The following is a 60,948-nucleotide window of genomic DNA, read 5'->3' on the forward strand; positions in this document are numbered from 1 at the left end:
AAAATCTTTGCATTGCACTGTGCTTTTTCTATGTAAACTTACATAACATACTAGATGGACGTCTTTGACCATTGCGCTTGTGTCTAGTCCATAACAGTTGCATTTTTAGAATGCCTGTCATGTTAAAAGAAGTTCAGCTTTCTAAAACATGCATTCTGAGACCCTGATTTTTTTTTCATTTATTTATTTTTCCTGCCCTGTGTCTCACATTTTTACCTGCAAAAATACATTCCATGTGAACAGCTTGTGTGAATTGTTCAATGGATCTCGCTCACAAGCGTAATGTTGTTCCGAATATCAGAATAGTCAAAGGGACTGCGGGTAATCTGAAAATCAGCTAAATATTGATTTGTTTATATTGAGTTACACAAAATATTGCCAGTTGCATTTTCTATTTTTGCTTAATGAAAAAGTTCCCAAAGATGCATAGTCAGCCTTCAGGTTTCCGAACAAGTGCTGTTTTTCATCCATATGAAAGTGTTAAAAGTGTTAAAAATACCCACCAGGAATGCATTCCGGAACCATCAAATGAAGTGATATTTTCTGTATATGTTTTTATGCAGCTCATTTTTATAACAATAAAGGATGTTTATGACAAATGACAAGCAGGTAGCGTTCAGTCCATCATAACATACAAAGAGTGCATGTCTGCCTGTTTTAGAATCAAAATCCATTTTAGATCACAATCAGAAGTTATTTTGTTATAAGAGTTTGAGCAAAAACATTCATTATAAACATTTTGAAATTTAGCTTGATGCTAATTGTACCTCTAATTATATTTTCTTGTAAGTAGTATGGATAGTTTGTGTTTCTGATGAAGAACTACAAGTTATTTCTCTTAATTAAATGCTGTATATTTAGCAGTGGACAATGTAAAAGCCATTTACGAGACATATAGGCTACACGAGCGAAAATGCATTGCAGGTCGGTGCCACCTTGAGAGCAGACTTGAATTAACAGAATGCGATTAATCGTTTTGTGCTCGGTGTGAAAGCAACGTTCGTCGGTGATTCACCTCACTTTTTCACATTGCACTCAGTGTGAAACAGCTGTAAAGGGCTCTCCTTGCCATTAATGAATGATTGGATGAATAACCCCTTATTTACACTGCACATGTCTGCGGCGCATTACGGCTCCGGCACAGCCACTCTAGTCAATTCTTGTGTTTATACCAGCTGCGCCACGACTCGTAAGCATCCCAGAAGTGGCTCTCCATGCTACTTCAAGTTTCATCCATACGTCTCCTTCGATTAAAAACTATGGAAAGTGTTCTGGCTGCGATATACGTGAACCTATCTATCACAGGCGCAGTGACTTCCCGCGAGGGAGAATTTTTATTTTTTTTTGCCTCATAACACTGGTTAAGGGAAACGTTTTAACACAATACACTGGAAACGTAACAGGGAAACGTTGTTACACAATTTTTTTATCAACATTTATAAAATATTGCAAAAGTTTCGTGCAGATATGTAATGGAAATTCTTATTCTAACCCTCCACCTCCCCAACACCACCTGCATAGAACTGCTACGGGGTCTCCCTCTTTCTTGTTCTGTTAAATTTATGTTATGAGCATTTAGCAGAAGCAAGTCATACTTGCTCTACAGCAGCAGCGTAGCAGATCTAGTCTACCCACACCAAACTAATGTACACTCCATTTACATTAATAAAATATTTTAAAAAACTATCCTAAGAGTTGTCATGGCTGAATTATTAATATTCCCTAATTTCTAAATTTAACAGGACTTGAAAATATTACATGCATTATATATGGGATTGGTATAATGTAGACAGGTCATAGTATTTTATTTCTTAAATCTAGAAATGACATTGGCAGAGTCTAGTCACACCCCTGCTCTGCAGTTACCAGGACATGACTCAAAGCAGCCAGTCTTGTTTCGAACACTTTAGTTACTTTCTGGATCTTTGCCATTTACATTTAGACTGTCTAATTACATTATTTGTACCTTGACTGTTTTTACTAAGAGGTTGCATGTAATTACACCCAACAATAAACCAAGTCTAGTTTATGTAGTTTGTTTGTATGACATGTTTGTAACTATATGTGCGCCTACTTTTAAGAATTTTCCTAAATAAATACACTGTAGCCTGAACTTTTGATTTGCGATCATGTTAATGGATGTTAAAGTTGGGTTTCATCTGATTCAGCAGGTTCTCTAGAAGGTTAGGGAGCCAGGATAGACTCAAACCTGGGTCCCTGTGAGCCAACATCTGCTGGGCATGTGCACTTTTAAAAGTCCAAAGCTGCGTTTGAAATGGCATACTTCCTATATAGTAGGCAAAATAAAAAAAATTAAAATATAAGTACATACATGACAAAATGTGAACAGAGTAGTATGCCTAAATTCACAGTATTCATATAGGAAAAAAAGTTATGAAGTGTGCATCTGATATCCAATGAGGCCATTGGGGAGGATTTGTGAATGGCAGTGAGGTGAAACAACTGACATTGATGGTCACATGACAACATGATGAATACAGTATGTCAAGATTACATTTATGCTACTCATGGGCACCAAATAAGTACTTATTCAGAAGAAATACCTACTCAGAGAGTATGCCGTTTTGGACACAGCCCAAGTGTCTGTGTTATCGCTTTCACTCCTTCTCTGTGTGGAAAGTTATACACGAAAAAATCCTAGAATCGAGTGAGTACTGAATGCTGTGAAAGGGAATACTCTGTTGTAGTCTGTGTGTTGCTTGCAACTCAAAGCCTGATTCTTCTGCAGTTTTCAGACTATTATCGTTTGCTGTAGTTGATCAAATAAGAACTAGTATTTTTTATTTACTTTTTTAATATATCTTTTTTAATCTAAAACACATTGTACTTGCATACAATTTCTTTGTACAGCCTAAGAAATATACTGTGAGAACAGTACTGTGCTGCTACTGTTGTATAATAGCAACATCATACTCACAATATCAGTTATTACATTTGATGACCACATTAAATGAATGCACAAAAATGTAAATGTCTATATGTTTTGTATTAGGCTATTATTAAAGTACATCCATGGTAACAGCACACCATTAGGCTAATTAACACAGTTTATGGATAAGTAGTGGATTGGTTAACTAGGCTACTTCAAGTTGTAGTAGATAGGTATGGTAATTATATCGAGATGTAGAGAGACACACACACACACACACACTAAATTACAGACTAAAAATGTTTAAACAGAATGTGTTTGCTAATCCAGATACATTATAATCTTACCGTTAATCATAAAGCTTGGTTTAACAGACATAAGCCCGTGTTGACTATGACAGTGTGGGGAGTTGGAGACTGCAGCGTTGATCATTGTGCCTCACACTTTCAAACTCGTCATTTCACAACACTGAGGCGAGGAAACGAGCCAGCGCTATCAACACTGCTGCCCCGAGGGCTCTTCCTACTCAACTCCTGAGAGCCACGGAGGAATCCTGGGAATACCACGGCAAAATGAAGAACACTATCGATTCGAAAACATTTCCGAGGTTTTCTTTTTCATCGCGTGTGTCTCGATAAACTGGTTGACGGATCGTACCTTCATTTCAAGATCACGACACCGATGATGAAAATAACATCAGACACCGCAAGCAGATTAGCAGCGTTTAGATAAAAAAAACTATCTTTCCTTTAAAATAATAAACAGCTAATAAACAAGGGAAATCATGCAGGGACGACAGGAGTGCTTAACCTTTAGTTTTACAACGATGTATGGACTTAAATAAGTATTTCGGATTACTGGTAGGCTACAAAGCACGCCTGTTCGCGCTTCAGTCCGGATTCGACAGGCAAGCTTCATCCCGGTTCTGCAAAGAAACTCAACCCAAAAGTGTCGAAGAGCTCCATGCATTCAAAAAGGTGGGTTCTGGTTGATTTCTTGACAGATAACGTTGATTCATTTCAAACAGTATGCAGTGGTTAGCTACTTAAACAGTGAACACTCTCTTAAATGGCACAGGGAACATTATATTGCATAGTCTCTTGTAGTTTTTGACTTAAAAGTCTGCATTACACTGTAGCTAGTACAGTTCTTCGTCTTCAGTGCTGATCTAGATATAAGTATTATGTTTAATATCAGGAATAATTTACATTTTTGCATTAATTAGGACAGAAGAAAGGGAGAACGGGATTTTTAGATGTCATGCACAGCTGCTGTCACTAATGAGTGTTATCTCAAAAAAAAATTTTTTTAGCCTCTGTCGCACTAGAAATCATAGACAGGCTGTTAATTATCAATTAAACTCACAAATGGTTAGATAACATTTGTGTTGGGTTCACAACACCATCATTAAGGATAAGGTATTATAATGTTACGTTTTGGTTTAATGCACCTCCATTTAATTTTCTCTAATCTCAAAAGAAAATGAAGACATCACAGTTGAACTGTAAATAATATGGTTCTTAAAAAAAAAAACCTTATACATGAGGACGCATCTCTGGAGATATCATTCATTCTCAACCACTGTGCAAGCGCCATCTGTTGGACTGCAGCAGCTGACCACTAAAAACAACACCATATAGCCTGCCCTATACCAAATCAACATTCCTTTTTTTTCTTTAGGACCTTTTGGTTACCTCGGCCTGTGAAAATCCCAACAAGACATTTATGATCAGATTGTTTGCTACTTTAATAGTACTTTAATGATACTTTAATAGCTTTTTTATTTTATAGATTGGCAAGTTTTATTCATCCTTCATTGTATATGTTCACAGAAACAAAAAAGAAGTCCTAGTATGATTATGTATTATATAAATAGTTCACATTTTATAGCAGTACATCTTGTTAAGGTAATCTGTCAGGGTGATTTAATAAAGCAAATGCATTGACATAAGCTTGTTAGATCTCTTAACTGGTGTCACATCACATATTGGCTAGATGTTTTAAAAGTCCTAGGCATTGATTATGTATGCTGATGCTTAGGCGGATGCATTTACATTGACAGAGACAGAACACTATGTAACAGGTGATCATACATTATACCATTCCAACTAATTGTGGGTGGTATGGGATTCTCTTCCATTTTTTATTTGAAGGTTTGGACAGCATCTGTCCTTTCTGATTTCTTCCTAAGTTCAGTATACTCGATAAAGCATAAATTCCAAATTCAGTTTTATCAGAATCTGATTCTCTCTTTGGCATTTAAATGAGTAGGCTATGTAACACAGGGGTGTCCATCCAGTCTGCTCCCGATGGGGGGGCTACTGTCCTGCAGAGTTTAGCTCCATCCCCAATTAAAGGGTTAGTTCACCCTAGAGTAAACTATGAATAAAGGCCCCCTGTAGCAAATCCATGCGTTTTTGTAAGATAAATATACAGATTTCAAACGTAATAAACAATTTTATTTTCTCACTTGTGCTGACTGTGAGGAACCGGAAGACTTGCAGGTGTAAGATCGACGATGTATGCGTCACGCTCACGTGCCTCTGGGAAATGTAGGAGCAAAGGAAACAAGTTTCCTTATTTTTGCAAAGGACACCCAATCTCCTCTTGGCTTATTTCGAAATCCTCCAAGGTTTTTTTTTTTTTTTTTTTTTTTACAAATCCTCGTTTTGTAATTCTAATTCGTGATTGGCGTTTTGTTTTGTTCTCTCTCTGCAATCGTCACAAAACATGCAGCGCTGACAAACTATGACATCTGCCTGCACATCTTCCAGTTCCCAACAGTCAGCAGAAGTGTGAAATAAAGTGTTCATTACATTTGAAATCTGTATATTTATCTTACAAAAATGCATGGTTTCAAAACAGGGGGCCTTTATTCACCTCTCAGAGCCATGTGAGCGACATTTTATTACAGATGCGCGCACTTCATTTCACGTCTTCTGAAATGTTGACAACAAACAACCGCTGAAAGGCTTGGAAAAGCAACTCTGATTTGATTATTCTGAAGGAAGAATCTCACATACATCTAGGATGCTTCGAGGGTGAGTAGAATATGGATGCATTTTCATTCTTGGGTGAACTAACCCTTTAAAGACCTGAACCAAAGAAATCAAGGTCTTCAGAATTACTAGAATCTTCTAGGCATGTATATTGGGACGAATTAGAGCTAAACTCTGCAGGACTTTGGCCCTTCAGGACTAGGATTTGATCTGCTATAACCCATCAGCTATACAAGCATGTATATTTAACTACTTGGACAGCCTAATGAAACAAACTTTTCATTATGTATAAAAAAATATTTTTTTTTTATTGAAAGTATGTTTTATTTCAGATTGCAAGTAGTAACAACAGTATAGTAACATTGTATTGTTAATATAGGCCTAAAAGAATTAATTATTATGTATTTGCAAATGTTCAGTTAACCTGTATGACCCTTTTTTCAACCGTACTGTGTTCACTAACACTTATTGTGATTATGATTTATATCAGACAAAGCAATCTGTCTTGGATACATTTAGAATGGACGCTTAATTATTATGTATACTAAATCTGGACATGTGACTGTCTGTAGCCTACTTTCATTTATAGTGAACAACTTTTCAATACATCAATTATTGGGATGACAAATGAGATTAAATGGTCAGGCTAATTGGTGAATTTATCTATAAGACAAGTAAACGCTAATTACCATAGTAATTTTAGAACTTGATTTAAATACATTTTCAGCCTCCTTTTGACTCTGTCCGAACTTAGGATACATACAGCTGCAGAGGAAAGTATTCACTTTAGTAATTTATTAAAAAGTAACAATGTGTTCACTCTCATGAGTTCGCAGCCTACATTGCAAACGCGTGAAGTACTTTTCAAAGCTCAGGCGTAACTTGAAACTAGTGAGGGGTTGGTGGCGAAACAGTGACTTCTTATTGGTGCACTTCGCAGTGTAGGCTGCACCCTCTTGACACTAGCGAACTGGAAGATCGATGGCACGTTTCTAGTGAGGGTTGGGAATGTGTGAACACTGAGAATACCTGACAAAAAGCAGCGATATTTGTCCGACGGAAGGGCGGACGGCATGATTTCGCTGTGTTGCGGTTCTCCAGCAACTTAATCAAACGGAAAGTCGCAGCACTGCTCTAATCCGCCTTTCCTCACATTGCTGGTGTAAACAGGGAGAGGAGAGGAGCGCTGTCCCGTGCTGGATGGATGGTTATGGGGAAAGGAGCAGCACCATCGGCGCTACAAGTCTGCCAGTTCGTTGTTGGGTTTCTCTGTCTGTTTCCAGCAGGTAAGAACAACATTTATCATGGGTAATATAATTCGAGTTTTAGGACTGGAAATAAAGATGTTTATTCGGGATTGGTTTATCGAACCAATGATGCAACATAATCTCTATCAAACAACAAACACCCAAATCAGTTAAATATGTTAAAATAACGCAGACAAACGCATGCTTTGTTACTTAGCAGCAAATTAAACGCAGTTGGGTGTATTTTGTTTAGTCATGACCCAGTTATGTCTAGTAAAAGTTAGACTATTTATCTTCTAATTCATGTTAGTGTGCATTCCTTCATTATGCACGCTTGAATAATGTTGTTTATAACTTTTTAGGCTACACATAATACATTTAAGATAAAGGTGTTACATTTCCATCTAAACTTTTTCGCAAGATAAGAGAAAAAAAAGGATGTTTGCATATCGCGAGTGATGAATTTGATTTGTTTTGATCCATTGGTAAAACCGTGCGATGAGAGCGTGGTCATCCGAAGGTTCGGTTCGGTTGTGCTGCACTACCGCAGTGTTTCCCACAGCTCTGCCGGAGACGTGCTCTCGTGTTTGGGGGAGGGGAAGCGAACCCTCCACATCTAGCCTATTACATGCCTTCGCTGGGCTTGTGAGGGCAACATTTCCAAAAACCATTTCACACACACAGTAAAGCCTTTTAAAACGCGTGAAGACCGTCTTCAAAAGTAAAAAAAAAACTTCAAAGTTCTTAAATGGAACGTTAATCTTATTTAAAATCTTTGTTGACAAAGTAGTATTTATTGTAAAAAGAAGTGTCTAATGTGTCTAATAAAAGTAAAAGTGCAATCTCATTTTCTGCCAAGGCTCCGGTCAGCTGTAAGTAGTGTGCAGTTTGATTTTATACCCTGTGTCGCATCTTCAAAGTAATTTAACACCAGAGAAAAGGCAATCATGCAAGCACTAGTTGTTGACATCTTAAATGAGCCTATTGTCTCTTATCAGATGGATGATAAATGCCCTTTGTAGCTGGTAGGTGGATAGACAACAAAGATTGTTGCGTGATCATTTGGAAGCAAAGTTGTGTGGAGTTTTGGCATGTCCTTGCATTTTATCAAACGAAAAGAGTGAAAAACCACATGACTGAAAAGCCTTCAGATTTTAATTCAGATCTTGTAATCCGAGAAAGGGGAATGTGCTTGAAATTGCTTTTGCCTTTGATTACGGCCTTTTGCTCTGGACAGGTGGCTATCTCATATCCAGTTTGACCTGTGGAATGGTGAGACCTACTCTGTGTTCCGCCCATTGGTCCTGGAGCCAGTCTCTCTACAGAGATCCTGTTTCTTTAAGGCAGTCCTTAGCCCCCTTCCCTCCTGCCCTGCATGGCTGATGAAACTCTACCTAATCCCTTTACACAGGGCTAATTTATGACTCCGCTGGTTTCTTCTCAATGACAAATTGCATTGTCTTCATTCAGAGTCCTAAGACTACACCCTCCCACAGACACACACATACGCACACACACACACACAAACAGCTACCCCCTTCTGTTAAAGCCCTAAGTGATTTTTTTCAGATGTGCATTTGCCCTCGGTCACTGACACCCACGGTGCTTTACTCAAAAGCACCCCCGCGATCTGCTTAGCAATGCAAAGAGACAGCACAAGGTGTGAATGAGTGTGAATTTGATTTGAGATGATTAGCACTTCTAAATAATAGACTTTTGCTGGTGTGATTGTCAGTTCGAGGGCTTCCTTCCCATTTGTCTTTAATTGCTATTAATATATGTTGCACCTTAAACAGTGTGAAATGCTAGATATCCAACTGGGATCTTGGAATCAGTCATTTTTCGATAAAGCATACAGCCCGTTGACTAATATAAAGTGATGTCATTCAGGTTGAGGTAATGAAGTTAGATAAGCCTGTCGAGAGTTCATTACTTTATAACGATGCCTATTTAGATGCTTATTGCTTTACGTTTTGTATTACAATAGAACTTAAGTGTTGAACTTTTCTCCCCTGTGACACAGACGTAATCAGAATATCCCATTAACATTTAGAATTTCACATAAACTCAACAAACGTTGATTGGCCTGCTTGAATGTTTTTTTGTTGAATTTATTTTCGAAAAGGCAACAAGATGACAAAAGCCTTGCTTTATAAAGCATTTAGAGCACTTAGACTTGATGGAAGTTGGCAAAACACAGAAACTTGGAACTTGGTTGGAATGTTGTTGTTTTTTGTTTTTTTTTGTTGTGTTTTTATTACTGATGGAATTAAAGCCTCACTTTGTCCAGATGATGAGAGAATTCATGTGTTGATTTGAGAGAATTGAGCAACTGGCATTCATGAACATAACTGACATAATCAGAATAAAAAATGAAACGTGCATTAAAAGTGCAAAGAGGGTGTAAAATTAACTGTAAGAAATTAAAATGGGCTATTCTTGAATAAAAATGTAAAGGATGTTGATATTTTACGACACCTTTTCTCAAAAGCCTTTGTTTTTATTTTAACTGTTACTTTTCAATTTAAAAGCTTAATCAGTTTTGTCAGCTACTCTGGTTGATGCTTATTTCATTTCAGCTTTCTGTAAACTTGGTTTGACCATGACAGTGTGTTTATGCTATCTCTCTTTTGACTTCACAGCAACTCTGCAGTGTAAGATCCTGAAGTGTAACTCTGAGTTCTGGGCCTCCACCTCTAGCTCTGGCCCAGAAGAGGAGTTCTGCACTGCGCTGCGAGCGTATAACAACTGTGTCCGTCGCACTGCCCGTACATGCCGGGGTGACCTGGCCTACCATTCAGCCCAACATGGTATAGAGGATCTTATGAGCCAACACAACTGCTCCAAAGAAGGTCCCACTACCCAGCCTCGTGCCCGCACACCCCCACCCCCAGTCCAGGCACCACCGGACGTCAACATTCCCTCCGACAGGCCAGAAGTGTGCCATTACGAGCGGAGTCTACCACGTAATGCCGCGCCACCAAATTACACTCACTGCGGCTTTTTTGGGGACCCACATCTCCGAACATTCACCGATGACTTTCAGACCTGTAAAGTTGAGGGAGCCTGGCCACTGATTCACAATAAGTACCTGTCTGTGCAGGTCACGAACACTCCTGTTGTGCCTGGATCGTCTGCTACGGCTACTAGCAAGGTAACGATATTTAGTACCTCACATAAAAAACAAGTAAAAGTAATTTCAGCATCCGTCTCGGTTTCATTACACCAACCTTTTAAGGAACGGTTTCAGCATGGAAGTAGTTAATGGTAAAAGTGTGGTTTTACCAGTGGGAAGAGAAAGCAGACTTTGTAATTGCAGAATGTAGTTAGCATTTGGATCTGCTCCAAGTAAGATGAAGACGAGATAAGACAATTAGTGAAAGTCTGATTATGTTTTTTTTTTTTTTTTTAAAGAAATGCCGACAAAAAAGAGAAGTAATAAATTAGAATGTTAGCAGACTCCCGTGCCTTCATTTTTTTTCAGACAGTCAGAACTAATGCTGCTATATCTGTGGCAGCCCTTGCCATTGTTTGTGTGAGTTAGGAGTCTTGTTGTTTTAACTAAGTGCTCGGTCCATACAGGAAACTGCTGATATTTTCTCTGCATTAGTTGGCCCTCATACCTCATAAATTATCATTGTTTTGCTTTACGGCCCATTGGTCAAACTGGGGAGCTGCCTTAGAATTGGCCAGCTGTGGAGCCTAAGGTGAAAACACAGGACTTCAAGTTTATTTGTCCGATTGCCGAATGCTAATTTCACTAAGTCTGATGTGCTTTTGGCTGCTGGAGTTGTGTGACCAGGGTTGAATGTGTTTCAGAGTTTTTCCTTGTGGCAGTAAAAACACAAGAACTTTGTACTCAGTCACATTAGGAAACAGAGCAATTTTCCGCCATCGAAAAAACCTCTAATGATTCCCCATTAAGTAGATGGGCCCACAGTTCTTTCTTGTTGGAGGGAAAGGGATCGTGATATTTTTGTTAAACTGAGGCCTCTCAGAGGCCATTCAGCTTGGACAAATGCGCAAACAGGTCTGCAGGCAGATGGCACCTGTGCAAACAAGACATCTCTTTTTTATTGATAGGCCCTTTGCTTTAAACGAGCTCTCGCTGTCCTGCGAAAATCTAGGGTGGTGCTAACAGGAGGTAGATCACTGCCCCATTAGTGATTATAGGGTGGTTTGGTTTAACTGAGTCTCCAGACATAGACACGTATGTACACACTCATATGCATCATTTGCGAGATCAGAGCAGCCTGGACATCTCGAGGTCACACATGTGTCAGCAGTCCACTGGCCTTCTAATGGCAGCTTGCTGGAGGAGTCAGAGGTAGGAGCAGCCTTCTCTAATGAGCCCCTGTGCAGGCTGTGCTCTCTAGCTGGCACGAGTCCACTCCCTGGAGCTGAATCCGGGGTTCACAGGCAGGCTCTGAGCAGCATGAATGGATTGTCTTTGTGTCTGCATACTGAGGCCTGCTGTAACATAGACTGGACCTGTGTTTCTCCCGAGTGCGTTTACATTGGCCCCCTGTATCTTGAGCTGCTGCTGCTGCTGAAATGTGACATTACGAAAGCTTCTGGGCTTGGAGGGTCTGCACTACACAGTCCTCTGATTTTATAAAGACAAGGCTCGGTTATGCAGAATTGAGTACTTAGTCACCATCTTTTGCCATATGCAGTGGTGCATAAAACACTTTATGTCTGTGGTTGCGGTTTCTTGGCTGGTTTTGACTGAACAAAAATAGCATTTTCAACATCAAAACTTTGTGCACTTGAAATGTTAATTTCTAGCCATCTCCCCTGTAGAATTGTTTTGTTTTTAAGTATTGATGTCCAAGACCATCATTGATCTTGAATACTGTTCTCACTTGTTCTCACTTTTACCACAGCTAACGATCATCTTCAAGAACTTTCAAGAATGTGTAGACCAGAAGATGTACCATGCGGAGACCGACGAGCTTCCTGCTGCATTCGCTGATGGTTCAAAGAACGGAGGCGACCGCCATGGGGCCAACACCTTGCGCATAGTAGAGAAGGTGCCTGGACAACACGTGGAGATCCAGGCACGCTACATCGGCACCACCATTGTAGTCCGGCAGGTTGGCCGCTACCTCACCTTTGCGGTGCGGATGCCAGAGGAGGTGGTGAATTCGGTGGAGGACCAGGACAACCAGGATCTTTACCTCTGCCTGCACGGTTGCCCTGCAAACCAGCGAATAGACTTCAGGAGCTTCAGAGCGCGGGCGGCGGAGAGCCAAGTCTTAAGCAGGGGGCGGCCAGGCGCTCCTATTAATGGCTTCACATACCAGTCAGCCATGGCCAAGTGCAAAGAACGTCTACCAGTTGAGGATCTGTACTTCCAATCCTGTGTTTTTGACCTGCTATCTTCTGGGGACATCAACTTCACTCTGGCGGCCTACTACGCCTTTGAGGATGTTAAAATGCTCCACTCCAACAAAGACAAGTATCACCTCTTTGAAAAGGATACAGTATTCAACTCTGCCTCAGAGAAATGGGCTTTTAGTGTCCTAATCCTCATCAGCCTTGTTGTCATACAGTTGTGGACTGGCTCGTTTTCCTTTCGCCTGTAGTCCCCATTGGACATCCTTGTTAGATGGTTGTAAGATGCTGTATGCATGTGAAATGCTGCTCTCACTGTGTTGTGTTACATCTACCAGAAGCTGGGCTTCTCAGCTAGAGCCTGAGCTTCTGCTGAGGGCTTTCACTCTCGTGTGTCTTGTGTCACACCATGGACTCATCTCTCATCATCATCACGTACGTTCATTCATCAGGCCAGAGCAGAAGCGTTCCTGGAGATCCACCCATCTCTGGGGTCATCCTGCTGATCTCACAACTGCTTCATGACAGAGAACGCAGCGCTGAGAGGTCCCGAGACCTGAGTCAGATTAAACCACCCTTGTTCCCACCAGGGTGACGTGCCACTGACAGGAGTGAGAGGGGGGTGATCCTTTGCAGAAAGAAGAGCTTGGAGATGTTCTTCAGTTCACTCGATGCCAAGTGAGAGGTGAAGTATGTCTCCCGGAGTCGGGCTAGAGGACATGACAGGAGATTTTATTAATGTTTCAAAACGCTGGAGGGACGGCAGGAGTTTTCTCTTTGAAGAAGCTCCAGCTTCAGGAAAATGTTAGCTTTCTAGAGAAAACCCCTTGGCCAAGGCCATAACAGACTAGTAAGTCATGTTGTCTACAGAGATTAACAGGCCATAACATCTGGCCTTTTGTATAGTTTGTCTATATGTGTGTGTGCAAAAGAAAGATGTTATTTTGTGTGTGTGTGAAGTGTTTCATAGTATCTGTATATTGCACCCAGGGTCCTAATATAGCTCTGGTGTGGTGGTTCATGGGTCAGTAATAAGTTTTACTGCCTGCCAAGAGCTCTTTGCTACATTTCATATAAAAAAGGGTGTCAGCCATGTCAAACAGACTTTAAACTACACCCATACTGCTTAGGTGTTATAATTTCGGAAAATATTCATCGAATTCCCTCCATTGTCAAATAGGGTGTTCAAAATCAGCCTGAACTACTACAGAGAACAAGTAAAAGAAGTAAAAGATATCCACGTCATACAATGGTATAGCCCAAGAAAGAGTTGTCTCTGAACACACTTGCTTCAAATATACACGTTCGTGGAAAAATATTCATGTCAGTTTGCAGTAGGTAGCATTACCATCAATGTATATATCCAGGAGAGAGCCAGGTTCCTCCATACAATGTTTGCAGTTTGAGATGGGACCCACAAGGTAGATCCATCCGTCATCCTTACTGCTTCTTAAAGAGCACCGCCTTGCTCTCCATTTCAAAAGGGTGTCGACGTGGCTGTGCTGTAGGCCCCGTTTAACTCACGACTCTGTAGATCTGTGAATTTATGGCGAGGCGTTTTGCCAAAGAACAAGCCATGGTGCCAACAATTTCCCCAACAGCTGAATTTTCCCTCTCTCTCTCGCTTTCTCATGGGACCTTTTGTGGTTTACTTAAGTATTTGGGCTCGAACCAGATGTCCCGATTGTGTATAATATTGGAAGGTGCTGCTAACTACAGTGTGGTGGATGGACCAGTGCAGGAGCTTATGAGAACATCTGCCACGCATTTCTTATAACATTTGAAATGGGGGCTTTTGCTCTTCAGCCATTAGCAGGCTCAGGATTACTGGCACGCAGTATTGTAAATAACAGTAGTAATATTGGCGAGCTGAAGTCACACGATACATAGCACCACTATTTTGAAGAGTGAAACTGCACCCTTGGTAGCCTAATAGTTTTATAGGCCATGTCTAGAGACTGTTGGAAAGGTCTTTATGGAAGATGAAGCCCATGTAACTTCATCATCATCATCATCATGTCCCATTTCTTCGAAGAACATCATTCACAGCTGTCACTTATCAGTGTTTGTTTTCTCTTAGTAAAAAGTTTGGACTATGAAAATATGGTTTAGATATGAATTATGCACAAAGAATCCTCTGAGAGACTTCACAGTAATTTATTCTTACACTGTCAAGTTTTGCGAGCCTTACTACTGCTTAGAAAGTTGTGTTGTAGGTGCAGTTCATGGCTTTAAAGAGACTTTTGAAAGCATGCAAAATGATTGTAATGATTTTTGTGTTTAAGTGTGCTTGTGTTGTCAGTGCTTTTCGGATTTATATGTGTAATGTGACATGTATATAAGTTTGTGTGATTTAGTAAATAATATTTTGTGCTGATTTTTTGGTACATCATAGGGTGTGGTCAAATTTACCTTTAAATGTAAAGGGATATGTACACAAGCACCAGAAAACAATACGATAAGGGACTTACAATCTAGTTTGCAACCATAGTAAAACACATCTTGTCCTTTAAGTAAATACAAAGTAGGAAACGTGTGACTTGCGGTGTTCATGTGTTGTTTATTACAAAAGCACTTTATGTTTTTATTCTCTTTAACCTAGCTCTTACTTGGTTTTAACTTGATGGTGAAAGAGGTTATCAAACTTGTAATGCTATAAAAGATAAAAGTGTATGATAACATTTTCAAATGTATTAACGTTGAATGGGAGATACCAGACAGCTTAGTCTGTTTTTGTATGTAGGACTAAAGCGGTGCCACACACCACCTGTAAATACTGTAAATTATTTATTAAAGAAAAAATAAAGTGTCATGTTGATATATTTTTGATGTTTGGGTTTTTGTATTCAGCTGTTTTCCATTTGGTTTGACTTCACCACAGACGTAATGCGAGTACGCTGAGCTAAGACTGCCACCTAATGGTAGAATAAGTAATCACAATATTCTGAACCATCTGTAGACCACAGCCATGATCCTGTCTTTACATTTCCATGTACGAGCCCTATTATAACCCTTGCTCTATGATCCACTAATATCCTAGTCAAATGTGCTTTCCCCACTTATTATAAAAATCAACAATTATAAACAAAATGAGGAATGAAATTTTTTTAACGTTTCTTAACCAATTCGTCATTATGATTCAAAAAAATATGTTTTATGTAGGTTATATCTGACAAAGCCTGGGGTTTGCAGAACTTTGGACAAAATTTTATAATTTAGAGGATTCTTCTTAAATATCACATTAACTGAAAGGAAATGAATTAAATAAATCCAAGCTGGTCAACTTGCAGTTGAAATAGTTTGCATAAAACTAGTTCTAAAAGCGGCAATTAGTTTTAATTATCACTGAAGAAAACAACAGATAGTCCATGATGTAGGAAAGTTTAATACATATAGGTCTATAAACATATGTACAGTACAGTTAATCTAAACAGTGGCTTTTCACAAATATAAATTACTTTAAATTGGCTTGTTTCGAACCTCAACACGTCTGCCGAGTGTGAGCAGGAGCTCGGGTGGGAAAGAAGTAACACATCTTCAGTATTCCGTCGCAGACGTGTCCACAGCTCACCTGCTCTCTGAGTCCAGACACCAGGATCTTTCGGGGATTGAGTGCACCACATTGTCCCCCCCAACTCAACAGAGCTGGCTTTTACATGCACCCAAGGTAAAATTCCATCCTGGCGAATGTTTTGAAATTGTACACAACCGCATAATACTGCGTCATTTTCGACCGATCAACATACTTATACCAATCCGGTGTTTGAATCTACACAAGAATAAGGCACAGATGGAAAAAACACATCAAATTAACAATCAATGAACAGTGTCTACCAGCATGCCAGTCTGTCAATGCTTTGGCACAAAATCTGGTTCACCAAAAAATAGCTTGTGACACCTGCCCGCTCCTGAAACACGCATCTGTCCAGTCATACAGGACTCACATTTCCACTTAAAGGTCAACATTATCAGCGTTTCAGCACACTTACACTGAGAAAACAACATGAAAATCAGATTCGGATAACGTCTACCCATAACTACATACTCAAAATCGAGCAAGTACTGTCCTTTTAGTGCAATAAAAAGATGCAACAGTACAAGCACTGACCATAAAGTGGACTTAAGTGGTGCCAAGTGTTACAGATATAAGAAAATAAAAACGAAGATAGCTTAAGTGTTATGATTATCTAGTGTTCGGACAAGGTCTACATGGACCCTGAATACTGTTTAGCCTTTTTTTTTTTCCTTCTTTGTTTTTTAAACAAGGCTACTGTCCTCCAACATGGCAATATTAACAAATGGCGGGTCTGCAATAGCGAAGACTCATTAAGCCAAAAAAAAAACAACAACAAAAAATTCCAGTATTTGTTGCGGTCGTTGCTCATCACACAAGACAGACACAAATGTACATGTAATTACTTGATTTTCTTTCCTCAAAATGACATACGATCACAGGGGTCTGGGCATTTCGGAAAGCAAAAGTGACAGTTTCAAATAGCTCAACAAAAATATGAATCAACATCTGAAGGTGCAATTAAAACAATTCCTTTTTCTCCTCCCACAAAGGCTACTTTCATGAAATAATCCTTTTTTGCACAAAACCAAAATAACACGAAACAAAAAGACATAGTATAGTCCCTTTCTGCTAATGACTCTCGACAAAAACCAAATACATGAGGCACTTTCTAACTCAGGCGCACTTGAACACTTTCTCAAGTTCAATCGTAGTCCATAGGACTAACCACGCTTTGTTCTGTCTCCTCAGTCCAAAATGGCAGACTTAACCTGGCTGTGAATCCTAGAAGAGAGCGGAGGACACAGTGGCAATAAAGAGGAGTTTGCTGGAGGCTCCATTTATTGCCTAGGTTGCTTTTCAGTCACGTCCTTTTGGCAGTACAGAGCGTCTCTGCACTCAGCAAGTATTCACCTCACGTCTTCCTGTTGTTCCAATTAAAGTCCGTCACAGGTTTCTGCTCCACAGTTCTTTCCATAGCAGGTGAGATGGGCTCAAGGGGGGATTTCTGAGACTGAGGGGAACGGGGGTCAATCAGGGGCGGGGGTTTGTCAGGGTGGAAGGGGCGGTAGTGATCGGGCCCCATGGGGCCATGGTTTCCAGGGGGTCCCCTGTGGTCCGGCATCCTTCTGAAGTCCTGTGGATGCCCTCCTCCTCCTGGGTGATAGTTCGGGGAGCGGTATTCATCGGAACGCCTTCTCTTGGGGTCTGGATGTCTGTAAACAAGAAGCTAAATATTAGTCCTACAGCTCTACACACAACAACACAGTTTTGGGTATGAGGATGGCTCGTAAACGTTAACAGATTCAATAAAAAGCCACTCTGTCTCACCTGTCATAATAGTCTCGATGGCCACGGTGGTCTCTATCATTCCCATACTCATAGGGGCGTTTGCGAGGGGAGCCGCTGTTACGGTAACCTCCCGAGCTGCGGTAGTCACCGTGAGGACGGCGGTCACCGTAATGATGGTCCTTGTACCGGTGAGTGTCATACGGGTGATGCCGGTCCCCTTGCCAGGGCTGATTGCTGTTACCTGGGTAGCTGTACTTCCGGTCCCTTTGCCAGTCTCCCCTGTCTGTTAAAAGATACCAAACCAGACCAAAAGGAATTTTTAAATGGCATTTTTTTTTTGATTGTACAAAAATGATCCGACATCAAAACCAGAATTATAGTAGCTGTGTGATGTAGCTATACGGTTTGTGGGTCCAAGCCTCTACTCCATTTTAATTGAGAACACTTTCTCAGAAGACATTTATGAGCACTATTCGGTTAGTACGGCTTTAGAAATCTGTATTTCTTTTTTTTTTATTATTATTAAATAAATTAAATAAATGTAAATGTTATTATTCAAAAAGCATGTCTAATTAATTGCATTCATGAAACCTACACAATATATTATTAGTTTAACAAAAACGACATATTTTAGGTCCCAAGATATTTGTAATTTTTTTCTCAAATTCAGTCCTATTTTAACTAAACTGTTAAATTTTAACTGTTGTCCATTATTTTTCTGGATTCTATTTTATGTTACCATTAAAATGTAATCATCAAAAGCATCTCTAATTAATTGATCTCATATATAAATTATTTTTTTTTTTTTTCAGAAATACTGTGTTGTGCATTTCAATTTGTTTGCTAAATAAATTCTGGTGAAAATTTTTTTTTTTCTGGTAAATATTACTTTTTTAAATTACTATTAGTATTAGTAATACTATCATTACATTAAGTAATATATTTGTCACAGTTTCTTCAAGTTAATCAAACTTTTATTTTGACAGGTTGCTATGAAGACCAAGTTTCTGATTGTATGTGATATAACTATAGTTTTTCCTCAAAAGAAATGGTCAAATCCTCATGAATTGGCTCTCAGAGCATGTGTTCATGTACTCACATATTGAGGCAGCAGAGGCTGAACATGCAGGATTCATATTCATATTCTTTTTGCGGCTTAATATTCACAGACACTAGTCCATATCATCTTTTGATTTAACTGTACTGACCTACTTTAGATTTTTATCCATACAAAATTTGACAAATTCATTTTTATGACTTGGTTCCGCATCACAGTCATCATAGGGTCCTGGTTTAACAGTACTACAGCACAATGTGAGTGCAATTATCTGTGTTTGTTTTTCTGATCTGATAAGAGTGTTTGGACCCCAAAACTGTGACACTTGATGGATTGTTGCATCTCTCACCGTCATTAGGAAAGTGTCTTTTATTGGGCTGGTTGTACTCTCTATGGTGGGCGTGAGGGGGAGGTCCAGGCGGATGGCTGACCGGAGGATGGGGTTTGGGTGCATGCTGGGTTCCTGCAGAGTCCCGACTAGATCCAGACGGTTCTGGTCTGAAGGGTTTTTTCTTGGCAGGATCATCTTTCTTCTTTTGTTCTTTCTGTAACAGGAGGAAGTGAGTAAGCGGTCCATGAGGAGAACAATGATAATCAGAACTGTGAATTTAAGATCTGCTTACCTCTTCTTCCTGGGAGCGCTTCTTTTGAGCCATCTTATACAGCTTGTGCAGTTTCCGGGCCCCAAACTCAGTAAATTTAGAAACAAAAATCCAGAGGTTTCTGACAAAAAAAAAAAAAAAAGCGGTGTTGAATATACTGTTGGAATCTAACGGGAGCTCTTGAAATCAGATGTGTAATGTGTAGTTGAGATACCTGCGCCAGGTCTTGACGTGCTCTGGGTCGCTGTATGATTTAAGGCACTCTGTGATGCGGTCTCCGATCTTCAGCAGACAGGTACGAGTGTGCTGCAGCTGCTCCTGCACGGACAGCCCCTCGTCCGGCTTATCTAACTGCTTCAGAGCCTTCTTCACCGGCCTCATCCTCTCCTTACACTGCAGACACAATCACACATTATCAACATACTTCGGTGTACATCACGCCAAGTAAAGGGAAGATTGAAATGAGAATTTTAACACTCACAATACTGAATGTCTCCTGGTCCAGCTCATCATCTTCCTCTCCAATTGGTACAGGCTCACTTCCTGCAGTGATGTGCACAGGGCCTTGCGCTTTCTTCCCTTTTCCTCCTGGTTTGGCCTGAAAATGTGAGAAGTCGAGAAGCACACGGACACATGGTATAACTCGATCATGTACAGATTAAGTCTAATCCATCTTGGATTTAAAAAAATTATCCAATTCTCAAAAACAGACAAACTAATGCTTTTATAGTTATAATAACACAGATAATTTAACTGCATTTAAGCCTAAATCATGAGTTTGAGTCAACCTGTTGATCTAAGAAACTAACAACCATATTGTGCACAGGATGACAGTGAAACATAACACTTTTAAGTCCAAGCTTCTAAAGGAAATGTTCTCATGCTGAAACATAATACTGCCATATAAAATACCTTCTCTTTTTTGGATCTGGAACGCTTTTTGTCTTTGTCCCCCTCCTTCTCTTTTTTAGGAGTTCCTGTTTTTTCTTTGTTCTCTTTGTTATCCTTTTTCTGTTTCTTCTTTGTGGGTGATTTTTCAGCTCCGTCGTCCTGGAAAGCGAGAGAATTGTAAATATGCAGCCTAACTGGTTAGTGCGGTGGATTCGATGTCTTTACATCTCTACATTAACAAATCGGTTTCTTTAAATCGGTGACACGATTTAACAAAAGGAACAAACCTTCACCTCTCCCTCTTCTGACAGGTTGTCGGAGAGACGAGGAGAGGTGATCTCATTGGCCAGATCATTGTTGGGGGCTTTGTTCTTCGTTCGAGGTTTCCTCTTTCTGGGTTTGGTCTGGGAAGTGAGAAGATAAAGAATGAAAAAGAAATGCAATTAAATCTATTGGCTGAAACTGATCTTCAGTACACGTTAAGACCACCTATTTTTCAAAATGTCTTTGCAAACACAATTTTTTTGCTTAAAGCTGCCAGCCCAAAATGGTGTATGGCCACCAAATTGTTATTTAATCCTTACACCACCACTTTAAGATCTTCTATTGCTCCAAGCCACTAGGTGGCGCAAGTCTAAAAACCTGCAAACCTGAAACACCCACAATCCTCACCTCATCTCCTGTTTTAGCAGCATCTTGGCTTTCCTGCTCCTTCTTCAGCATCTTAAGCAAGTAGTCTGCTCGCATCTGTAACTGCTTTGCCTGAGGTTTCTTATCAGGGTCATCTAGGAGAATCTATAAATAAAGACAACAGGACATTTGAGGTCAAACCTGCACATTGTTGATGCTGCTTATTTAACTGCGAGCGAGCAATAACTTGACTTAATAATGTACCTTCTCAGAAAGTTTGAGATCGGGATCGGTCTTGATCAGGTCCCAGTTGGCGTAGCCGTGTTCGTAGATACCCAGTAACAGCTGCGTGTCATCATGAATATCCCAGTCCACGTCAAAGTGTGGAGTCTTCACCCGACAGGTCAGCTGAAATCTAGCCGAATGCAAAAGACTCTTTTCAGTCCCATTTTATTCCTTATTTATAAATGGATCAGTCTTGGAAAAAACGTCATTATCAAATCCTTCAAAAATGCATTCAAATGCAACCAGAATTTAAATCATAAAGAAAAATTTGACAGAAAATGTAAAGTGATGCAGCAGAGAAAGTCAGATTAGATTGTGATTTTATTTGGATTCTGCCCATTTTCCTCAACTGTTTACATGTTTTCAATATAGTCCAAATTTACCACACAATATTCAGACAACTTTATACATTTTGGCAACTTAATAAACATTTATTGATTATACAATACTGAGTAAAGTGAAGAATTATTTGATAACATTTAAAATGTACTAAGTCAAATAATAATAATTCTGAATTCTAAATGATTCAAAACTACATGCAGTGCAGCTATCAGATTTTTTTCTAATCCTACCTCCTTAAATTCTAGATTCTGTTTTCTCCTCAATTCAATAGCCTCAATTGAACTTGGGTTTAAAAGACATTATGGTGCACCACCCTGGAATGTATATTTATTTGGACTCAAAGTGAACTGACTGAAACTGAAGTTCCCCAATAAACCCATCAAATCATATTCAAGTGGCTTGATTAAATCTCCACCCAGCAGCTGTAGCAACTCAACTGTGTACTATTTTATGAAAAAGAATCTTAAATCTAGCTTTCATTAGGACTCACTTGTTTCTTTCAGCAGGATTTGAAGGCACAGCTTTATGTAGCGGTTCAAACTCCTCTTCGTGCTGGATAATAGACTTCGCATTGACCTGAACTCCAGAGATCTTTATGTTAATTCCTCGTCTTTTCCCCGGGCCTTTAGCTGCAACAAAAATATAATACAAGTTAAAGATGATTTTAAGAAAAGGGAAACTCAGCACTGCTGTTAACCCTTCCCACACCTTCCACAGGGTTTTCTTTGACATGCTCCTCATGCTCCTGCACTGCAGTCACACAGGTGTTGTGCACCAGTTCTCCCAGTCTCTTCAGGTCTGCAACGGACTTATCCACCAGCTCAGAGTCACGGGCAATTGCCTCCAGCCTGTACAAAACACCAGAACCAGTTCAGTACTACTGTTAAATTGACTGCATATTGTTGCTGTTTATGAAAAAAATATAAAAAAATAGTTTCTGTTAATTGAAATAAAGCTGAATTAAAATCTGAATATTAAGAACCTTTGTTTTTATTTAAGGGAAATATTAAAGGCATTGTACCTAAAAGGGACCCATATTTATTTAGGTTTTTCTTGTGGCTTGCAAAAAGACTATAACTAGGAATTGGCTTAAACATATTACTTTGAATTGTAAACAATGGTTTGGCATAATTGAAGAAATTCTGTTAATGGAAGAACTTAACATATACTTTAAAGATGAAAAAACAGCTTTTATAACGGGCTGAGAAAAGTGGTTGATATATAGAGAACAAAACATTCCCAGCTAAGTAAACAGACAAAAAAGCTATAGCTATAGTTAACCTCACCTAACTGGCCTTCTTCTTGGTGTTTTTTTGTTTTAAACTGGGGGGATGGTACATACGCATGTGGATGAATGTACAAATATATCCGTGTATATGCGCATATGTATATACGGGTGTATTTATTTATATTGGTGTATGTGTGTTAATATAGATGTGCAAGTATACAACTGTACACGCTGTAGCATATGTTTGATATGTATATGTTAAATGTATGATTTGTTCTATCCCTTCCTGTTAAAATTGTTCTATATTTGTACGTGTGTTCGTTCTGGACCGTTTCGGTACAGGGCTTTCAGTTCGGTGCACGTGTGTACCGAATGACGGAATGCAATATTTTGTGTGCGGAAAATAAGTACATTTTCGTGTTTCCAAACGAACATATTAAGTGGCGGAAGTCTCGACGTTCGCCGCAAATCCCGCCCTGCAGCTGATTCTAATGCCGGTGACACACTGGATAGGTGGCACAAGCGTCTCAGCTGCCTGTGGCTCCCATGTTAACAGGTTAGAGCTTGTAGGCTGCCTGTGTTTTTTTTACAGTCTATGGTTAAGACGGTCATTGAATAGAACCAACGCCTATTTTTCACGCGACACACAAGCGTGTTGGAAGCGTTTCCAGGCAAAATAGAATAGGAAAATATGTTTATATGTCATTTTGTACACAAATACATATTAATTCATGACACTCTGATGTTTGAAAGTCAACAGGTTGACATAAATTCAGAAATGAATGTCATTTAAAAAATAAATTAATAATTATCGATTTTCAAATATTGCACCTGTCAAACATACGTAGTCTATTTTGCCGTCAATACTGTTGACGGTGTCCTTTATCAGTAGGCTTTATATTTATGCTCAACATGAAGTATAGATATTGTTGTCATGAAGACAAGAGCCTGGTCTGTCGGCGGTCTCCCTCCCTTTCACCTACAGCAGCAGGCACGGCACGGTTCTGGTGAAGCAGGCCTACAAGCTGGGATTGGTAATGCTGCACTGTAATCATAGTTATTTATTTATATTTTTCATTATATTTTATTATATGATATTGGTTTGAGACAGAGTATTTTATTTAGTGGAGAACTTTGCAGCAGTATTTTATTTCTTATTCTTTTCTTATTTTATATATATTTTATTAAAAAGTATTAAAAAAAAAAAGTGTATAGTAATAAACAACCTGCAGTTTAATGTTTGCATTTCTTTCCCTTACTGTACCGAAAATGAACCGAACCGCAAAAACTCAAAACAATTACAAAATCAAAAGGTATAGCAATGGAATATAAATCAAAATGTTAATAAATATTATAATAATATATAAATAATACTAACATAACCTTGTTCAGTACTGCTTCTCACTGGACTACATCATTAAAAAGAGAAGTAAAAACATAATTATTAAAGACATGGTTCACCCAAAAATTGTAATTAGCATTATTTGCTAATATTTGCATGATTTACTCGTTATTTCTTCATTACTGTTATTTTTTTATTACTTTGAGAAGAGATGATGCCAACCCCCAAGAAGACCTCAGATGACGCCAACCCTCAGACAACATACAAAACGACCAAATTCTCATAGAAGTCGGCTCACAACATATAATTGTGGGGTTAATAGTGCTCACCTTCTGTTTAATTACATAACAAAGAGCTTGAAGTGCTAACTGCTTGATTTTTTTTACTGTACATATCTGCCATATTGTCATCAACTTTAGATAGTCACTCCTAATAAGCCATTACTAAATCTAATGTAGAAACTTTAATTTTCTGTAAAGCTGCTTTGCAACGATTTGCATCGTGAAAAGCGCTATAAATTAATATAGCTGTACTTTTTATTTTATTTCAGACCTATTCCTATATATAGAATAGAATACAAAATTTGGATTTGCAACAAAAAATATCACTTCTGATCACTGTGTTTCTTACCTCTCAAGCGGAGCTCCAAATTTCTTGTATGCTTTTATAAACCTGCAATAAATAGACCATTAAGTAAATGAAATGTTTACAGCCAAGCCCTTTTTAAAAAAGTAAGTGGAATTTAAGTGAAATTACCTGCGGATCTCTGCGTCAGTAAATCCCTCCACATTGTTTTTGCGAGCCCTCGGCCTGCCTCTTCGCTTGGGCCGTTTGTCATCCTCACTATCATCTGTTTCACTGTCTGAACCGGAGGATCTGTGCTTCAGTTTGGATCCCACGTCACTGTCGCTGTCATTGGCCTGCGCCTAAAATCACCACAACACAGCTTTTACAAAAATGTGCTATGGACGAATCCTTGCAGAATGTAATTTCTTGAATGTTCATGCATAGATAAACAAAACCATTTTTAGGAATATTAAAACAGTGTTTTCACTGAATCTTTTGTGGACGTCTCTGTTCTGTTTTGGATTAAATCATCACAGGCGTAAAGAAAGAGTAATGAGCATGTGACACACATGGCCTTATCACCAGGGAGTCCACTGCTCTGTAAAACTTAATGACTCATTTCCAAAAGCTATGATGCCGCATACTTCAACATGTGCTGCCAATCACATGGGAATGCAGCGTGTGGCTATAAAATCTAATGAGTCATTACAGCCTGCGCAAGATATTATGGATCCAGCTCAAGGAGAGGATAAAAGTGCTGAAAAGGCACAGGGAGCACTTCACAGTATGCTATGTACATTTATATTACTGATACACACATATAGTAGAAATGCATGCTGATAAATGAATCATATCTGTTTATAGAGCTGAAAATCATTTTAAGCCTTTCTATAAAAAAAAAAAAAAATAAAATAAATAAATAAAAAAACAACATGTACAGGTCATACCCCCCCCCCCTTTATAATTTTTTTTAATAAGTCTCTTAAGCTCAACAAGACCATATTTATTAGATCCAAAATATAATAAAATAAGAATATTGTGTAATAGCATTCAAATGTAAAATAAGTGTTTTTCATTTCAATGTTTTTTTTAAGCAGCAAACTGCTTAATATTTCCTGGAAACAGTGATTTTTACCTCTTTTTCTGCAGGACACTGTTATAAACATAAAATAATAATAATAAAAAAAAAACATTTATTTGAAATAGAAATATTTTGTACAATTATTTTTGAAAACAATAATTGTTTGGATGTGCTGAATTGTCAAAGTATGTCAGCCCAAAGATTTCAGTAATATTTCAGATTTTTATTTTGAGCAAAATATTGCCCAGCTAACACTACCGTATTTTCCGGACTATAAGTCATACTTTTTTTCATAGTTTGGCTCATCCTGCGACTTATAGTCAGGTGTGACTTATTTATGAAAATTAATTTAACATGAACCGAGAGAAATGAACCAAGAGAAAACATTACCGTCTACAGCCACGAGAGGGCGCTCTATGCTGCTCAGTGCTCCTGTAGTCTACACTGAAAACATAGAGTGCCCTCTTGCGGCTGGAGACGGTAATGTTTTCTCATGATTCTTGGTTCTAAATAAATGCGACTTACAGTCCAGTGCGACTTATATATGTTTTTTTCCTCGATTTTTACTCAATTTGAACTGGCACAAGCCTGAACAGTAAATGAGAATTAGTGGTCGGTCGATATATCGCCAAGACAAATATATCGGCCAATATTTGATATTTTGTAAGTATCGGCATCGGTCAACTTTTTTTCTGTTTGGCTGATGTTTTTGAGGCACGACTTATTTTGACGGCGTGTAGAACAGCAGGGTCTGCACATGCAGTGCTCACATTCTCCCTCGTTCGCTTTCATCATTTAATATGTATAGTAGTCTGTATAATAATCAGCTACAACAGTTAAACAAAGAAAATAAAATGTATACAAAAAAGTATTATAACGATTGCTTTTATATCATTAAGAATAGAAAGGCAAATGTCATAATACTTCCTCGTTTGCCATCAGCATTCATAGCAAATTTAAACAAATCTTTGAATGACTAACGAATATAATTTCACAAACCTTGCAAACTTAGTCGAATCCAGCTGTCAGATCTTGTGAAGTGTGCATTTGTAAATTTGCCTGATCACATGTTCTCTGCACGAGGTGGGGGCCATGCTCCCTACCCCGCACCGGGCCCCGCGACAGCTAAGGACGGCCCCGTGAGTGTCCTTTTGGTTACAGTATTTACTTACTTGTTAATTATATTTTAATTCAATATTTATTTGTGAAAAATACTTTGTCATCTAAACAATGACTATGTTGATTTTACACATTTATTTTTTAAATCCATTTTCAAATTACTTCAATTTCTTAAACATTAATTCATATAAATAAAATTACATCAGCTTTATATCGGCCATCCTGTTTTCCAAGATATCGGCATCGGCTTTCAAAACACCAAAATCAGTCGACTGCTAATGAAATTACTGGCAGTAACCACTTCACGTAACCTAGAAGCACTTCCTTACCCTCTTTTTAGATCTGCTTCTGGGCAGCATGTAGATGTCTTCCATCTCCTTCTGCTTCTGCTCTTCCTCCACCTTCCGCCGCTGCTCCTCTGGGATGATGTCATCCCAGTCGCGTATAGGCTTCTCCTCCAGATCTGGTGTGCTTTCATCCATGGTGAAGTTAGCAAACTATCAGAAGGGAAACACACCGTTCATGCTTGGCCAAGGCTCAGGAGAAAATATGCTACTTAACATTAAACGTTTGAACAGACTCTTGAGTACCTTAAACTGTGACAGAAGCTCGTCTGTAGCACTAGATCCTTGATCGCTCTCTCTGGTTTCAGCAAGCCGCAAGATCTCATCAATGTCCATTTCCTGTGGTTCGGATTCCTCTCCCTCAGGTTCCTTAAACAGATCCTCGGCTCCGAACTTCAAGATTGCCGTCAATTCTTCTTTACCGAAAGGGTTTGAACTGGAGATGGCCAACACACAGGCGTTTAATACATGCTTAAAACAACATTCTGACAAGAGAAATGTCATTTTTTTCCTATACAATATTCAAGGTTCTCACTTTGAATTTCCGGAGCTGTTATCCAGAACGGTTCGCCCAGTGGTGTCCATTCTCTGAATCACAAGATGGTCTAGTACCATCTTCTTTTTGGCTCTTTCAATAATGTCTTCCTCCACTGTGCCTTTTGTGACCAGACGATATATATTCACCTATGCAAACATATATTTTAATTTAATCTACATATGCTACTTATGACACTATCTCATACTCCTCCAGAAGTATGTGTGGCTATACATTAGGTCAAACATTCGTGCTCTACTTACTTGCTTTTTCTGGCCAATCCTGTGGGCTCTGGCCTGGGCTTGAAGATCATTTTGTGGGTTCCAGTCCGAGTCAAAGATAACCACTGTGTCTGCAGAAGCTAGGTTAATGCCAAGGCCTCCAGCTCGGGTGGACAGCAGGAAACAGAAGTCCTGTGAAAGACCGTGGACATTGAGGACAACAGCCAACTGCACGGTGATGAATGCTTAATTCTATTTATTCTATTCCAGGTTAATATGCATAAAAACTTTATAATAGCCTATGCAATGGTATAAATCTGTTTGTCTGAGCAACAGGAGTAATTGTTAGAAAACCATCATTTTGGCTTTGTGGTCTTGCATTATTTTTGGTGACATTAGTGGCACAGAAGTTATATTACCTAAAATCAATATTATATGAATGATCAATTAGCCTTATGGAACCTAAAGGCTTAGCTTGAAATAAATGTTCTGTGCTGCATCACTACTTAAATACAAATCAACCTTGTATAAAATATAAAATCTACCTTAAGCAACACCAAACATCAATATTTTGCATATACTGTATATTTTAGGAGTTAAATACACATCAGCCTTGTAGAACCCTTATTTCACAAACTAATAAAACATTAACTTATTATATATACATTATATTTAATGAGTTTACTGTAGAGTTTTTGAACAAAAATCTTGTTTCATTCTGACAGAACTCTTCTAATCCTTTATGCATTACATTTATATTATTCTAATAATTACATAAGGCCTGTATTTCCCATGGATCAAGCATTCCCATAATCAGTAAAGTGCCTTGTCAACTGAGCTCTGACGCAGAGAGCTGACTGGAACATAACAACCATAACAAATGCCTCCAGACAGTGCAGCTCTGCCCAAACAAAACAAACACGCATGCCACAGTTCGGGATCTTACCTCAGAGCCTTCTGCATTAAAGTGGTCCAGTGCTTGTTTTCGGAGCTCGCCCCTGATGGAGCCGTCCAAACGCTGAACATGAGAGAAGACACAGATGTGGTTAAGGAATGTCAAAGCGTGGCGCTCTGACCAAACTAGGGCACCTCAGCTATACACCCAGAAAATCCTAATAACCACCCAAAAAGTTCCTGCAAAATTATGACGACACTGAGGATGTTTTGCAAGACCAAAACAACATTAAGACGCAAGCTGTGCGAATGCTTAAAGCTGCACCGATCAAAAAAACAAAACAACCGAGGGATAAAAATAGGCTCAGGAACTTGCTATCTGAGCAGACGTACTGCAATCCTGACACATGATTCCCTAAATCACCCGAGCAAAGTCAAGCTACACCTCTGAATGAATGTCTCCCTCAGACATTACAAAAATACAAATTGTCAACTGTACAAGGACACTGCCATTCCGGAAAATACACGGGTAATGTGTCGCGGCAATTGTTCCCAGGTCGCTAGATTTTGGCCCTTTCACACTGCAAGTGATTACCCGGAATATGTGCATACGTTCACACACAACCTGTAAAGGTCCCGTAATGAATGACACGTGACATCAGGATGTTACGTGTAATGTACGAGTCGAAAAGGCTAGGGACGTTAACTTGAACTGAAGCTGGCGAACGATCTCAGTGTCAGCGCAAATAGTGAGGAACTAACGGATCTCTACTTCATTACAGTTTGCACTTATTTTTTTCCTCGCGAATGTTGATCCGCCTTCAAAACCCCTGGTTAAAGAGTCGCGCGATAACGTGCGATAACACCCTTTACAGCATCAGTTCGGGCTTTTGTTCACACATCGCTCGTTCCAGGACTGAACCCGGCAATGTTACCAGGTCCCAGACCCGGGATCGATCCGGTAATTTTCTGGGTCCAACATGCAGTGTGAAAGGGGCTTAAGCAAGTGCATTTTCTAAGCAAGTACTCGGTAGAACACAAAAACAAGAACCACATTTTTCCAGAAAAACACATGATTGTAAGTGGTCAAAGTTTCATTGAAGAGAAAGAAAATGGGACTCAGGTTGTGAAAAATATGGTAATCCATTTCTTATAAAAATATAAAAATTAGTGAAAGTACAAAAAACACTGATAAGCAACCAATTATCTTTTTTAACTTTACAACAGATCCTTATACATTTGTATTACTTTTTATAATATAGAAATATTGCCACATGGGTTCATCTCTTATCACCTTAACGGCAGATATCCACAGCACCAACCAGTGCATTCAGAGAACACTACCAGGAATAATGCTTTTACTAGTCGGGCCGAGCAAAATTACACGTGTACATTCCTAGTAGACATCTTTCTAATTAGGGTTCATGGTGCTGTACAAATAAACAATTTAACATTTAGCATTTCTGTTCAGATCATACCTGAAATGGATATCGTTTCAAAGACAGGTATTCAGCAAGGATGTCCAACATTCGGACCATCTGAGAGAAGATGAGCACACGGTTGCCTCTCTCCCGGAGACGCGTGAGAAGCTTGTCCAGCAGAACCAGTTTCCCGCTGCCTCGCACCAAGCTCTGAACAAACATTAATAAAACAAGCTCAAAAAAATATGTTCACCTATGAACAAAATCATTCAGTTCGATTCTAGGAAAGTCATACCTGTAGGTGCTCGTGTGTTTTTTCATTCTCAACCTCCTCTGGTTGTTTAATGAGAAAACCATGATTACAACATTTCTTCAGCTCCATAACAATGTTCAGAAAGCCAGAAGAGCTGCCTCTGGTGCCTTTAGACAAGGCTTTGTAGTTTCTCGTTAGGATCCATCTGAAAAGGTCACATTACAAATGAGCAGCGATGAGACGGACAGATGTTCTCTGAACGCTTGCATTCAAATTGCATACGGTATTAAAGTCTGGAATCGACATTTGGCTCAATCAACGAGTTCCTCCATTTAGAGAGCATTTGGAAAGAGGCATGAAACTGGATAAAACAGCACTCACTTGTAGAACTGTTTTTGCTGGGCAGACATGTCAACTCTGAGGATTTGCTCCACTTTAGCCGGCAGGGATTTCTCGACATCTTTCTTGACACGGCGCAGCAGGAATGGCTCCAGAACTTTGTGGAGGCTCTGATAACCATTATCCCTGCCTTTACCATGCTCATCCTCAAAATCCTCCCAGGACTCAAACCTAATGGGAAGCAAAGTCAGAAACAGGGGTTTGAAACTTTTTGACACTAAGGACAGCCAAATAAGACAGATGACCCCCCAAACTAAAATATAAAGGCAGCTCCATAAGTGAATGTTTAAAGACCCATTTATACTGTGTGAGAACATACTAAATATAATATCATAAAGAGTACTGCTTATTTCTTCAAGTAAGTAATTAGTAATTCAAAGGGAGTTCAGAAAAAAATACAAATTCTGTCATCATTTACCAAACCTCTGACGGCAGCCATAGGCATCCATAGTACTTTTTCCATACTATGGAAGTCAGTGGCTATCCTCAAGTGTTTGGTTATCAACATTCTTTAAAATATCTTATTTTGACCTCAACAGAAGAAAGAAACTCATATAGGTTTGGAACAGGTAGAGGATGAGAAAATTAGATTTTCTGGGGTGAATTTTACCTGAAATAATTACCTAAAAATAGACTACCACTGAAAATTTTTAAAAGATTTTAACGATTTTCTGGTAACCGAACACCCAAGATTTTTTGGTAACCCTTTACGGTGAGGTTTCATTTGTTACACATTACCATAGTTAACATAAACTAGCAATGAAAAATACTTCTAAAGCATTTATTAATCTTAGTTAATGTTGCTTTCAACATTTACTAACACATTATTATCTATTCATGTTATCTAATGGACAAATGAACAGTAACATTTTTAATTAACTACTGTTAACAAAGATGAATACTGTAAAAAATGCATTGCTCACTGTTAATGTTAATGTATTAAATGTGGTTAACAAATGGATACTTATGGTGTTTTGAATTTAAGTGTGCGTGTGTGTGTCAAGTCTATAAAGCTCACCAAGGCCGCATTTATTTGATCAAGAGCACAGTAAAAATAGTAATATTGTGGATTATTGCCATTTAAAATAACCAGTTTCTATTTTAATATAATAAAAAATGTCATTTCTTCTTCTGTTGGTTAAGCTGCCATTTAGATCAGTAATGTAAACCATATATACAGAACCATTTTCAATTCAAATTTATTTGTACAGTGTTTTCACACAAATATATATACACATATATATTTATATATATATATAAAATCTTAAATATATTTACTAAATGTCTTAAATTAACATTTTACCTTGGACATATTTTTCTTTACTCTTAATTATTTTGGTGGACCCAAATTGTCAAAAATGAACCTGCAAACCCATAGTGTGAGCACCTACTTGTCAGGCATAAGAAAGTGCAGAAGGGACCACAGCTCTTTGAGTGAATTCTGCAGTGGGGTCCCAGTAATGAGTAGCCTGTGATTGGATCGAAAGTCGATCAGAGTTTTATATAGCAGCGAGTCATCATTCTTTAGCCTGTGAGCTTCATCAACTCCGAGAAAAGCCCAGTTTATATTCCCCAGCACTCCCTGCACACACAGACACGTCTTGACTCAATCATTTGTGAGTAATGGAGACCAACTCATTTCTATGACAAACAATCCAAGTACAAAAGATTATATCAAACATATGAATATCATACCTTATCCTTCAGTAGAATTTCATATGTGGTCAAAAGTGCATTAAACTTGATCCTTTTTGTCTGCTGGTGGATCCATTCATAGTCCCGGATCTGGACAAAAACAGAGAGTTATACCTCAAACCAGCATTATTATAACAGGTTGGATTGTGCCAGCATGAGTACTAACTTACTGTTTTTCTACTTGTGACGTCTCCCAGGTACACCACTACATTCATGTCCGGGGCCCAGGTATCAAACTCCCTCTGCCAGGAAGTGAGGGTTGACAGGGGGACCACCAGGAGGAACGGACCATAAAGCTGGTGCTGATGAAAAAGGTAGGAAAGGAAGGAGATCGTCTGAATGGTCTTCCCCAGACCCATTTCATCAGCCAGGATAACACTGTTACACCTAAACAACATAACACCAGAGATGAAGAAAGCATGGTTCATTCAAAATCAAGAACTAATATTGATATTAATTACTTTTTTTAATTAACTAGAACTATTGAAATCATGTTTGTTGATCAAAATAATACCACTGAAATAAAACAAACAATAAATATATTGGAAGAAAACAAATAAATAAAAAGACGACAATAAAAAAATGTATCTCAGCAACTAAATAAAATAAGATGAAGTACTTAAACTGAATAAAAAAAAAAATATTCAAGCTAAAAAATACAGAAAGAAAAAATATAGTAATATAAATAATAAATAATACTAAAATAACATTGAAATTATATACAATTTTCTTTCAAATAAATTATATAAGCTAATAACATTTAAAGTGTATAACAAAAGAAAGAAAAAAGACACGTAACCTTGAAGTGTTTCTATGTGTGAATATCATTTAAATGTTTCCCCAAGCTATTAAATAGTGAGTTAAAAAAGGACTCTTTAGTACTGTTGTTTATTTTGAATTTTAATAAAGCAGCACATTAAGTTTTATTTATACTTCAAGGCTTTATGGACAGAAATAACATTTTGACAGACACAAATTGAACGCCAGTGCCTGTACTTCATCTGTAATAGTATAGAAGCTCCACTTGTATGTAACACACACCTGCACCAGGAGTGAGCGAGCCAGTTCACTCCATCTAACTGATAATCTCGGAGTTCAAGGACCTCATCTCCAATGTAAGAAGGCTGCTTCTTCAAGGCCACAAATCTTGGCCTCTGCTTCAATACCTTCCAGTTGAAGAAGAAGAAAAAAAGATGACAACTTCAACACCTTTACTTAAAGAAGAAAGAAAAGCTCAATCAGTACACAATCTCATACTGACCTTGCAATCTTTGGAAGGAACTGTCTTACAGGCATTTCTGTTTTGAAAACTTTCAACGCAGGCTTGAAACTTCTTTCTGATTAATGCACCATCCTCCCATGTGCACTCTGCATACGGCAGCCCCATCCACTTACACAGATACTCTGGCTCGCTGGAGCTGGTTTTATGGGCTGCTGCGACAATAATTGAAGTAGTAAACATCTCTCTTGGCCAAGTAGATCAGAAATAGTGCAATTTCAAAAGCAGCAAACTTACAGGGAATGTCTGAAGATGGTTGTGACTTCCCAGTTCTTGTTGCTGATTAAATGAGAGAAAAATAAAATGAATAACAGATCGTAACAGGTTTTTATATATATATATATATATATATATATATATATATATATATAAAACAATTTCAACGTAAGATTGTCTTACTCGAGTCAGCACTTACCGATTACTCTCTCTACTATCTGAAATTGCTTGCTCAGGTCATTGGTTAGTTCTTGCTGGCAGTTGTAATATTCTAAATCTTCAGGTGATGCTTTCTTCAACCTAAAAAACATAATTGTAATTTAAACATTTGGTGTCAGTTTTCAGTCAGTAAAACAATGGCGTTCATGTTCGGCTTCAATGTGCCAGTTTCTTCCAGAGATCGTATAAAAATGAGAACATGGCATCTTTGAGCGCACTGACCAAGCATTAAGCTCTTCGTTTTTCTTCTTGAAGTTTTCCAGCTTTTTCATCCCTTTGACCTTCTGCTGAGTGAGGGAATCGACACTCTCCCAGGTGCTGTGGATGTAGGACCAGCCTTTCCACTTGATGAGGAACTGAGTTTCCCCTTCATCTTTCTCAGGGTCAAAGTCTGCTCCAGGGTCCCCATTCTCCTCAATAGCATAGAGAGTTGTGGAAGCTCCAGTAGCTGGAAACAAAGTGGGGAAAATTAAGGGCTTTAAGAAACAAGCACAAGAGAAACTTGTTAAAAAACAAAACCTCCTTTACCTCCTTTTTTGCCAATTTTGGTCTCAAGGACCTTCTCAATGGTTTCACTGTCATCGTCCTGTTGCTCCTCGGCTCCTTCTGCCATTTCAATAAGGTCATCAGAGTCCGTCTCAAAATCATTCTGGTCCTCCTTGTAACTGCAACACATACTTCATTACTGCTCCGCCAAGTCATAATACTTAATTGGTCAATCGCAAATAAGAAAAAGAAAAAAATAAACTTACTGAACGGTAGTTTGTATGGTTTTAAAACCTTTTATGCCATTTTCAAGAACAATTATTTACTGACTTTAACTGACTGAAATTAATTTGGTGTCAAATATATGTGTGTGTGTGTGAGAATGAAATGGAACAGGAAAAATCCAAACCATAAATAAAATCCAAATAATAACAAAAAATTTTCATTCATGTTTTCTGTTGAATATAATTTTTTAATCTCAGTCCACAACAGTTATACGATAAAGGTTGAGCGATGCAGAAAATAATGTTTCTAATGTATCATAATGGCTACATTTTAAATTTAACTAATAGGATTAAGCTAAAAGACAGTTTGCTTGATATTTTTTTCTAACCGAAAAACATAACTCAGAAATAGTTGTTATATCAGACACATTACCATCTGAATCCTTACCTGACTTTAGTTGCTGCTCGCCGCCTTGTCTGTCTTTTTGGGGTATCCTCATCATCGTCATCATCCTCATCTTCTTCTTCCGAGGACTCCTGCTTCCTCAGTTTCCGTCCCTTTTGTGACTGCTGCTTACTAGCAGATGATTTGGTCTGTGGCCTATGAAGGGAAAGAGAAAAGTAAAGACGCATATATATACACTCTTTTACCATAGTAGGCGTTTTGTCTTTCGTTCGGCGTCCCTGATGTGTTTGCTAGTGTAGCGACTCGTTTTCACACCTATCAGCCTGACTCATAAGCCAATAGCCTTGAGACAGCTGTCAGACTTCTATAGCAGCCCTAATTCTTCATGTTATATATATATAAATCAATATTTTAATTATTATATTGATCATTATGCATAAAGTACATGCTTTAACAATTTAGGACACGTGTGACAATTTATAATAGAGCAAAGAAAAATCACATCAATATTTTTAGCACAATCATAGCAATTAAAAATGAGCCATCTTCTCTTGCATGTAATAAGACGGCTCATTTAATAGTTTACGATGCGCTGTCTGAAGGCCAGGCTTCGCTACACTCTTACCTTCTAGCAGGCAGTCGTCTGGATCTAACTTTTTTCTCTTCCTGCTCACTCTCTGAACTGCTGGCCTCTTCCTCAACATCCTCTTCGTCATTTGAGTCATCATCTTTCCAGGTATTTCTTTCAACACAGAAATACCACAGGTTCATCTATTGGACCTCCGTTAGCTTCTAATTCTAGCCTAACGTAAAGCTGCAAGCCAGTCCGTTTCACTTATTACCCAGCGCACGGGCAATTAAACCTGCCGTGAGAAACACTTCAGTGAGTATACAGTACTGTTCAAAGGTTTGGGGTGGTAAGGTTGTTGTTTTTTTTTGTTTTTTTTTAGTCTTATGCTTACCAAGACTGCACTTATTTGATCACAAATACAGCTAAAGTTTAATATTGTGAAATATTTGTCCAAATTAAATTTCCGATTTAAAATTTTCATTTATTCCAGTGGTAGCAAAGCTGAAATTTCAGCAGCCAATGACTTCTTTCTTCTGTGTGACATGATCCTTCACAAATCATTCTAATGTGCTGATTTGGTGTTCAGGAAACATTACTTATTATTATCTTACTGACCCCTAACTTTTGAAGTGTAGTGTACTCAGAACTTATGTATTGCATGTGCTTGTGTCAAATGCTTACATTCATGGTTTACACTTAAGACAACTTTTATTCTATATACTTTATAAACCACACAATGCGTGACTGTCACTGCACTATACACGAAACTTCATATCAAGCGGCATCTGCAACAACATCTTTCCTCAAAACTTTTTTTCTGAGCCATTTAGTTTTTTCAGTTAACATTTTAACAAGCAAACGTCATTTATTTTTTCAATTATTTACAATAAATGACTCGGAAAAGTGTTAAGTTCTTAAATACTTTTTAATATATACAGTATGATTATAATATGTTTAGTATAAAAACAAACAACTGCCCAAAAGACATTTACATGCAAAAATATGTCTGAATGTTATAAATGGAGGCATATATGATTACAAAAACTAAACAAAAAAAACAGGCACACATTTGTAAATGCAAAATGGAAAAAAAGGTGAGTGAGAGACCTACTTAAATGCTTCCAGTGCACTTACTCTTTCTTTTTCTGCCGTGGGCTTTTTCTCTTGGGACTTTCACTCTCCGAATCACTGCTGCCCTAAAAATCCATGAAAATCCATTTTGAATAGGTGGCACTAGATTAAAAGCCATGAAAATGTCATGTTTCGGGTTAATCAAGAGAACACAGCTTTCAACTCATGTGAGTATGTTTACACGACTTGGGCTGCCAAGCCTGATCAGTTCCGAGTCTAGAGCCAAACTGAGACGTTTACACTTAAGCAAGTAACCATCTCTGTAACTACTTTAATCCAAGAAGCAGAACACGTTGTCAACTTACTTGCAAATGTCATGAAACCACTAGGCGTCAGTGTTGAATTCATTTTTGCACAGTCAGCCTACCTCCGCTCCAATGTTGAGGCGTGCAGGCTCTTGTCTGCTGCGACTTGATCTTCTAACGCCATAAATATCTGGATGTTCCTCCCACATCTATGATAATTAGGGATATCATTCATTTTAAAGCAATAAAGCAATTAATCAGCGGCTAAATTTAAATTTCCACTGGGAATAACTAATTGATCCTAATGTTCAGGCTGGCCTAGTTTTGTACCTTCTTCACATCTGCCAGACTGTCTTTCTTCCTGACTGGTTTGTCTTTGACCTGCGCTGAGGTCTGACGGGATTTGGACCCAGCGGATTCACTGCCTGACTCCGAGTGGCTCTCTGAATCAGATGTGCTGTTGGACTGGGAACGCCGGGAACGAGCTCGATCACTTCCTTGCTCGCTCTCAGACTGACTCCCAGACTCCGATCCAGAGCGGTTTGATTCCTCTGATGCTGAATTGCTACAACATTAAACACGTGCATGTTGAGAAACAATGAAAACATGTCTTTCACAAGACCTTTACAAGTCGACTTAAATCTCAGTTATTGTCAAAAATGTCATTTAGCTCTTATGAATTGTCAATGTTAATTGATTTTTTAAATCATTTAATTATGCCACTTTTTCTTATCACCAATTTTAAACGGACAAGTCTGTCTTTTGAGCCAAATTGAATAATCTCAGTCCAACAAAGAAATGCTGGGTCCTCAAGTGGGATGTCTTCAACCATGCCGTTTCTTTGTCAGTGTGAACAATAGCATTCCAAGGATTTGGAAACTAGGAATGGGGAAATCCAGCACAAAACATTGGGAAACTTTTTGCATTTAAAATAAAAAAATAAATAAAAAAATATGCTACTTAAATGACAAACTGACAACACCTGAAAAATTTGAATAATTCATTTAATTGACAGAATTAAGAATCTTTTTTACATGTGCAAATGTATAATGAGACAATTACATACTGATTTTTTTATGATTTCATATCATTTTATTTCAAATTTGAGATCTCTGTGTGCAAATCCAAAAATTTAATTATTTTTTTTTAACCAAAATAACCTTTATGAAATGTGAAACTATCGGATATGTGGCATCATCCTGCAGGTCATTTTGTGTCGGACCACTTCTGCTGTACTTTTGCCTTTTGAGACTAAAAATAAATGCAATGGCTTCTACCTCGAACAAGCCCAACCCTGCTTACTATAAATGAAACACTCAAAACAGAACATTTATCTTCCTTACATGGTTAAATCAATGTACTTGTTTCCTTAAGCCTCAGTTAAAAGTATCTGGGAAGTGCACTTTTAATTTGGTACGATAGCATTCATGGGAAAGCGTAATGCAGATCTGAATGTGAAAACTAGCATACAGTGCTACACCGAAAGACACAGCTAGAGACAAACACCCCCCTCATGTGCTCTGGAGCTAAACAGCTGCTGATGAAGCAGTCTTATAAGCCAGACTGTCCATATATGGTTGCTGACATCACATATGGGCGGACCTAACCTCTCAACTGAATTCTCATTGGCTGCTTATTGCTAGCCAAAGGAAGGCCCAATGAAAACTCATTATGAAGTCATCTGACCTCTACAAGACTTCCTGCATCCGCTTCCTGTAGTTCCAAGAAGCTTTCATGTAATGCAGCAACTAATACAAGCTATGCAGCACAAAGCAAGAGCCATTTTGTGACTTTGAGGACTTTCAGCCATTTAATGAAACCAGTCTCATACAGTGATGAAACAAAGTAGTGCTTTATATGTAGCGCTAAGCCATACTAGCACCTCAAATAAAAGTACACTGTAATATAGGAAAAATAACACATTTTTCAACTCTGGTTTCTTTTAGTAATACTTAGAAAATGGCTGCCACAGTTAAAAACACAGTGAAGACATGTTTCTGAGGACACTGCATTGATTTAGGCCCTAATGTGCATCTTTACTACTAAAAAAACATTATTAGCAACCTATAAAAGTGAGCATACATGTTCATTTGACAATTCATGTTCACATATACAGCATTAGACATAACTACTGTTTGTGTAATTGTGAAAGATAACATACATTTGAGGGTTTTTTTCAGTTTAGACTCTGGTATCTGGCACATATGCAGGAACTTCAAAGCGGTCATCAATTCAGAGGGACATTCTTGACAAACAACCATAAAAATAATGACAGATCCAATCATAAGCACTATACATAACATTAAAACAGTTTTTTTTTGTTTTTTTTTAGAATTATGACCCACAGGGTAAAACCCTCATTTGAAGAGATCTTGTGTTGTTAAAAGTTGAAGCAAATTATATGTCAAAATGACACAAATTGTGTGTCTGTGTTTAAGTGTTTAGTGTAAAATTATTATTAGACTTTCAAAATTGAATAAGTGGTAATTAAAGGGGTCATATGATGCAATTTCAGTTTTTCATTTCTCTTTGGAGTGTTACAATATCTTGGTAAATAAAGAAGATTTGTAAAGTCGCAAAGACTAAATTCTCAAATCCAAAGAGAAATTCTTTATAAAAGTTAAGACTCAACCACTCCTACCTAAATCGGCTCATTCTAACGCGGCCCCACGTCTACATCATTGAGTGGAAAAATTTGCATAATAGCGCCCAAATGTTCACGCGAAGAAAGACGCCGTGTTTCATTGTGAAAGCAAACTACTTTGTTTGGACTTTCAAAGGAGAACGATATTCACTTCTTCGTGCCTAGAGCTGATCCGTACTGCTCGCTGAAGAAATCTTCATGCTGTGGATCGCCGGAACTGCTTTCACCGTGGACGAAGTAGAGTCCCGCCCGCAGTCATCAAATGTGTCCTTCATCGGATCCACTGGTCATTCTTCACTCAAGACCACTGTGTGATGCATTTTATATAGGACCATTTCCTGAGCCTGCAGAGTAGCCTACAATGGGTCTGTGCTCAAAGGCTGTTACTATAAAGTGAGGCAGTTCCAAATTTGCAAGGACAGCCTGGCTCTTCTGCCTCACAGCCTGTAAGTATATTTTTTAATATTTAAAGAATTGCCAATGATGATTCAAACGTGAGTTTTGAGCAGTGTAAAGTAGCACTTGTTGTCGTTTCTCCGATCACAAAATGCAGACATGGTTTTACGTTTACGCAGTGCCATTTGCAACAATGCGTAAAAAAAAAAAAAAAAAAAAAACACAGTAAGAGTCATTATAATCACTAATTACGTCCACACTGGAAGCAACAAGTCCCTCATTTGAAATTGGTTTTATTGGTTATGTCTGGTCGGGCCAGGACACGCATCATAGTGTGTTTAGGGGTGTAACATTTTTGTCACACATTTGAGTTTATTCAGCCAATCACAACGCACTTGATAGCTCACTTTTCAGAGTTAAGATCTTTGTAAAAAACAATGTTTTAGAAAGGCGGGGCATAGAAGAGAAACAATAATGTACAGTATGTGGAAAATAATGTTTTGTTTTTTTTTACTTTAAACCACACACACAATGCATTACACCAAATATACAAAATAATGTTCTTTTTAGCAACATCATATGACCCCCTTAAGATAAAATATTGCAGTAAAATGGTTGTCTTAACGTATTTATGTATATTTCCTGATTAAACAAAACATGAACCTCTGAAAAATGGCATCACTGTCTTATTTCAAAGTCCCCTGCAAAAACCTTACTCTTCTTAATATGAAATAACTATTTACAACTCAAATAGTTCCAGTTTTCATATGGAAATGAGAGTAACTGTGAGTGTAGTAAAGTATCTAAAATAATTTGCTTCCACTTGCATGTAACCAATACATCCAATACATCCTGTTTTTTATGTGGTTTGGAGGGGATAATGATAGAACATATACATATTCACACTGGAATTTTAGATGGTACTATCGGTGTAAGGAGCAAAATATATGTCTGTTATTTTTTTCAAGGTTTTTAATGTTTCACCCAAAAGCTAGCTTTGCTGCAGAAAGTTATTCAAACTAAACCAATTGTGACAAAACAGGAAAAAGTCTGGTCCTCAACAACGCTTAAAAATCATAAACACTCTTAAAACAAAAATAAAGAGCGGAACCCAAAGTATTTAACAATAAATTGTTTCAAAAGTAGTGAATTATGAAATATGTGACTGAGTGCTAAGCTAGAAGTGTACTAATATATGAGGTCATACACCCAGTGTCATTAGGGAAATATAAATATTTACTCCACAAATGTTTAGTACCCTTATAACCAATGACAAATATTGTAATTCACACGGGTCATGTGTAGCATTTTAGTAACTAATATATATATATATATGTGTGTATGTATGTATACAAAAAAAAAAAAAAATTACAACATATAATCATTCATATGTAAAATTAAAAAATAAAACCCTCTTCTTTTTAACTTGCTTTAAACATTTTGTGTGTGAAATGGGATTCCATGAAAATATTTAAAGAAAATCAGACTGAACAGGTTCTCTGTACAAGTACAGCAATTTTAATTCAAAGTTATCAAACACTAAACTCATGCAATGTAAAAAGTGTTTAAAATGTCATTAACTTTACACAGTGGTGCAATGCAGCACATACTAATCAGACAAGGTCATTTCACACGATCACTAAAGTGGAAATATTAGAACTGTAATCACTGCATAAATCTGTATAAACCCTGTGCATCTTGACTATAAATTTGGGTAAAGGCCCAAAGGCCTTGAATTCACTTTTAGAAATACTAGAAAAATCAGGGTGTGGCTATACATCTATCCCAAGGTCAGTGATCCGAAACCCAAATATTTTACAGACATTGTGGTTTAAAGTTCTGCACAGGTGATCAACCATGCTTGTAAAGGTAAACAATCAAGACACATGTCAAAAAAAGAGAGGAAAAATATGAAAAATCGTACCTGGAAGCATTGCTTTGAGTCGAGCCTTCATCTTCCTGCTTTTTATTCTTATTCTTCATCATGATTTTGTCTTGGGACGTGTTAATGATGGTCTTTTGTCCAGGTATTAACTGTCAAAAGTTTAAAGTGGGATGAACCATCAAAAAAAAAAAAAAATCCAGCCGTTGCGAAATAAGGAGAAGGTAAGTTGGCGTCGCGTATTTTAAAATAAATAAATATTTATATTATTTCTTAAATTAAAAGGCATTGCAATTGAAAGAACACCTGCTCGACTCTATTCGATGTCAAATATCCATGTGTTGAAGGCATTTCAAGGCAATAGATTCAGAGCCACAAGCATAAATTCTTACTGCGTCATCAAACAAAGGACGATTAAAACATAAAGATGATAGCATATAAAATCGACAATAAAAAAAAGAGAAACTATGTAAACATACCTATTGCATTGACAGGAGGAGGACTGTAGCAGTACATTCACATCTGACAAAATATCCGATTTGTTACTTTGGCCATAACATGAAAAAAATCAAAAAATATCACAGGATTGAGACTAAATTAATAATCGGAATAATATTCAGAAAGAAAAATAATAGCAGTAATCCACCGATGGCTATTTGAATGGAGAGAGAGTGAGAGAAGAGCCCAGCAGAACGCACTAAAAATGGAGGACCGCCATGGCTGCCAGCGCAAGGCAGGGAAAACAACGACTGGCCGCTCTACGCACACACCAGAGCCGTTTTCGACGAAACAAAGTCGCAAAACGTGCGCGTTAACGTCTCTACAGTCCAAAACGCACTAAAACGAACGATTTCGCGCTATTACGGTGCCCCGGGAGGCACTCAAAGTTCACCAAAGTTGAGATACAAGTGCTATCGAGAGCCCTGCGTGGCTCAACGCTCTCCCCTTCCCAAGGTTCATCCGCCATCTAAAGCTCCTTCCCAGCTTCGAGAGCTCAGCCTTTGATTGACGTTCTCTCCATTTACCCAGGGCTCAGGTGATGCACCAAAGTCCCACCCCTTTCATTTGAAATATAAACTAGTTTTGAAGATATAATAAATGTTTAAGTTAATTTTCCCTTAGAGGGATAGAAGCTGAGTTTTAAGATTGGTGGTTATGAAGGGCAGCAGTGATCTTTGTTAATAAAATTATTTATTTAAGCCTTCACTTCCTGCAGAGACAGGAAATGAGAGAACAGACTGCCATTTTGCAGTGAGTGCTGGACTACACTGGACACCATTTTAGACCACTTAATTTGAACCCTTTTACAGCTGCTCTGTATATGTAATATCAAACGTGATATTTGAAAGAGGAAAGTTTGCTTGAAGGACGGCTCCTGTGAGCAAATTAGTTATCTTAATTCAATAAGAAAGAATGGGTAAAGTAAATAAAATAAAAAAGCAAAATCAATTATTGAATACAACCTATGAATTTAAAAATAAAAATAAACCATTAAATGTTAAATAAACCCTTTAATGTTTGAAAATATCACCTAGCTTGTCAGTTAATAATTCATAGTTTAAGTAAATGTAGTAGACCTGTATTTTTATTTTCTTTTTCATAAATAAGACAATAAAACCTTAAACCCGGACAAGCTGTGTTAAACTTAGACGTAAACCGCAAAGTAAACCTTTTGCGAAACGTCATTTATATACTCCATCCAATAAGAGCAACTCGATATTGTTCAATCACGAATTGTTTTTATTTTTAAATGGAAAATAAGCATTTTAAAATTTTGAAATACAGACATTTCATCAAAACAACAATGCAGTAAAATATGAAAAAATACATACATTTGTAGCGCACGTTAGCGAATGAATTAAAATATCACAGCAAATCACAAACAAATAAAATGTCTTTCCAAATCCAAAAGCAAAACATGAGCCGCCATCTTCCTCATTAAGCAGTAGTGTCCACTTGACTGTCCAGAATTGGTTCTTAATGAAATCAAAAAGGAGAAGGGAAAACATTTAAACCCCAAATGTATTCTGTAAGATGCGATGACAGCTTTTCATATAAAATGTAACGTACAGCTATGGTGTAGCTACGAACAAATTGTATTTTTTTTTTTTATAAGTACTCCCTTTTGTATAGTTCTCCAACTAACAATTATCATCAAGTTTAAGACAATGATCAATCTCCCAAGGTGATCAATTAAGGCAACTTCAAATTAACATGCACAACTTTTCCATACAATAATAGTAGCATAATAGACAATAACAAAGTGCGCTATTTTTCGTATATTGATGGTAAAATGCTAACAGAACAATGCTACATAGTTGCCGCAGCTTTAGCATAATTTTGTTACATTCACCTACAGATGTAGGTGCAAAAAACTATTCACACTATATTGTTATCATAAAATCACAAGAAACAACACTACAAAACCCTTTACTTTTCAACTCCCCAAAAAACCTATAATACTTGGATTTGGTTCACTTCCAAGTTTACTTTTACATTGCCAATCAGAAAGTGTCTTTATGATAGACGCAACGTTTAAATGATCACAACATAAAAAAAAAACATTTTGAAATCCTGTAGTGTTACAACATATGTCTGTCATTAGCTATTATTTCTCTGAATGTGCTTCACAAAAGGTAACTTCATTCCAATCTTTGTAATAATGGTCACTTATACAAGAACAATCCATGTTAAAAGTCAGAGTTTAAAAGCGTTGAAACAAGTGACAAGTGAGAACTTCAATAATTTAAGTGTAATAGTTTTCATGTGTCTGTCCTTGTGATAATGTTATTACAATGTGTAACTTTGGCCAATATTTTAAAAAAAAATTTATTAAGTGATTAAAAATCAAAACTGTAACAATGTTACATTTAAGTCATTTGAACGTTTAGGCTGCTAAGCATTCATTTATATATTTGTGTGTGTATGTGTGTGTGCGCGAGCACACAAAAAGTGTCACAAAGAGGCTTAATAACCACCAAAATTGAGAAGCGACCTTGCAAAGTTTCCCTTCATAAACAGAGAAATCTGCGTGCATTAGTGTGTAACAAGTTGTCCAAAATGTTATAAAGAAAAGAAAAAAAATCCACAAAAAAAAAAAAAAGGCCAGGTATGAAGTACGTTTAATAAAAGTCGGGCTTCAGAAAAGTGATTAAAAAGACTGCAAGTCACTGCTCTTAATAAAAATATGCCATTTGCTTACTGAAGATGTCAATAGCTTTATTCTCAAGTTAAGATCATTTCCTTCTAAACTGTTTGGATCCCTTTTCATCAACTATGTCATTACAATAATTAGGTGGCAGGTCGTATTTAACAGTGTCTTAATATGAAGGGAACGGAATAATTCACTAAAATAAGCACATTATTAAATGTGCAATAGGTGGTCTGTCCCTGTCTGGATCCCTATCCCAAAATCAAAAGCAGAAAAGTTTCCGCGATCACACGACACAAAGAAAATGGAAATGTTACGGTGTATTCCAATATAAAAGTGGCACTACTGCAAGTGAAAGTGAAATCTTCAATGCATAATGAACTATGCAATAGCCAGTGAGAACAAAAAGGAGGCCATTTGTGGCAGAGAATCAAGAAAGATGTGTAAAACAAGTCACACAAAAGCAGAACTGACTCCACAAGAAATGAGTCACTTTTCTCAAGAAAGTTTTCCAGTGAAAACAAGATGAAGTGAAGACAGCACCCAAACATTCTCAGGTACTGAAGTCAATGGGAAATATGGTCATCAATACAAATCCGAAAAGTTGAACTTGAAGCTATTCCTATCCTCATTTTAATAAGCTTTGAATTTGTTCGTTACCTTTTGTAAAACTGCAGACATTCTAAATTAACTATTTTGACAACATTAATTTCATACTGTTTACGGACTACTACATTTGCTGGACTAAAATACCTTAACTCTGGGCCTAAATGTAGCTATAATGCCAGACATATGGAGTAAAACCTTAATAATACAAATACAAATAACACTGTGAGGACTTACAGAGCAGTCTTCTGTTCCTTGAAACCTTGCTGAAGCTTCCTCTTCAGGCAAACGTCATCTGCAGGGAGAAAGACAATCGATGAAATCAGAAGTATAAAACATAATACTTTCAGCTGAGTTAGTCACACTGCCCAATGATTAATTCAAGAAGTTATCGGTTCAGTAGTAGAAAAGCCTATTTATATCCCAAATACCACTAAATGTTATCAAATTATCGGTTGAAAATGTGAATGATGCTTCTTAATACAAAAGTCGCTGCCGTGATGTTCGGATGTTTTGATTGGTTGTTGGAGTATTACTATGCAGTTGGCAGTGACTTGATTACAAGCGCCCAGTAAACAGGTCACAAGGTTCCATGCCCAAAATACTGCGATCCCTATATATTTAGAATTTTTAAAGTGCAAGAGATGTTCAAAACTTGTCAGATGAAATTCATGTGTCTGATCATTTAGAAAATACCACAACACTCCTTTTTCTCATTAGGAGCACAAACAGTGCACGGTGAATTACTCACTGAAATTGAATACTTAAAAAGTGAGCAATAATTACAGTAATAATAATACTTTTTTTACATTTATATTGCGCTTTTATTGGTACCCAGGGTGTAGCGTCCACCTAGATGATACTGCTTGCTTTGGAAATCATAAATAAAAGGTATCACTAATTAGACTCCATTAACCTGGCTGCAATGAAGTGGCTACCTTGCTATTAGAAACCACAGTTTGAGCAGGAATTGCAGTGCTATTACTGCAAGCTCAAACAGTAGATCCTTGCACTAATTATGATTGAAGGTTCGATTTCCAGGGAATCCATGTACTGACAACTGGTGCAGTTTCTGGTTGCAAGCTTCATAAACTGAAGTCAGAACTAAAAGATATTGTAAAGTTCTCAAAAAATGCAATGAGCTTAATGTATGCTGGCAAATTTAAAATAATAATAGGTTTTCAAGTAAAACAACAACAACCCAAAATTTAACTGGAGTGACGATTATTTTTTATTGTAAATATAAAATCTGTTGCAAGGTCACATGTCCTTTATTTGTGTTTGCTGCATTAAAGCTGTTCACATTAGGGATGCTGATGTGTTCTCAGGAGTGAAATATAAATAAATTATTGTAATTGAATAATTTAGACAGTTTAAATTAATTCGAATAGTAAAAGCCGCAATGTTCCAGCTATTAATTTTGCAATGTAAAGGAAATTATACCATTCAGTATATTATGTAATGTGACAATACATTTTTCCACACTATTCCCAAACAACATTGTGCAATAATGTTGCCTTCAGTATATTCTTGTTAATATTTTTTTTTCTGTCTGCATTTTAATCGCTAAAGATGGATGCAAGTTAAAATGTTAGCACCATTAAGAATGTTGCTGTTATATCAACAGATGACATAGCTACCATAACAAACAATTTTTTTTTTATCTTGAAAGCTATAGAGTTTAGAATTTATTGCAGCTGACTGCATATAGAATAAAAGCATTATTGTCAATTTGCTTGATGTAAAAATTACTGTAAAGTCAAACTGAAGCAAATTTGAAGCTTTTTCAAAGGCATTAATAAATATACCTCATAACTATAAAGTAGCTAAAATATAAACTGTATGACGTTCAATAAAAAATAAATAATTTATCCTTCTACAATGTTTCTTTAAGGTGCAATACTTACAGCGAAAATAATTTTCCTCGTCTTTCTTTGACGTATGGCAGATCAGAAACCTTTAACAAAAAGATTCTTCGTTAAAACAAATTTACAAAAAAATTAGAGCACAACCTAGTGGTAGTCAGTGATAAAGTAAATAAAAGGCATAATATTGCTTAAAATGTACAAATTACAGTTTTTTTTTAACATTACATTATTCAACATTACGTTATCAACACTTACATTTACATGATATGAGACTGAACGAAACACCATCATCTGTCATCCAGTTGTTCTGATTCCTGTACACACAAAAATATAGACTATTAGTGTTTTATTGTCTCCTTTACATAGTAAAGCTCACTTCAGCGTCAAAATGTTCAAAAGAAATACTTCAATCATATGGTTTGTCTACATGAAATCCAATTTCTTTAGTTAATGGCAACTAGCAAGGCAACAATTAAATGGAACTACTTCATGTACATAACATGAAAATACACCTTGTACAAAGAATATACATATATCAGAAACCTCTTTGATACAGAAACATCACTGAGGGCTCATGTTTTGTTTTTATTTATTCTTACATGCAACATTTGTAGCAACCTTTGTTTTCTGAATAACAGTGAACAGTTGATACTATATACATATTTAGCAAAGATCACATAATACTTCAAAGTTAACATTTTGCACTTTAAATAAAGACAAACTAAAGAACATATTACTCTCTATGTTATTTTTCTATGATATTGTGGCATCAACCAGAGGGAAAAAGAAATTCCAGATTTAAATCTGACTTTATACACTTAGCAATCATTTTTGCGCAATTTTAAGGCATTTAATACTTTAAAACAAAACTAATCATGAACAAATGTACTTCACATAAATCTCTGACCAAAAAGGAAAAACTGAAATTAAGAAATAAGTTTGTACATTTAATATAGAGATATATATTTAACCCACAATGGGTTAAAAGCCAACACCCTGTTATTTAACGTTGAAAAATACAGTATAAAGGTTTTTCAAAATACAAGAAATACAAGTGGATACCTCTATTTGAGTTCATTACCAAGTAGAAAAGAACCGTAAATTGAGCAAATGTTTAACAAATGCATTTAATGCAGATAACAAAAGCATCTTTATTTTAAGTAAAACGTCTAAATTCACGTGCTAAATCCTATGGTAAGTTGACATATTCACAATGTTCTCTAAAGAAGTTCAAAACAATGTACATCAAGAAAAAAAGAAAATATTTTTCAGTAATTAACACACAACAAATGCATTAAAATGTTTAATAAATCTGTTTATTCAAAAAAAACATTTGAAATCAACAAAATACACTCAAAATGTTGATAATGGGAATGGCACGTCCAAAATTGCATTATTACAACAATGTTTCAATTTAATATATTTTTTTCCGCTTTCAGTGTTACAAGGACATTATGTCCTCCCAAGGACAAAGCGAATTTTAAATGCGTAGACAGTTAAATCCTTGTTTCTCTTCGTTGCCGCCAGTTGAAATCTTCACAGTTTTCCTGCAACATATCCATACACTGTTTTCCTAACATTTTCGCGTTGTTTTTGCCATAAAATCGTCGATTAAATCGAAGGAAATCAATTTTTCAGTACTTGGCAATGGCCCCATCATGGCCATTTTACAACACCTCGTCGAACCCTCTCCTTTTCCACCATATTGGTGCGTCTGTAGCACTCGCTCAAACACGTCAAGAAGTTAGAATCTATAATGAAATCTTACCATATTCACACCGTTGTGATCTGCTCTTTCGTCTGAACGGGTCGACGCCCTTCTCGTCGTTAATATTCTTCGTTTTAATGAGGTCTTGTCGCACAGAGCTCCCCGCATCGCCATCTTCCCCATCTCCGCCGTCTGTTCTCTCCCGTCTGCGCTCCTCGTCCTGTGCCTGCGCTGTTATACTGATCGGGTGGACAGCCCTGAGCTTCAGCGTAAGCAGAGACCACTTCCTCTCACTGCAGCATTCTGGGTAGAAGAAACGCAGCACCCATGCTTGTATCTGTTACTAGCGTTTTGATTTCAGTGACTGTAAAAAAAAAAAGTACTTTTTGACAACACTTTAATTTAACCACAAATGCCGACGATACAACAACAAAGCGTTACCAAACAACCACTTACCGTACCATTTACCAGCTTTGACATTTATATAACAACACAAAAGAAAAAGAGCTCCCGAGTCTAGTTCTAAAACCAAAAAGAGAATTTGCATTTTTGGTACCATGTTTTCTGATTTGTTTTTGATTTACACCAATCCAAATTTGATTTATGCATTTGTCGTTAACATTAGGTTAGCTACTTGAAGAGAAGAGAAATAACACAGACCTCAAAAGAAGTGGTGGGAGATATGGCAAAAAGTATAATATCACGATTTTCTTTCTTTTTTTTTTTCAGAAATATTACAACGATTTTATCACGATTCTCTGTCATGTTGGTTTTAACATAAATTAATATGTAAGCTGTCTGAGCAGCCAAACTAATTTCCTTATTATAAAGACATAGCCTTTGGTAAATAATGACGGATTTTAGGCTAAATGGGTGAAGATAAAAATCTTTGTCATTATTTTATCTTTGTAATTAAAAAATAAGAACAAAGATACATTACAAATACCCATAATATATGAATAATATACAAATAAAACATAAAGCATTTTATTTTTAGGTACAACTGTATTTAGCAGGAGAATTCAAGAAATTGAATATGATTTTTCTCTTAGTGTTTTGTTGTTTCATTAACATTAAAGCAATATTTCACCCAAAAATAAAAATTCTGTCATCTGTCGGTCAATTCTGTCATAGTGTTTTATTGTAATACCATCATTTATGCATTCAAAAGTTGTTTTGAAGAATGTGGAAAACCAAACAGTTGCTAGTCCACAGTGATTTCCATAGTATTTTTTTTTCTACTATCAAAGCCAATGTGGACCAGCTACTGTTTGGTTACCAACATTCTTCAAAATATCTTCTTTTGTGTTCAGCACAAGAAAGAAAGTAATAGCTACAGGTTTGGGATAACATGCGAGTAAAAAATGACAGAAATTAAATTTTAGAGTGAACTCTCTCTTTAAATGGGTCATATGATACGATTAAAAATTTTCTTTTCTCTTTGGAGTGTTAGAAGACCTTGGTGCATAAAGAAGATCTATAAAGTTGCAAAGACTAAAGTCTTAAAACCAAAGAAATATTATTTATCAAAGTTAAGACTCTGCCACACCCCCTAAAACGGCTCATTCAAACATGGCCCCACATGTCTATGTCATTATGTGGAAATATTTGTGTAATGCCGCCCAAAGGTTCACGCAAAGAAAAAAGGCATGGTTTCAGAAACCGCAGTTAGTGCTGAAGCAGCCGTGTCAGAGAGATGCTGTGTGTTAAGGCGAAAGCAAAAGCTCTTTACTTGGCCTTCCGAAAGTAGATGCATTTAGGAATCTTTAAGATTACTTACAACAGAACAGCAAAGCATTTCTAGACGACCGTTTCGTGAACTTAATTAATTCTGACTTTGCTACGACAATCTGGTGCTTCTGACGTGAGTTTAAAATATTCTAGCTGAGCCCCCAGGCATGAGTTTTTTTTTTTAGATGATTGTTATTTTATAATGTACCGCCTTATTGTTTCCATGGCGAAGCGTCCTGCTTGTCATGTGACACAACACAGCCAAAATAGATCTGTATGACACATGGACCGCTTTTACTTAAGTTTTTCCTGGTGCCACACTCTAATCTGCTAATTAACTCAAAACACTTGAAAAAGGCCTTTAAATGGTCTCTCAGTCTAATTCTGTAGGCTACACAATCATGGGGAAGACTGCTGACTTCACAGTTATCCAAAAGACGACCATTGACACCTTGCACAAGGAGGGCAAGACACAAAAGGTCATTGCAAAAGAGGCTGGCTGTTCATAGAGCTCTGTGTCCAAGCACATAAATAGAGAGCTGAAGGGAAGGAAAAGATGTGGTAGAAAAAAAGTGTACATGCAATAGAAATAACCGCACCCTGGAGAGGATTGTGAAACAAAACCCATTCAAAAATCTGGGGGAGATTCACAAAGAATGGACTGCAGCTGGAGTCAGTGCTTCAAGAACCACTACGCACAGACGTATGCAAGACATGGGTTACAGCTGTCGCATTCCTTGTGTCAAGCCACTCTTGAACAACAGACAGCATCAGAAGCGTCTCGCTTCAAAAAGGACTGGACTGCTGCTGAGTGGTCCAAAGCTATGTTCTCTGATGAAAGTAAATTTTGCATTTCCTTTGGAAATCAGGGTTCCAGAGTCTGAAGGAAGACAGGAGAGGCACACAATCCACGTTGCTTGAGGTCCAGTGTAAAGTTTCCACAGTCAGTGATGGTTTGGGGTGCCATGTCATCTGCTGGTGTTGGTCCACTGTGTTTTCTGAGGTCCAAGGTAAACGCAGCCATATACCAGGAAGTTTTAGAGCCCTTCTTGCTTCCTGCTGCTGACCAACTTTATGGAGATGAAGATTTCATTTTCCAACAGAACTTGGCACCTGCACACAGTACCAAAGCTACTAGTACTTGGTTTTAGGACCATGGTATCTAGGGGTGCTCCGATCACGATCGGCCGGTCATTATGCGCATCTCGTCAGTAAAGCCGGTTCTCTAATCAGCTGTAAATTCCATCAGGTGTGTAATTTCACATAGAGCAGCTGTTACTTCCCAGAGCCATTGTTAACTGAGAAGCTGCGCAAATCCACGTTCATTTTCAGGGTTTATTTGCGCATCTTCTAACAACGGCTCTGTGAGGTAACAGCTGCTCTATGTGAAATATCACACCTGAGGGAATTTACAGCTGATTAGAGAACAGGCTTTACTGACGAGATGCGCATTAACCATCGGCCGATCGGGATCGGAGCACCCCTAATGGTATCTCTGTTTTTAATTGGCCAGCAAACTCGCCTGACCTTAACCCCATAGAAAATCTATGAGTATTGTGAAGAGGAAGATGCGATATGCCAAACCCAACGATGCAGAAGACCCGAAGGCCACTATCAGAGCAACCTGGGCTCTCATAACACCTGAGCAGTGCCACAGACTGATCGACTCCATGCCCTGCCGCATTGCTGCAGTAATTCAGGCAAAAGGACCCCCAACCATTTATTGAGTGCTGTACATGCTCATACTTTTCATGTTCATACTATTCAGTTGGCCAAGATTTCTAAAAATCCTTTCTTTGTATTGGTCTTAAGTAATATTCAAGTTTTCTGAGATACTGAATTTGGGATTTTCCTTAGTTGTCAGATATAATCATCAAAATTAAAAGAAATAAACATTTGAAATATATCCGTCTGTGTGTAATGAATGAATATAAGATACAAGTTTCACTTTTTGAATAGGATTAATGAAATAAACTTTTTGATGATATTCTAATTATATGACCAGCACCTGTATATTTGTAAGGAACATTATTGCCGTTTCCATATACATCAGCGTATTTTACAATGTATGTAAATGTATGTTTTTGCTAGTACTTATGTGTATTTAAATATCAGAAACCTAAAATAAGCATTATATGTTTTAAAACCCTGAATATTTGTGCATGTGAATATTTTGCGCCCAGCACGTCTGATCTGGCTCTGCGTCAGCCAAAGGGCGAAAGCGGATTTAAACTCAGCAGTTGATATTGTGACGCACTGAAAGTTCTAATCACACTGATGTGATCGTACGCTTCAGGAAACAGTCAAGACTGATCACACCGGTGTGATCGTACGCATTAAAGGGTTAATGCCAGTCGGCAGCATGTTCAGTACTGTCCCTTTAAGAGCTGAATGCATCCATTTTTCTCTCAACTGTTTACTTTCATTTTAGACATAACCAACTGAGTCTATAAGTAAACCTTGTGTGCTTTGACAGTATTAGCTCAAAAGATAACTTAGTCCAGTAATCAGGTGCTGTTTAAAAGACATTTTAGTGTGCGTGCTTCAGGTACATGCTCAGAGAAACATTTAACTGGAGAAGCTTTAAAGCACATGCAAATAAGGTCCAGGTACATCTCAATAAATTAGTTGTAATGTTGTGGAAAAGTTCATTTATTTCAGTAATTCAACTCAAACCCTGAAACTTGTGTAGTGAAACATGTTTAGTGAATTGTTGGCCTTCTGGAAAGTATGTTAATTTATTGTACATGTACTCAATACTTGGCAGGGGCTCCTTTGCTTTAATTACTGCCTCAATTCAGCTTGGCATGGAGGTGTTCAGTTTGTGGGACTGCTGAGGTGGTGTGGAAGCACAGGTTTCTTTGACAGTGGCCTTCAGCTCATTTGCATTGTTTGGTCTCTTGTTTCTCATTTTCCTCTTGACAATAGCCCATAGATCCTCTATGGGGTTCAGGTCTGGTGAGTTTGCTGGCCAGTCAAGCACACCAACACCATGGTCATTTAACCAACCTTTGGTGCTTTTGGCAGTGTGGGCAGGTGCCAAATCCTGCTGGAAAATGAAATCAGCATCTTTAAAAATTTGGTCAGCAGAAGAAGAATGAAGTCTTCCAAAATGTCTTGGTTAAACGGGTGCAGAGACTATGGTTTTCAAAAAACACAATGGACCAACACCAGCAGATGACATTGCACTCCAAATCATCACAGACTGTGGACACTTAACACTGGTCTTCAAGCAACTTGGGCTATGAGCTTCTCCACCTTTCCTCCAGACTCTAGGACCTTGGTTTCCAAATGAAATACAAAACTTGCTCTCGTCTGAAAAGAGGACTTTGGACCACTGGGCAACAGTCCAGTTCTTCTTCAACTTAGCCCAGGTACGACGCCTCTGACGTTGTCTGTGGTCCAGCAAATTCCATGAAATGTCTGTGTGTGGTGGCTCTTGAAGCCTTGACCCCAGCCTCAGTCCATTCCTTGTGAAGTTCACTCAAATTCTTGAATCAATTTTGCTTGACAATCCTCATAAAGCTGCTGTTCTCTCGGTTGGTTGTGCATCTTTTTCTTCCAAACTTTTTCCTTCCACTCAACTCTCTGTTAACATGCTTGGATACAGCACTCTGTGAACAGCCATGTATTTGGCAATACATGTTTGTGGCTTACCCTCCTTGTGAAGGGTGTCAATGATTGTCTTCTGGACAACTGTCAGATCAGCTGTATTCCCCATGATTGTGTAGCCTAGTGAAACAAATTGAGAGGCCATTTTGATGGCTCAGGAAACCTTTGCAGGTGTTTTGAGTTGATTTGCTGATTGGCATGTCACCATATTCTAATTTGTTGAAAGTGAATTTTTGTTAAATTTGAGCAATTAAAAGAACCAAAGAACTTAAACTACTTCAGTCTGTGAGCATTGAATTTATTTAATACACAATGTTTCACAATTTGAGTGGAATTACTGAAATGAACTTTTCCATGGCATTCTAATTTATTGAGATGCACCTGTAATTTTATGATTGCAATTAATGCAGTGTTCTGTGCTGAGTTAACACTGATGTGAATGCATGTTGTTGTGCAGTATCTTGAGAAAGAGGCGCCAGAACTACAGCTTATAGAATGTGCGCTGTAGCACCATACTACAATATTTCTTCAAAACCAGATTGTGGAGACATTTTTATCGCCCACGATCAAAAATCGTTATATCGCAGACCCTTATTAATAAATGATTTTTAAAGATTCATTTTTATTCTCTCTTTCTTTTTTTTTCTAACACAAGAATGTGAGACCTGTAATAAAGGAAAAAAAAACCAGCAGCTTCAAAATTTGTGTTTGGCCTACAGTGTTATGTTGTCGTTTTAGTCTCTTATAATGATGATAAATACAGACCATATTTTACTATGTATGAAACTCCCAACCTAATCTCATCACAATGTGATTTGTATAAAACAATGTGCTTTCTGTGCTCTTCTTAATTTGTAGTTTCATCTGAATGCTAACATTTGTAAAAGTCAGTCAAAACAAGTTTTGAGGTTAATTGATCTAATTTTGTGTCTTCAAATAAAAAGTCTGTGGCCTATTCTGTACTATGTTGAATTTGCCTGTAGTCTCTTTGTTAATAAGGGATTTGCAAAGACTGAAATTTGTCCCAGAAGGCCCAGAGTGCCATAGCGTTGTTATTTTTTATTTAATATGAAGTGTTAATATTCAGTAATTCCATGAGTTGTACATTTCATACATCTTCACTATTCATTAAACCTATAGGCTAATTAAGCGAAAATGAGTCAATCTGAATTTGTGTTACTTTTATGACGTCTTTAATAAAATAAAAAATAAAACCAGTCTTTAATTCTTTATCTAAATAGTGTAAACAGTAGATTTTATTATTTTGGAATTTTATATTATTTTATTTTAACATTAATTTTATATTAATTTATATTATAGTTACATTTAATATAAATTACATTATCAATGCAACAGTCACCAAGAAAAAAACAGGTTTCATGTGCAGGTTGCAACAACAGCCCAAATATGACACATTGGATTAATGCTATTGCAGTATGAATAACATATTAAGTTGTTTTAAAATGTATAACCTTTCATTTATGAACAAGTAGCTGATGTTTAGCCTACAGTAGCAGAAGCTTAGTTCTGTCAAGGGCTCATTTCTATCTTCTCCAACAGCTAGTCTGCATATCGCATTTGGTCACTAAGCAACTGTAACTGGATCATTCCCCTCCCCCTTCTTCTCTAAAGTCATGCCACGTAGGCACCATAGACTGTGTAGGCACTTGAAAATGCACCGGGTGGACGGTTCATGGCAGGCAGAGGCCCCGAGCTGAACTCGATTGATTATTTGTGTACAACCAGGACTAGAATTATATATAAATTAGCCAAACATAAATAGAATGTGGCATCGAAGCCAATATTCTATTATGTCTGTACTTTTCTAAAAAATGATAATGATAATGTGATATTATGGCCCCTATTATCAGCACACAAATTTGGATGCACATGCTAGTGTAGTACTGAATAAAACAAAGTGTTAAATAAAATATGGGCTGGTCTGAAAAATAGGCTGCACAGATATCTAGGAGCCCTCTTGTGGCTTTATGAATATATTTTTAATCTGTGGATCTACAGAGAAAGTTGCAGTTCTTCCGACTTAATGTATGCTTGAGAGTTGACTTATAAATGTTAAATCTGTGCTCATGTACACACACACACACACACACACACACACACACACACACAGACACAGACACATACGTTAGCCTGGACCACTGTCTTAAGTGTAACTTTTCCGAAATTTTTGGAATAAATAAGATTTCCATTGATGTATGGATTATTAGGATTGGACAATATTTGGCCAAGAAACAACTATTTGAAAATCTGGAATCTGAGGGTGCAGAAAAATCACAATACTTAATGAATTCTTAGCAGTGCATATTACTAATTAAAAATTAAGTTTTGGTATGTTTACGGTAGGAAATGTACAAAGTATCTTGGAATATTTGGAGTAGCTAAAGTGGAACTATTGCAAGTATACTTTTAAATATCTTGCATTTAAAACTGATATTATTCAAAGATTATACAATCCTCAACAACAGTGACATTAACATATACATAACATATGCGTCAACATATTCTCAACCATTGTCCAGTACATTTTTGGTTTGGGATCCAAACTAAAACATGAAAAAAAAAAAAAATGTTTCCACTGATTGTATTTGTGCAGTGCGCCATCATGTGGCTAATATAAACTATGCACTTAATTTACTTGACTTTTTCTTTGTTTTAGAAGTGTTTAACTTTGAGTATAATTCAACAGCACATCCAAAAAATCACAACCTCGGTTACAAAACTAATGATGTATTTAGAAGTGTGACACACCAAGGAATGTGTGTCTGCTTATGATCAAACTTTTTTTGTTGTTTTAAAAGTATTATTATTATTATTATTATTATTACTAATATAAAAAACACTCATATGAGTTTGATTTTAATGCAAATTATGGATTTAATATAGTATCATATTATATGATTTTGATTCAGTAGGCTATATGAACTAAGACTCATCTGTTATTAATTGTTCAAGTATGGAACACAGGAAAGCCCAAGCTGAATCCAAGAATAACCAATTTCCTTTACTTATAACCTTAAGGGGTCAAATCATGCACTTATTAACATATAATGTTTTTTTTTTCAATATAAACCGTCTCATTATTTTTTTCATGACCATTTTCTACTCTCTCTTTCTCTCTCTCAAATTAAGCAGGCTGTTTTTGTGCTGCAGGGTACATTTAATGCACTCTTATTTTAGAAACAGAGATTTTCTCTGATAAGATAAGGATTTAAGGTTTTCTGTTGCGGTTAAACAGTACTTTAATGAATAATTCTTCAACAAAAGCTGCTTTGTAAAGTCTACATAGCGTATATTTTTTCGCTATTCTTTTAATAAGCTGTATTCCTTGCATAAGCTACTCAAATTGGCTGAAATAATGATTTAAAAAAAACAAAACATAACCCACTTGTATCTTATCCTTGGCTCCCTTTTAAAGGTGAGTTATTCCTAGATGGATGGATGGATGGATGGATGGATGGATGGATGGATGGATGGATGGATGGATGGATGGATGGATGGGTGGGTGGATGAATAGCTGTTAGCTAGACAGACAGAAAGACAGACAGATAGATAGATAGATAGATAGATAGATAGATAGATAGATAGATAGATAGATAGATTTGCAATATGTATATAATTTATAATAAAATGACGACACATATACATATTCCAATGAATTATTAAAATGTCAGCTGTAAATCTGTCTTACAGGCTACTCTCGAGGAACAGTGCAATAATTCAACACCACAACTATCAACATGCGCCCTTCTTCCATGACACCACGTCTGTGCCACACGCTGATGCGCATTGGTTCCTCGTCGGCTTGGACCCTCCCGGAGCTCTTCCGGGTGTGGATAACCCACATTTCCTCCTGCCGCCTCGCATTCCCAAGAAAACATCCTGGATAACGGGCCGAGCTGCGTGTGAGTGCAGACCATCGATTGAAACCGAGCACTCGAGGTAGAAGACAGATAGTTCGCGAGATACAGGACCCGTTTGACGACCGACTGGAGGAACCGTGGAATATTGGAGATGTCAGAGCATCATTTCCCAGCACCATTCGCCAGCCAGCTGTTGTTCACGTTTTGAGTTACAGAACGCCGACCTTCTCTGTTACGGACTCTGTACAATATACAAGACATTAAGCAAGCAGTTTAAACAGGGAAACAATATGTGGCTATATACTTTGGCTATTGCTCTGGTTGTGATTGCGCATGAGGTGAACGGAGAGCCACATACGCGTCCATCCTCAGCGACGCCGCTCAACTCAACATTACCCCCTCAAGAAGAAAATTCATCACATAATGAAACCGAGTCAGCGGTGGGATCGCGTATTTCCACTATTTTAAGGGATCTTCCTACCATCAAAAGCATTTCGATTTCCATCTGCGTATTAACAGTCTTGCTAATCACGTGCCTTGTCATAAAAATATGCAGGTAACATATAATTTGTCCTATATTTAAATGGTTTATTATTGTGTTGGTCTGAGTGCTTGTGCAGATATTCTGTTATTGTTGTTTCCAAGAAAATGCCACCTTGCTCATAATTGAAAATGGCGTAATTTTCGACTCATTGGTAGCTAAATGTCTCTGTTGTTTAGTGTCGCAGTTCGTCAAATATAGAATTCGTTTATTTCGGAACATTCTAGATTCTCTGTTAACGTTGACACGTTATCCCTGATCTAATCCTCTAACGGCTTTGGAAGCATATGGTTCGCCTCTAGGAACCTGTTTTTATACAGTCTACGGTAGGAACCCGAGAACCGACTCAGAATCTTTATCTAGGAACCAGTCCAAATATTTTTTGACTTTCGGTACCGTTAACGGATGCGAACGAAACGAAAATACTCTGACAGTGTTTCCAGCACTGTGTACAGTAAAAACATACATAGCACGAACAGTCCGGTTTCTGAACAAACGAATAGTGACTCTTATGAACCGGTTCTTTTTAGTGATTCAAAACACTTAATGAACGAGTTTGTGTTTTGTTATTGTGGTGCTTAAAACGAAACTTGGTGACTGATTTGTCAACAGGATATGTAATTGAATACATTATGAGTTTTGTGGAAGTGGTGTTTCATAAAAATAAATAAATGACATTATATATAAAAGCAGAATAATTTATTGGATTGCATTTGTCATATCTAGAAAGTAGCCTATATGAAAAGTCTGTCACTATAGACAACCTTTTAAAGAATTGTATTATTTATGATTTGTTATATTAGTTCTAAAATTATCTAATATGGCAACAGACTGTGAAGGGAAGTGAGTGACCTTTTTTTTTTTTTTTCTCAAAATTACTAAAATGCTCATTAATAGCAAAGGAATTGAAATCTGATGTTCCCATCACTACTTGACTAAAAAGAAAACTCTCATACATTGAACATACAGTTCGTAACTTTACTCACCTGTTCTCTCCATCCCTGGTTTGATTAGATCGGCAAAGAAGATCAGAAAAACACGAAAGTATGACATCATCACAACTCCTGCCGAGCGTGTGGAGATGGCTCCTTTAAATGAAGAAAATGACGAAGAAGACGACTCGACCCTGTTCGATATCAAGTACAGGTGAGCACCACAACATTTGCTTACAACATTGCATAAGATCTTGTGTATTAACGTTCCGATGCTTTTTAAAATGGATATTTTAAAAAACAAGTTGAAGGGAGGGGGACTAATGTCTAAACTAGTGGCATGTGGGTCTGAATCATATTTGATTTGTTTCCAAGTCTGCCTGTTAAATACCGTCAATCTTCACAGGAAAACAAGATTCCGTTTCTTCCCAGATGTTCGGCAATAAATGTAGTGTAGTGCAGTGCAGCTACATATTTTTTTCTGCAGTTAACACCACATTTGAAATATGTTTCAGTAAACAGAGCAGCGACGCCG

At 37.5% G+C, this 60,948-nt stretch overlaps 2 protein-coding genes across 10 annotated transcripts; one reads left to right on the top strand and one right to left on the bottom strand.

Moving 5' to 3' along the window:
- The first annotated feature begins 3,300 nt into the window (after positions 1–3,300).
- Positions 3,301–15,295, top strand: LOC127977168 (repulsive guidance molecule A-like). Its single transcript, XM_052581882.1, has 4 exons — positions 3,301–3,867; positions 7,060–7,175; positions 9,779–10,290; positions 12,023–15,295. The coding sequence occupies exons 1-4, from the start codon at positions 3,854–3,856 to the stop codon at positions 12,722–12,724; spliced, it is 1,344 nt and encodes a 447-aa protein (XP_052437842.1). The 5' UTR covers positions 3,301–3,853; the 3' UTR covers positions 12,725–15,295.
- Positions 15,296–15,837: 542 nt separating this feature from the next.
- On the bottom strand, positions 15,838–60,577 carry LOC127977158 (chromodomain-helicase-DNA-binding protein 2). Of its 9 annotated transcripts, none has more exons than XM_052581862.1 (42): positions 60,468–60,577; positions 49,777–50,080; positions 48,264–48,322; positions 48,048–48,097; positions 46,378–46,435; positions 42,426–44,359; positions 37,792–38,026; positions 37,584–37,670; positions 37,220–37,281; positions 36,140–36,256; positions 35,557–35,709; positions 34,927–35,063; positions 34,621–34,846; positions 34,379–34,479; positions 34,201–34,242; positions 33,946–34,118; positions 33,726–33,850; positions 32,855–33,071; positions 32,685–32,774; positions 32,381–32,571; positions 30,972–31,160; positions 30,633–30,795; positions 30,395–30,547; positions 28,969–29,040; positions 28,065–28,214; positions 27,802–27,950; positions 27,513–27,702; positions 27,252–27,419; positions 24,912–25,081; positions 24,786–24,827; positions 22,294–22,433; positions 22,076–22,214; positions 21,223–21,373; positions 21,001–21,123; positions 20,616–20,732; positions 20,350–20,487; positions 19,919–20,035; positions 19,652–19,830; positions 19,459–19,558; positions 19,185–19,380; positions 17,818–18,061; positions 15,838–17,702 (listed from the first exon to the last, which is right to left on the bottom strand). In XM_052581862.1, exons 6-42 carry the CDS (start codon positions 42,485–42,487, stop codon positions 17,402–17,404), a joined length of 5,409 nt encoding a protein of 1,802 aa, XP_052437822.1. In that variant the 5' UTR covers positions 42,488–44,359; positions 46,378–46,435; positions 48,048–48,097; positions 48,264–48,322; positions 49,777–50,080; positions 60,468–60,577; the 3' UTR covers positions 15,838–17,401. The 9 variants fall into 9 exon arrangements, with proteins under 9 accessions (XP_052437822.1, XP_052437823.1, XP_052437824.1 ...); XM_052581863.1 differs by having other exon boundaries at positions 49,777–50,019; positions 60,468–60,572; XM_052581864.1 differs by lacking the exon at positions 60,468–60,577 and having other exon boundaries at positions 33,946–34,115; positions 49,777–50,052.
- Positions 60,578–60,948: the final 371 nt, after the last annotated feature.

The sequence above is a fragment of the Carassius gibelio genome, chromosome B18 (assembly GCF_023724105.1).
Source record: "Carassius gibelio isolate Cgi1373 ecotype wild population from Czech Republic chromosome B18, carGib1.2-hapl.c, whole genome shotgun sequence".
NCBI lineage: Eukaryota > Metazoa > Chordata > Actinopteri > Cypriniformes > Cyprinidae > Carassius > Carassius gibelio.

Coding starts and splice junctions, on each gene's coding strand:
- LOC127977168 (XM_052581882.1), top strand. Junction 7,176..9,778: donor TCTCTGTCTGTTTCCAGCAG/GTAAGAACAACA, acceptor TTGACTTCACAG/CAACTCTGCAGTGTAAGATC. Junction 10,291..12,022: donor CTGCTACGGCTACTAGCAAG/GTAACGATATTT, acceptor CTTTTACCACAG/CTAACGATCATCTTCAAGAA.
- LOC127977158 (XM_052581862.1), bottom strand. CDS start 42,487: ATGATGAAGAATAAGAATAAAAAGCAGGAAGATGAAGGCTCGACTCAA. Junction 34,119..34,200: donor ACCATCTTCAGACATTCCCT/GTAAGTTTGCTG, acceptor TTATTGTCGCAG/CAGCCCATAAAACCAGCTCC. Junction 32,572..32,684: donor AAATTCTACTGAAGGATAAG/GTATGATATTCA, acceptor CTGTGTGTGCAG/GGAGTGCTGGGGAATATAAA.